Raw genomic sequence first — 65,706 nt, forward strand, 5'->3', positions numbered from 1 at the left:
GTGATGTTGAATAACCATCGATAACAGGCCTTAAGCAGCCGTTTTCCTGCAGATTATTATCCAATGCTTGATTGTGATCGAGACATTGATTAGAGCCTTAAAGGGACAGGCTCAAATCACTTGCACAGTAGTGTTGTATGGAGACACTGCACCCTTTTGCCTGGAATGGATTTCCCCCCTGAAGAAAATAAAGCTGCATCATATCCTACAAGTGGGGATCAAAACCGCTCTACGCTTTCCACACTAGAGCTAGTTATAGCTCTATTAAATGTGAGTGCAATATTATTCTTTCTATATCATCTGTCACACTCTAGTGAACATATTACACTATTTTGGTCATTTGTTTTATCTTTTCATATCATTGGATCCACCTGAGGAAGGACAGTGAGGACATTGTTCCTGATTTACCATAGACTATCCTATCTAAGGAAGATCTATTCAGCTAAGACTTATTTTATTTGGATTTTCTCTTTTATTTAGACATCAAGATATGTACAGTCTGTTTTTTTTTGTGTTGTTTCTCTCTCCACTGACTATTGTTTTCCACCTAGAACTCACTCATCCCATCCCGTAGAACCCTCGGTATCATCTCATCCAGTAGAATAGCACAATCTGTTGAACCAATGTAACATATCAACGGCAGATGAACAGATTTCCTTAATTAGGAAGGTTTCTGTTGATATTACGCAACAAAAAATCTTTGATATCAATCCTTTAAACAATTTAAGTTTTACTGAAATATGTAAGTAGTTTTCACTGTTTCTAGGGTAATTAATACATAGATTGTGAAATAATAATACTTTATAAAATAAAATAAAAAGACTTGAAGCTCCTACGTAAGGAGTTCTATGGCTGTGCCCTCTGTACCAACCATGGTCTCCTTTTCTACTTGTCATGGGTGCACTATATCACTACAAAAAAGACTACACCCAAAAGCTGTTGTGCACAACCTGGAAATCAGACGTTAATGAACTACAACTTCTGTGGTCCTCTGCCATGCATAATTAGCAACATAGGCTGCTGAGTAATTATGGCTGTTCACATTTAAAGTTGGACAGGTGCAAGATGTTCAACCAAGTGCAAATTGGTACAAAATGTACATATTTCAGACTTATGTACTTGAGTGTGAGGATGCATCCTAGACTAACCACATCTCTTCTACCCTATCTATTCATTGGTGGACTGTAGGTAATGGGTCTGTCTTCCAGAAGATATCAGCATTGTGTAAGAGCTTCGTCAGAACACATTTTTATTTTGAAAATGATAAACTCGCGCTATACAAAAGCTTGATTTCAGGACAAGAGGTGATGGAGTATCCAGAACCTTTACTTTATCAGAATAAATTTACATCTCTGAAGTATTCTGGGACGTAACCACCAATTTTGCGAAGTGCAGCAAATCTTCTCTATGTTTCTGTGGGAAATGGTTTGGAGGATTTCTTAGTACTCTGGACCAATGTGTAGGAAGTCTGAAAAGTAGATTTTGATACCTGGAGTTAACAGAATCATTACGTGAAAGGGCAATTATTTTTTTCCCACTGCGTCTTAGATAATGACCTGACTAATTCACGCTACCTTATTATTCTAATGGGATTGTGCATGGCTGCAGTAAAAAAATACATGCTATCTCGTTTAGTGAACAAATGGCTTATCTGAAATGTTTTAACACCAGCATGGTTTATGTTAATCAAGAGATGACCCAGATCCCTCAAAATATATTGGTTATACAGTTTCAAGCAATCCATGTGCTCTTCTAGAGCCAAGAAATGGGTACCAAGTCTCTAACAAAGCCATCTCTAAGCAAATTAACCCCACAACTAAACCAGAAAAAAAAAAGAATACATCAATAGGTCACGCACAACTTAGAAGCTATTATTCTATGCTGGTATTTGGTGTGTTGGACCCCTTCAAAGCTGATCTTTCTCCAGGCACACATTGGGCGTGTCTGTCGGAGAGGTGTAATGGGGATGTCTGCATGTCTGTATGTGAAGGAGCAAGAGAGAAGTGTGTCTACCCGGGTATTCTCTGATCAATGACTGGTGAAGGGAGCATGCAAAGGGCGCCGAATTTGACCTTTCACTTAGATATATGGGGTGCTTCGTGCATGTCGGGGAATGTCGGAAAGTGCTGTGTTCTTTTCGTGACTGAGATGAACACCTAATCCTGACTCTTTTCCACTCTTAGAGGTATTCAGTCTGCAGATCTGTCTGTAATCAGTTCAGGAATTCGGCCCTGATCCCACTAGATAATTAACCCTTGGCAGTACAGATATAATTCTATTAGGGTGTGTAGAAAGTGTGTCCCCTAATCAATCAACCAGCACGACCCTGTAAATCATTCTACTGCCTTTCCATCCCAGCTGGTGCAACCTTCAAAAATGATCTTCTTTTCAATGGTTTGACTATCCATCAGGCTCTTGGACGTTATTTTTTTAAGATTCAAAATTAACAGTTTAACAAAATAAATACGTAAGCTAGAATTAATTGGTCATTTTTTTTTTTGTTCTGTAACTATCCAGAATGCATACAACATGTAGAAATATGCTCACGGCATATACAGATTTTGCTCTATACTGTGCACATTCTGGGGATGGTGAATGGGTGGGGGCAGAATGATTTAGGATATCCGTCTGTGGTTTTTCCAAACGTTCCACTCTACGCACCACGTGTTCGAAATGGAAACATTTGGTATATGGATGGTTAACACATCCCTACCAGTGGGTATAAATTTGGGGGACTTGAGAAAAGGCATGCACATTAAGAAAAGGCTGCAACGCTACAAGATGAGGTGCGAGAAGCAGCTTTGGGTAGCCCTTTTTTTTACAATGCTTGGGAGAGCGGCATTGGTGGCACTTGATACCAGGAGGGCATATGGGGTCGCACTAAACAAGATAGGCTTCCACCAAGGTAAGGGGCTCCATTTAATACATAGCACCCTAAGGATTTTAATAAAATTTAGCAATTGAAAATTCTAGATAATTTATAGTCTACAAAACACATTCTATAAAAATACTGAACACCTCCAATAAAATTAAAATCATTGTGGGGTAAATACTACTATTATAGAATTAAAGCAGGCATCTAACAGCTTGCACAATACAAAGTAATTTTGGGAATCTTTTCCCCATTTTAAATATTCCCAACAATTCCCAGTTTAGCGAATAACTCTGTATAATGTTTCTTTCATTATGGTTCGATGATTTTTTTTTATTTTGGATGTTCTTTACATTTATCCTGAATTATTAAGAATACCATAAATCCCATTTAAACCAGGTGCTTTTATACGTTTGGATGTTGTCTTATAGAGTAAGCTTCTGGGAAGGAGGATGTTGCTTTCCATCTTCTAAATCATTTTTCTGGAGTCTTATCAGATGTGAGAGTGGGTGAGTGACAGGAAGCCCAGAACAGACTGTAAAAGGAATCTAGCATGAGCAGACACGAGTCAATGGGCCAAATTTAACTGTCTGCACCTGGTCAGTTACAGCTATTAGTTCCTAGCAGTGTATCATAATGCGTACCAACTTTGACGGTAAGCTGATCCATGAATACACTACTCCCGCTGTAAAGCTGTACAAATAATGGTGGAAACATAAAGTCAGCACTATAGCACTAACTCTTAACACTGAGATGCCCTAGGGTAGGGCTCAAAATTAGCCAGATTTAAAAAACGACTTACCACTGCAAGCCTAGAGTGTCTATGGCACACTCCCCAGGGGGTGAATTTGCACTCGCTAATGGCTAGAGGGCAAGTAGAAATTTTACGCGGTGCCCTACACATAGCTAATACTGTGGCACACACGTAGGTAAATTACGGGTAACTAGGGGAGATCTGTGAGGGTACTGATTGAAATGCAATGTTCAGGTCATAGGCATTACAGAGATCTACCTGTCCTAAAGTAAGATGTGTTTTAATGCAGACCCAACTGTGAAACTAGAATTGGTAGATGAAAAGCAGTGGGGACACGTCTGTAGACGTTATAATGTCTCTGCGAAACTCCTGCTGTATTTCTGTCTGTGTTTGGGGACACGGTGTAGAGCAGTGGTGTTAAAGAGAATGTCGTGTCACACTGTGGACCACAAGCTGCCGAAAAGTGTGCCACAAACACATGGGCACGGGCTGTAATAGGTTGAATGTGATTATCAGAATGGTGTTTTTAATTAGTGTCTGCATTAAAACTGGCATTCTCATCTGGTAATTAATTAAAACTAATCAGTTAATTTGGCTAGAAGTATGTATGTTTCTCTAATAAGGCGTCATGTTAATACGACATTTATGAACTGCTGCTGAAGCTAAAAAGAAGGGTTTTAATTTGTTTCTCCCATTTTACTATACCTTGCTCTAAAACACATTGGGAACCTCTAGTGCAGAGTTTAAACAGATATATATTTAGCATTTTTGGTTTGAATTTTTGCATGATAAATAAAATCAAAATAAAAGTGTGCAGGTCTGACCTACACAGACATATGGTCCCCTTCATTACGGACTCCAATCTTGGAATGGTGGTTATTTTAACAGCCAAAAGAGGGTGTTTGGTTCTGAAGGTGGGATTAATTGGGAGATTGTCAGGACACAGTCAGTTTCTGTGAGATAACTGGATTACAATCACAATATTACATATACAGAATTAGAAATACAGACTTATCATTCTTAACCTGGATTAAAATTAACTAAATTGTATAAAGACACTCTTTGCATTTAGACTATTAATCAGGTCTGCTACTACCTTGATCAAACACAATATTTGCACGTGATTTATATATAGACCAAGTCCAACACGTGTTGAATTCTAGCAGACCCTTTCTTTGATCTAATGTAGAGGAATGCAAGTAATAAATCTCTGTTACACTGAGCTTGTGGTTCTTCCTAAATCCAAACCCCTCAGATACCGTGCACATGTGTGTTTGCCTATATAGAAAAATTACATTTTTGTCATAATAAGTGAATGCCTATCAACAAGTGTCAAAAGTAGTGTTAGACATACGGTTTTATAAATAGAAGTATACACATTAAAAGGGGAACGGTCACTGCTCTGTGTATTCCGCTATTGAATAAAACACCTGTAGTTTATGGTTTTGTGCTGGTGATGGTCTTTTGTTTTTAAAATTTATATAAAGATTTAGCAAATCACCTCACAATTCAGCTCAGGCATAGCACACATACTGCCAAGGAGGAGACATTGAAACTAGATTTCATTTCTCTGCGTGCTGTCCCTAATGCCGACTACCAGGTGCATCGAACACAGCTTATAACAATGATCGCCAGGGAGCTTAGATGGAGGAATCCAGTTGCAGATAATAAGATGGGAATTTCTTAATTTACCTTTTCTTTTTTCACACTTTTTTTTTTTTTTTTTAAATATAGAGAAAAAGTAAACAAAAAAAAACAAAAAAAAAACTGAGTAGTGACAGCTCACCTCTGAATCGAGTCATGCAACCCCAGTACAATTTCAAGTGGCAGAACCTACAGAATTTATATTAAAAAAAACTTTCAGAAGACCGTTCTGAAAAAAAAGCAGAGAAGAGCTGACAGTCTTAATACATTGTGTAGATGATTCAACATTCCCATAGATCACTCACAGAAAATGATTTGACAGTACCTCTGGCTAACGTCACGCTGCTCGGTGAATCCTATGGATTTTAAGGTTTATTTAAGGTTTAATATAAAAGGATCATGAATGATTTCTCAGCATTAAATAATACATGGTGATTCAGTTAAATCTTTTCTGATTGCTATTTGACTACTTTTGTCTGGTCTGCTTTTTACTGCACCAAGGTAATGAAAGCAGCAGAGGGGCATAATAAAAAATTAATACATATTAGTATTATTATATTAATATTTGGCCAACATTCAGAAAAGGAAATACTGATAATAACCCATACATCTTGCAGCAATATAAGTGAAATAGACCAATACACAGGTTTACATCTTCCAATAATTTACAACTTACAGTAAATTATCCTGTTAGTATTTTGGTTGATACAATTCGAGGCTCTGTAAAACAAATTTGTTTTAAAATTCAACGTGAAAGAGAAGCTTTGGCTTTTTTCTGTGTTACTATCACAGTAAAGGAGGAAACTAGATTTTAAAGAAGAAAAACTACCACAACAAGAGGACATTAAATTAGAGGGGCAAAGGTTTAAAAATAATATCAGGAAGTATTACTTTACTGAGAGGGTAGTGGATGCATGGAATATCCTTCCAGCTGAAGTGGTAGAGGTTAACACAGTAAAGGAGTTTAAGCATGCATGGGATAGGCATAAGGCTATCCTAACTATAAGATAAGGCCAGGGACTAATGAAAGTATTTAGAAAATTGGGCAGACGAGCTGGGCCGAATGGTTCTTATCTGCCGTCACATTCTATGTTTCTATGATTTTAAAAGTAAAAAATAAAAATATAAAGGAAATAAAATGACATTCTTTCCCCTCCTTTGTAATAGATGCTGGTGAATTCTCCTCACTATATGAAGACAGGACAAAGCCAAGGGTAAGGAGGAGGCTGGCTCAATCGGGCAGACAGCGCACTGACGAGAGGGAATGCCGTCTGAAGACTCTGCTGCTCCGAGTTGGCGACTTAGGGCTGGGGTATGACTCTGAGGAGACCGTCCTTTTCAAGTACTGTGGTGGCGGATGTCCCCGATCACGTACTAACCACGACCTGACACTATCACGTCTACTGCAGAAAAGTGATCAACCGTCCTTGTTGGAGGACAAAATCTTTGGGGGACCATGCTGTCGTCCTACGCACTATGAAGATGTAGCATTTCTGGATGATAGACATCGGTGGCACACAGTAGAGCAGCTCTCGGCAGCATCCTGTGGTTGTGTAGGCTGATCTACAGTAAGGGACAGTTAAATAACTGTCTCGGGGCAGCAACAAAGGGACAGTTCTTACAAATGCAACTTACCTAATGCCTACTGGTGTTAACACATCACCCAGTCTATACTGGGAACGCAAAGAGAGTGAAACATGAGAAAATCAAAGGCATCCTTACAAGAAGACAACCCAAATACATGGTGCCACTGAGATAAGCCAACATGGGTATTCTAAAGACTTTGTATAGCACAATCTGGGTGAAACTCAATGTAAATTCATTTCAATGATTTTGTTAATGGAATAATGGTCTCCAACATTCTAGTTATGGAAGAGTTCAAGATTCGTGGCAAGTGATGTGTTAGTGTTAAATAACCAGTTCACAGACGTAAGATGCAAACGAATACTGTGTGATTCAGTGAAGAACTTCAATACAGAACGCCCAAGTAGAATTACATCTAGCAAAGGCAATCTGCACCTTCACAGTAACACTATGGGGTCTATTCGCTAAACGCCAAATTATATAAAACTGAAATCTGAGTGGCAAAAATAACTGGTTTGGAAAAATGCTCCGCCTCAGCTATATTCCATATTAGCTATATTATTTTAGCATAAATATTGTCATTCAATTTTCAGTTAAGTACAGTTCAGAGTTTGCTGAGTAAACCTCCTATGAGTTAATGACGTCACTCAAATCAAGTTAACGGGTTAATGGATTTAAATGTATATATAAAAAATAGCAAGTCTGAAAGGAATCGTTATCAGACACAGATAATATTTATACAATGCAAGCCATAACACACTGCCAGGTTTTCTCCATGCTATGCTATATGTTTTTTTTTATTTATAAACTGATAAATTATTTATTTATTCTGTTGCAATTCTGTAAAACAACATTGAAAATAAAATGAATCTTTTTGTCAACATATGGAAAAATATTAAATGTACAATTATAAAATGAGGGAGAGGGTCACATAGCATGTCATGGTTTAGTTTTGGTTTTTTTTGTAATAGATGCAAAACCTTATTAATAGGATAAGTGCATATAGTTTAAGTGTTAAAGAGAAAATATAGGCACCAAAACAACTTTAGCATAATGAAGCGGTTTTTCTGTATAGCTCATGCTACTCAATTCTCTGTCATTAAGGAATTAAATCACGGTTTCTGTATATAGAGCACAAACCACACCTCCCCAGGCTAGACTGACATTTTAAGATCTACTTACTTTAGAAATGTTTATTCGAAATGTAAAAATAAAGACATTCTAAATTAAACAGAATGTGCAATAAAGGACTTGAACAATTAGATCTCTCTTTACATGAAGTGTTTAGGAAGGCTATGCAAGTTACTGCAAGCAAGGGCAGCACAAACAAAGTGATTTAACTAACTAAATGGAGGAGAATTGAGCAGTGATACTGCAGGGGCATGAGCTATACACCCAAACTGCTTCATTAGCTTAGAGTTGTTTTGGTGACTACAGTAACCCTTTAAGTGAAAAACTTACCCATGTATGTGTCTGCCTTTACACTACCTCCTGTCACAGCTGATCGTTTGGAGGCTGTATGATGACAGCATCAGTGTGCTTCCCAGCCAATAAGCATAAAGGTCACAGGACAGTTATTGATGTGCAAGATCCCTTTATTTTAATTAGAAGAAGGATCCATTACATACGAAAGCTAATAGATTGAAAAGAGCACCCTATTATTCAGAAAACATATTGTTCGGCCTTTGCTCCAGTTAGCTGTTTGGTGGGTACTTTAAAGGTTCTAAAGTCAACAAACAAATAAAATGAATGACAGCTGACTGGTACATGATTTGCTGTAAATCATCACACAGTGTGGATGTCCCTGACTCAATAGGCGACATATTTCTCGGATTAAATGTCCATTCCTTGCCTATGAGCTCTCACATGGTTTATGTGATCTGAATGTGAGAAATTCTAATACACAGCACGGACGCATAAAATACACAAACAGCCATCCACCATGAACACTTAGGTGGTCTGTGTTACTTGATACAAAAATGGCAAATTTACTCCCTGTAAAACAATGTAGCAATGGTTTCTGAAATCTCTGACATCTCATGATTAGGCACAGTCACAAAAAAGACAAAGGGTATCTCTCAGGATGTCTCTTTTTTAAGATGTGATCTTCTCCTTTATCTATAGGCCATCTGTAAGAGCAGAAGAAAATATTCAGAACACACTCCTGCTTTAAGCCAGGGATTGTCTGTGATTGGAAACTTGCTATTTAGTGGCATATAAAACCATGTATGCAATATCAAGAGTGCCAGAGGTTTGCCATTTCTGCGCTATGGCTTCTGCAACATCTTCTCTAAAGCACTACTGAAGTTATAATTAGCAAGCCATTATTAGTACAAACATTTAGACAAAAAAAAAATGGAATCTCAGGAACATGGGAAAAATTGCATTTTTTGTATGATCTTATAAATTGTATTTTTTATTAAAAAATATATTTTATTAAAAACATAGTATTGAAAGACATTTTTGCTTTTTAGATCTCTGTTGAACTACCTGCCAAACTTTCAGCACCTAAGTCAATTAGGCAATATTAACAATAGTTTATGGCACTGTTTGGTTGACGGGCTGGATCAATTCATGTCTATTACTTTATCACATACCCATGAACATTAATTTATCAAGTATGAGAAATATTGTTTTTACATTTCATATATATTGAACATTAAATTAAAACATCAGAAATAGAATGATCACATACGGACTAGTTGTGTGCATGTCTTAACGTCAGGGCACAAGGTCTGATAACCTCCCTGACATACATATTGCACCTTTTACAGTCATCAGTCTCTGGAGTGCACCCCCGAGAAGTATGTCAGCTCAAAGGGAGATTTCGGCAAATGACAGATATACGACGCTCCCGTGGCACTCGCTCCCCGTTGAAGACGGATTCTTCATCCCGTAATATTTCATGTGTAAAGTTATAGCGCACAGCCCCACTGTGGGGAGAGAGAGAACAATAACAAATAAGCATTTGATGACTTATTAAAACACATGGACAAAGTAACAAAGGGTTATAAACACAAAATATAGTCAGCAAACAAAACGCATAAGGGTTAACCTAGGTTTCTAGTTTCCACTATGAATGCAAAGATGGTAGGAATTTAGATTAAATATTGCAGGAGAGCTAGAGGTTAAGTATTGCTACACTAAAAGTAGGGTAGGATAATATTACTTGCGAAAACATCTAACCCCATGTATCAAACAAGTGATTTATGTGTCCGGAAAGCAACAAATCAGAAATGGTCAAATTCCTCAGAATAGGAACATCTCCTAAGCAGGAGCCAGACTGATGCTTTTCAACATAATAAATGGCCTCATGAGCCTAGTACCATGAGTCTGGAAAGGATATCAGACACATATTTGCTTTGTTGACATCAGCAGCCATTGAACCGCAGCAAGTTATCCACACTCTATTGCATCTAAGAATGGATTGTGGCTAATTGAGAGAGTGATGTTTCAGAGAGCTCACAGAACACCTTTCTTATCATGAGTCAGTCTTGTGACAGTGAACAGGATTTTAATGAGCCGTGATCAGACTCCAGAAATTTTGACTTAAACTTCACAGTAGGCCTTTAATTTATGGATGCCTACACAGACACCCTATGCCTTTTATGGACTACAACCCTGCCTCAAAAATTCTACAAAGTAAAAAAAATAAGAAAATCCAAAAAACAATAGTCATGTGATTGCTTCATTCCAGAGGAAAAATGTACGTCTTCCCCAAGTGAATTTAAAATTAAAAGGAATTTGGGGGTCTGACAAAATAATAAAGAGCATTTTTAAGTGGGAGGGAAAGTAACATTTTTCCCCTTAACACGCAAGGCTCCTCTGGTCAAAACAAGATATACGAGAGACCTAGCCAATTGTAAGATACATCACAGAGAGAATTCAGTACGTGCTTTATAAGCACAGAATTTTCTTAATGAAATGCTTGGCACAAGAGAAATATGCAATCTACAATTCCTGAAATGCTCAACCAGCCTTGGAATGGATTGACTTACGCAGTTCCAAAGTTAACCACAACTTTTTTTTCCAAGATCACGTGAAAAATATTTAGTATTGTTCTTTTAACCTATAAACATAAGTTTATTCATAAAGGCCAAACATATTCCACAGAGATGTACAATCCAACAGTGAGGGCAGTGTGCGCCACTTACCTAAGCATATACAGGCAACGTCTAGGGAGCAGTAGGTCTGCTCTCTCATCAGCGTTTTCTACGGAGACCAGGCGCATGATACTGCTGGATAACAGGCATATTCCGGCAATGGTGCTACCGCAGAACTGACATAGGAAAAAGGAAAAGCAAAATTTACTCGTACGTACGTATGAAGATTGTGATCAAAATGAAACGTCACCAGGCGCACCTTTATGTTACTATAAAACATTGACAGTAAAAGCAAAGAAGAAATAATAGCTTTATATTAGATATTAAATAGCTTCAAACTAGGGATCGACCGATATTGATTTTTTAGAGCCGATACCGATAATCTGTGAACTTTCAGACCGATAGCCGATAACGATATTCTGTACATTTACCATTTAAAAAACAAAAACTATTTCTACACAAATCTACTGTTAACTGAACATGTTTATTATTTATTTCTTTTTTTGCAAAAAATAAATTATTAAGGTAATTGCACAAAATTTACATGCCAGTCAGAATTTTTAAAATATTTTAAGAATATATGTGTGTGTGTACTAGATGCAGTGAAAGTATTTGATAAGTGAATGCAGTGTGTGTTTGTGTAGTGGATGCAGTGGATGATTGTGTGGTGGGTGCAGAGTGTGTGTACAGTGAATGCAGAGTGTGTGTGTTTGTGTACTGTGTGTGTATATAATGAATGTAGTGTGTTTGTGTATATAATGAATATAGAGAGAGTGTGTGTGTGTGTGTGTGTGTGTGTGTGTGTGTGTATGTTAAGTGTGTACAATGGTGGTGGGGGGGGGGGGGGGACGACACTTTCTTTTTTAGATTATGTTTTAGTCCCCCTCTCTGCTTCTTACCTGGCCAGGGAGGGGGGATATGGCATTCCCTGGTGGTCGTGGTCCGGTTGCATGGACTGTGCAGAAGGGGCCCAGCACACTATTACTTACCTTCCCAGCAGCTCCTCTGTCTAACTCTCACGGCCTGTGTGCCGCACGGAGCGTTGCCATGGTAACCTGTGGCAACGCTCTGGCCGTCGCGGGACTCGTGAGTTAGACGGGGAGCTTAAGGGAGCTGCTGGGAAAGTAAGTAAGAGTCTGCTGGGCCCCACAGGACCCTGATGGCGGCCCTGGTTTGGCCCATTATCGGCATATCGGTATCTTTATTGGCCTTTATTGCTGAAAATACAGAATATCAGCCAGACCGATAATCGGTCGATCCCTACTTCAAACACACACAGGGTTATTTACTAAAGTGAGAATTCAAAGTGAATGTCAAATTTAAGGCCAGAGTAGCCAAATTGAAGAGACTAGGACTGGCAACAGACTAGGATCTAGTCTTGAGAAAGTCAGTATTGGCAAACTATGAAGTGATTAAAGAATAATATCATGGGCACCAGTTGGAAAGTGTTAGGGATGATGTTCCTAATTCTATAGTTTGTCAGATTGTCATAATTTGTATTTTACAGCTGTGCAACAGCATACATTCACCACTTCAGTCCCATTGTCAAACTTTTCTTAATACTTCAAGGTAGTTGGACTAAAACATTTGTTATATGCACATCTACTTAAAATAAATTTGCTCTTTTGTTTACTTTAAAGCCATGCAAGCGTGAGAACATCAAGACAGGCGACTTTTCTTATTTGTTTGTTTGGCCTGTGTTAGCCTTTAAGTTTGACATGCTTGTGTTACAAGGTAAGTCTTGCTCTCTTACCTTAATGCTATCAACGTGCGCCTTGATGTAACCCTCTTTTTGCAGGTCCAGAACATGGACTAGTGATAGTTGTGCCTCTCCAGTGGGAAAAGCCTTATCTCTCACCCGTTGTATCACTGCCATATTCTCCAGGGACCATTGTAGGCGCTCAGTCTCACGAAACCCATGTATAGCCTTGGGGAACATGCAATATAGAAGGAGACGACAAAAAGAAAGTAAGCGTAAATAGGAAGGAATAGGGGATTTTACACAAGTAAAGTAAGGAAGTAATAAGTGTAAGTTGCAAAGGGTCAAAAAAGAAATCTTATAGTTTAACAATATTTGGCTGTAGGAACCTGCTCATGATCATCAGCAGTAAGATTTTAATCAAAATATGCCGGGATTGCCACCAACCCACTACAGATGGATTTCTTGGATAGTCCTGATACATTATACCTGATCAAAGAATATGTAAATACCAGATTCAGTTATTAGTTATTTGGTAAGGGTTCCAGTCGTTGGTGCTTAATATTAAACATAACAATAATAATAATAATACAGTGGAAGATGAGATTGTAAGGGGTTGTAGTTGGGATGTGGGTACAAAGGTTACTATTAAAAAAAGTTTAGTTTTTTTTTTTTTTTTTTAGAAAGTTATTAAATGTTAGGGTAAATTGACAGTGTAGTTAGAGAATGTCCGGGTCTGAATTAGTGACAGCCATTAACCCTTCAAGCCCTGTGTACATAGTATAATTACCGTACATATTGATTAGCATTGTTTACATGGTATAATTCCATATTGATTAGCATTGTTTACACGGTATAACTCCATATTGATTAGCATTGTTTAAATGGTATAACTCCATATTGATTAGCATTGTTTACACGGTATAATTCCATATTGATTAGCATTGTTTACACGGTATAATTCCATATTGATTAGCACTGTTTACACGGTATAATTCCATATTTATTAGCATTGTTTACATGGTATGAATTCCATATTGATTAGCATTGTTTACATGGTATAAATTCCATATTGATTAGCATTGTTTACATGGTATAAATTCCATATTGATTAGCATTGTTTACATGGTATAATTCCATATTGATTAGCATTGTTTACACAATATTATTACATATTGATTAGCATTGTTTACATGGAATCATTCAATATTGATTAGCATTGTTTACGCTGTATTATTACATATTGATTAGCATTGTTTACATAGTATAAATTCCATATTGTTTAGCATTGTTTACACTGTATTATTACATATTGATTAGCACTGTTTACATGGTATAATTCCATATTGATTAGCATTGTTTACATGGTATAATTCCATATTGATTAGCATTGTTTACATGGTATAATTCCATATTGATTAGCATTGTTTACACAATATTATTACATATTGATTAGCATTGTTTACACAATATTATTACATATTGATTAGCATTGTTTACACAATATTATTACATATTGATTAGCATTGTTTACACAGTATTATTCCATATTGATTAGCATTGTTTACACAGTATTATTCCATATTGATTAGCATTGTTTACATGGTATAAATTCCATATTGATTAGCATTGTTTACACTGTATTATTACATATTGATTAGCATTGTTTACATAGTATAAATTCCATATTGTTTAGCATTGTTTACACTGTATTATTACATATTGATTAGCATTGTTTACATGGTATAATTACATATTGATTAGCATTGTTTACACTGTATAATTCCATATTGATTAGCATTGTTTACACCTTATTATTCCATATTGATTAGCATTGTTTACACAGTATTATTACATATTGATTAGCATTGTTTACATGGTATTATTCCATATTGATTAGCACTGTTTATACGGTATTATTACATATTGATTAGCATTGTTTACATGCCCCTTACAATGTCTCCATGTTACTAGTCCTCCTGTCCCCGGCTCTCACCTCATCCCAGTGGCCGGTCTCGTAGCGTTTTCTCCGCAGGATGGGCTCCAGCTCCCGGCACAGAGCCTCCTCCTCCGCCGGGGAGATGAAGTCAGGGTACAGGCCGAGGCCGGGGGTCAGGCGGCTCCCCAGGGCCGAAGAGGACAGACTCAGCAGAGACCCGGGGGGCAGCGAGCACAGGGGGGCCACAAACCGACTGCATCTGGCTAGGGACCCCAACAATGCAGCTACACCCCGCGGCCTACACACGGGGTTCAGCAGCGCCCGCATGTTACCAAGGTAACAAGGAACCGCACTGGGCGCCGCCATCTTGTGACCTTGCGGTGCATCATGGGAGCGCACCTGACTATAATATGTATCTTATTATCTGATAGAAATGACCATATATGTCATATGTCAGTGTTGCATTATTAAGTGTTCTTGCATAGCAAGACCACTTAAAGGGACACTCCAGGCACCCAGACCACTTCTGCTCATTGGAGTAGTCTGGGTGCCAACTCCCACTACTCCTAACCCTGCAAGTGTAATTATTGCAGGTTTTTTTTTAATAAACTGCAATAATTACCTTGCAGGGTTAACTCCACCTCTAGTGACTGTCTACTAGACAGCCACTAGAGGTCACTTCCTGGTCTAGCACCTGTGCTAGAGCGTCGCTTGACGTCCTCACGCTGTGTGAGGACCTCCAGCGTCGCTCAAAACCCCATAGGAAAGCATTGAAATGATTTTTCAATGTTTTCCTATGGGGGATCGTAATGCGCATGCTTTCTAAACTGCCACCACTCCCTCATTTTCAAGCCCACCTACACAAATCTTATATCAAAACGTTCAGCTATCCCTGCTGCCACTAAACATGTCCACGGCTAAGCCATAGTCCTTATAGTTTTCACAATATGACCATTTGTTTGCAACTCATGCCGTCCATTGACATTCATTGAAACTTCACTCTGCAAAGCTCACATTTGAAGGGCAATTTCTAAACTGTGACTGTGCCTTCATTGTTACTATGAGACATACTATACATCAAAATGTAGGTCTGGGTCCTGTGATTCTCACAATATAAAGCTCTTCGCTGTAGGATGTATAGTTTTTAAAATACGATCGTTTGAAGATGGCAACCGCCAAAATACTCTGACCTGTGCCAGGCTGCAGCAGCAAGTGATGTCATAGACAGGGCCTTTTGTACACCTGCTAATGTTTTTATAACTCTATGTTTTAATGCAACTGTGAAGCACTTTGGTCAACAACGTTGCAATTAAATGTGCTATATAAATAAATAATAACAGTTTCTCCGCCCACTCCAGTTGTAGACTACCGGTGGAGGCAAGAACACTTCACACAATTTCCCCAGAAATTGTAGCTTTTCTAGTTATTATTATTATTATTATGTATTACTATGTATTATTGTTAGTAGCAATATATATATATATATATATATATATATATATATATATATATATATATAATTGGCTCATTTAGTGTTCAATGTATTTAACATTTTATAATGGCATCATTTATTGTTAATTTTGCCCCTTTTCAAAATATTATAATATTGTAAAGCACCGCAGAATAAATTGGCGTTAAATAAATGCCAAAAAAAAAAAATATATACTTTTTAAAAAAAATGTAATTATAATTGTTTTTTTGGTTTTTTTTATGGGGGCTTTATTCACTAAAATTGGATTTGTAGAGGGTTTCCATGGGAATTGCAAATATTAGACAACAACAAAACAAGCTGTAAAACTTCTTCACCAGTTGCACTATTTCTATTTGCATGATGCAAGTACATTATCAATGTCCAGGCCAGGGTATAAACCTGTTAGTTCTAATAAACATATTTTCCACACATTATCAATTTAAATCTGCTTATATAAATCACACTTCTTTAAGTGTAAAAAAAACAATAAATGGGATTAGTCCATAAATTGAAAACTTTCTCCAACTCGGTTAGTTCCTAGCTCGGCTAGTTTGGCCTGCAGTTTTCTATTGATCCATCAGTTGTCCACAATGTCTGGCTTAGTGAATAATTCCCATCAGTCAACAACCGAGTCTATCTCTACCGAGATTCTTTCCTTTAACTCCTTGAGGACCAAACTTCTGGAATAAAAGGGAATCATGACATGTCACACATGTCATGTGTCCTTAAGGGGTTAAAACAGGGGTTCATAACCCAGCCCTCAAGTAACCCCTACCAGTCCATGATTTAGTGATTACCCTGTTGTGTCTAAAGTGTTTTTTTTTTCTTTCTAAAAACACTTTAGACACAACAGGGTAATCCCTAAATCTTGGACTGTTAGGGGGTACTTGAGGACAAGATTGGGAACCACTTCTTTAAAGGGATACTATTGTGCCAGGAATACAAAGCTGTATCCCTAGCGCTACAACTCTCTCGTTCTCCCAAACCCCGCTTTGAATAAAGGGTTAAAAACCCATTATTTACTCACCTGATCCAAGCGCTGAGGGCCATCGATGGTGGGCCGCAGCTCCATCTCCTCTGATGTCCCTCAACGAGCGTGCGCTAATGCCCATCCCATAGGCGTGTGCTAGGCCCTCCCCATATGAAAGCATTGAATGAATGCTTACCTATGGGGAAATAGTTGATGTTAGTTATCCTCATGCAGAGCGTGAGGGCGTCCAGTGTCAGTTACCGGACCAAAAGTTCATTAACATCCAGGAAGCGCCTCTACTGGCTGTCTGGTAGACAGCCACTGGAGGCAGACTTAGTGCTGCAAGGTAAACATGGCAGTTTCTGTGGAACCGCAATGTTTTACATTGCAGCACCAAGTGCAATAGGTATAATGCACCCAGACCACTTCAATGAGCTGAACTGGTCTGGGTGCCTATAGTGTCACTTTAAGTTGGGATTCTCCAGAATCCTTATGCCTGAAACATAAAAAGATTATGTCCTAAAGGGTGCATTGCTGAGAATTCTGAGTGAATGTCAGATGCTGTGTAAAACTGGCCTAACCTAATGCAGCTAACTTAGAGAATTTTCAAATTAATCTATTTTGGCCTGAAAATTCAAATTCTCTTGAATTCCTTACAAATCACACTTTAGTGTAAAAGGCTCAGCCCTGCTCTCCTTCTTGTTAATGTGATGATTCCCATATAGACGAATCCAGATTTCTGTATTTTTTTTGCAAGACATGACCAGAGGAAGTAATGGCACCTGGTCTGGTTCATCAATTACCGGTAGTTTATAAAGCACCTGTTAGAGGGTGTGACTTTCTAATGGTCTATGGAGGAAGCTGTGCTGTGAAACTTTACTGTGTCTCTCTCACACACACGAGTTTGCCACATTCTTGGTGGTAGTGTTATTCAGAGCCTCCATAGTGATACGAAGAGTGCACAATCGAACATTTGTGAAAAATTGGTAAGATGGGAGTGTACAGTGACTGGAGTCATTTATTGGTCTGTGTGATCTCTGGAAATCATCCAAAAATGTCTATAACAGAGGTGGTCAAAGGGTGGATCCCAAGTTGTTATAAATGCTTCATCAGCAGTATGAGTGGAAAGGAATCATGGGAGCTGTAGTTTTACATCAGATCGAGATCTCCCTTTAATGTTACATAGTTGCCCAAGAGGCTTCTAAGTGTTAAAGGAAGTGGAACTGCAGTACTCTAGTGTTGTAATGTTTCTGGTAATAAGGCCCTCAGGAGCCAAGGTACTGTAATAAGATGTTACAGGGTAATAAGGCACTCAGGGGCCGGGTTACTGTAATAAGATGTTACAGGGTAATAAGGCACTCAGGAGCTGGGTTACTGTAATAAGATGTTACAGGGTAATAAGGCACTCAGGAGCCGAGTTACTGTAATAAGATGTTACGGGGTAATAAGGCACTCAGGAGCCGGGTTACTGTAATAAGATGTTACGGGGTAATAAGGCACTCAGGAGGCAGGTTACTGTAATAAGATGTTACAGGGTAATAAGGCACTCAGGAGCCGGGTTACTGTAATAAGATGTTACGGGGTAATACAATTAATAAGCGCATAAGATAAAATGACACAATATTAACAATTTATTTTCTAAAGATGCTAAATTGGAACGTTCGAAATCAAGCCTTCATTTGAAGAATGTAACTGTTCTCCTTGCAGTGATATCTGGTTGCAGGGGTGTCTGTGGATATGCACCGATCAGGGAGTGTGGACAAGCAGTTGCGCGATCTCATAGCTGAGAATGGAGAGCTGAAGAAATTCCATGAACAGATGAGGAGGGAGTTGCGGAGCATTCTATGCAGGCATGATCTTGCAAATAGCCGTGTCTCTGTGGAGGTGAGAGATCCCATTTAACATATCCCATGTTCCGTGTAATTTATCCTTAGAACTTGGTAGAACAAGTCTCTGTGTTTTAATAGGACTCTGTCGTGGTTGGTAAGCGGGCTGGGGCCGGGCGTGCAAGGTCATCCCGTATGGTCGATCAAGGTTTCCCTGGAAGCCTTAAGAAGCAGTGGACCAGCTTGAAGCAGCTGTTTGAATCTCTGGAAGTTCAAGGTGAGACGGGCCCAGCCATGTTCAGAGACACTGTAATCTTCAGTGTTCTATAAAGAAAAGAGACCATAGAATGTGCCCATATTGCTCACCACTGCTTTAAAGTTGCTGAGAAGTTTAGTATTGTCCAGTGCTGCCACCTACTGGAAAACTTAAAGTCCAATTACCTTTTCTCATATTGCCAGCAGCAACCGCTAGCCACCAGGGATAGAGGATAGATTCCAGCCCTCCCAGAGAAAGATAGGGAGGCTGGGTGGACCTCTTCAGTACTGAATGTATGAATGTAATATTTGTGTATGTTTTGTCAGTGATTGTGTGTGTGTGTGTGTGTGTGTGTGTGTAGTGGGGGAAGATGTGTGTATGTCTGTGATTGTGTTTGTATATCTGTGAGTGTGTGTGTGTGTGGGTTTGTGATCCTATGTGTATAGGTTTGCAATTGTGTGTGTGTGTGTGTATAGGTCTGTGATTGTGCATGTATGTAATTGTAAGTGTGCGTGTTTATTTGTGATTGTGTGTGGGTATGTGATTGTATGTCTGTATTGAATTATGTGTATCTATGTGACTTTGTGTCTGTGTATCTGTGTCTGTTACGGTGTGTTATTGTGTGTGCATAGGTATATACATGTCTATGGGTTTAGTAGAAAGCTCCCTAATTTGATATCCTTAACCCCTTAAGGACACATGACATGTGTGACATGTCATGATTCCCTTTTATTCCAGAAGTTTGGTCCTTAAGGGGTTAAATATTGCAATCCCACATAAGGAAAAATAAGGGAGTCATCTACTAATCAAATTTTTAAAAAGGGCTTTTGAAGTTTTATTATATAAATTAGATTTTATGTGCGGCCCAAGACGCATAATATAATTCCTCTCAATGCGGCCCAGGGAAGCCAAAAGGTTGGACACCTATGTTGTAGATGATGCCTTTTAGAGCAGCAGTTCCCAACATTTTTGGACCAAGGCACACTTAAAGGACTTCATGTAAATTATGTTTTTATGGTGCCAGGAGGCACTGGCACATCTATAGGTGGTAAAAAGTTTAAATTAATGGTTTAATCGCAGAGTCTGTGCTCCACCGCTGTTCCACTCTACCTCCCGGTCCTTCCAGTTTCTGAAATTAACGATAACTGAAGGTTCAGGCAGGGGTTCCACTGATTGACTCAGAGCGTCAGCTGACTGCTTTAATTCAATAGGTTGCTCCCCAGCCCAGTGCTGAGTGATCCTTCTGTTATGTGGAAAGACAGGGGGGGCAGAGCGCTTTAGTCACTAAAGGTGCGCAAGAGCCAGGCACCAGAATGTCTTCATTTTGCTGATGTTATGATGCCCAAACTAGTCCTTTAAATGAGAGAGAAACTTTCAAGGCACTCCATTTGTTTTCCCTTTTAGCCTTTTTGCTTTAACAGGGGAAAGCTATTGTGTGCCATCAATGTTTATGTAAGTAAACTTGCTAGCGATCCATGATGTTTTAGATATTTGTGTGTAACAAGGTGTAATTTTAGAATAACTACTAGAATTAATCTTCTCTTTATTTATTTTTTTTCAATGAAGTAACTATGTGCCACGTTAGTTCAGTGAGTTTGTCCTTATTGGATTTCTAAAATGTTGTTTGTTTTTTTTTTTTTTTTTTTTACATATTGCCAGATTTGAGAGAAAAGATTTTTCAACTCTAACAATTGGTAGCCACATCACTACACCTTCCATTTTATCTCCCCAGCGTCACAGGCGAATGTGAACCATGTGATTAGTGTGACGGATCATGAGAAGGAACTGACCAGCATGAGGAAGGAAATGGAGGAACTTCGGGAAGAATTGGAGAAGAGCAGAGAACTGATCAGTCAACAGCAGGAACTATTGCAGGTATGGTGATTGGACCGACCCGCTGTGAGGAAGATGCAATGAGTGAAAGATTGGACGGGGAACCTGCAGTTGGTGAACGTTGACACACCAGGGGATAAGGCTTAATACAGAGAAATATGCTTGGCTCAAAATGATCAATCTGATTGGAATGATTTGGCATTCTTGGCATCGTAGTTAATATTTTTCTAAATTGCTGGAGCGCTGATGGTTCACGATGACTCCAATTCAATAACTGTGCAAAATGTATGTGTGGTCTATTGTTTAACAGTGCATCCATAGAATGTAAATGAGATCCTTTTCGGTGTTGAACCACAAAGATACCAAATAAGGATCCATTAACTGCTGTACTACGAGAACAAGACTGAATTCAAGGAATATAAATGGATTGGACAAAAGGCTGTCTTTTTAGGAAAAAGATTTTTTTTTTTTTATCTTTCTCCAATAGATAATCGTAAAGCTGTAAGAATAAAAACAATGACCTGTCTGATGCAAAAATGACATCATACTGATTACAATGGGTGTCTGGTAATAAAAAGGCTGGGGAATACAAGCACAACAATGCCAGTGAAGGAAAGGGGAAAGTGTGTGGTAGGATTAGTGGAACGTATAAATAAAGGTGGCTCTCTGTTGCAAAATCTAGACTTTTTCCAAGTATCCACTCGATGCACAGCACTGGTTTACGAATGTCTGGCTCTCCCTTGGCATATTGTGTGTTTATATAACCTCGTAAAGCGTTTGACCAAATCATAAATGAGGGTGTGTGATAACACGTTTTAAGTTCTGAAGCCATTGAGGGTTCAAGTGGTAAATGGACACGAGTGGGTCAACATTTTATATTAAAGTCTAATTGTGGATCTTTGGGTGGGTGGGTAGATATGGGACGGGGGTGGGGTGACAAGGAATGTGTAACATTAATGTTAGAGTAATTACTTGTAGTTATATTTTGGACCTCATGTTTTGATATGTGTAATATTTAGGTTATCCTGATATAAGAATGTTGTAGCTAGGTTGGTACGAGTTACACATGACCAAGAATATTCAATAAAGTGTGAAGTTTCCAAAATTCCAAGTGAATTTAACGTTTTAGGCCAAAACAGCCAATCTGCTAACATGACCCACTTGGAGTATTTTTCCATCTTTGCTAGTGTGGTCCAAAATGTGAAATTAATTGTGATGTGTGAATTGGAGTAGATTACAAATTAAGGCCCGAGTATCGCTGACTTGGCAACATTTCTAGTTCTGCCATTTTGTCCACGAATTTGAAATTAATTTTCAATTACTGACAAGCCACACTTTAGTGAATAACCCTCTAAATCTTCCCCACGGTATGGGCAAGGCCATTCCTTGTTGGGATAACCTGCGGCCATTTTGTGTTGCTGACAGGAGCAGATGTTGCCCAAGCCTGGCGAGGGTCAGGTCTCCCCTTTGTGGGATGCTTATTTCCTGGAGGAGCAGCTAAGGCTACAGCAGGACAGAGCGATCTTTGAGGATCAGAAACGGGCCTTTCAGGATGAGCGAGAGAAGTTCACAGAGGCTGCAATTCGCCTGGGACGAGAGGTAACCGTACAAATTTGATTAACTCTACTGATTTCCAATTCTATAATTGCCAATAACCTCTGACTCTTGCTACATAGCGTCTCCAGTTTAAGGCCGACCAGGCACTCTTTGTGAAGCAGCAATTCCTGACTATGACACCAGGGCTGGAAACTCCATCATGGAAAAAGACCCCACCCTGGTCTTCAGCAGGTTAGTGTCTACATCCAATATAACTAGCTATTGGTGGGTGGTGGCATCTGTGTCTTCACATGTACTTAAAAGTCAGCTTTCATAATCTAGTTGCAGTCTTTGAATAGACTCTTCCTTTTTGACTTGTCCAGAACCTAAACCACAAAAATATTTCTAATGAAAGGGAAGAACAATCTTTGCAGGGTTTGGTAAAGTGAATTTAATGTGGTATTCTTGCCTCCAAGCTCCATGAGAATCTAAGGTCCGTATGGTGTAGAGATGTGAGATCCAGAAATTCCTCTACACCTTGAGTTGGTTTTTAACATCTGATTTAAAGAGGAATGGAAAGTGGGGGGAAAAAAATAGATCCATTTACCAGAATTGTATCTGAAATTGTTTAATGTGCTATATGCTTGGATCCTAATCTTTCATTAGGTCTGCACAGAAAAAACAAACCTTTAAACTTTATCCCAGAATAGGCATTGAGAAACCAATTTTCTTTGGTTCGATTATAAGAATACTGGTTGTGCAGAGTATAATGCCATACCGTCCAAGCCACATTTGAGATACATTGGACATGACTCAAAATTCCCACACACCAATAGCGTGTAGAAATTCACCCCTGGTGAGTGTGCCATGGACCCTCCAGATTTGCCCTGGTGAGTAACCTTTAAAGGTCTGGCTAGTAGCGCAGGACTGTACATTTTAGGCCTTGTTAAAGGAAAATGCTCATCATTTTGAAAATAAAAGATTCTAACCTGTTTTTTTTTTTTTTCCTGTATTTAATAACACAAAAATTCCTTGTTACTCGAACTACCTGAGCCTTATGCTCACTCCGGCTGTCTCAACCCTTTAAACCCATTCAATATCTGAGCAGTACGCAATCAACAACTCGTTTTCTTTTCTTCAGCTCCTGGTACACCCAGGGCAACTTCTCAGATCTTTAAGAACTTCACCCCCAACTGGTCCCGTGTCAGCAACTCCCGGCGCAAAAGGGGTGACCCTGTCACACCCTCCACTGCAGAGCTCTACAGAGTACTGAGACTGGCTCCTCCCAGCAGGTATTTATACACAGCACGGCCCCCTCGGGGGCGGGATCCTAGTAATATCTGTATTTATACAGCTCATTTCTATTACATTATACACAGCGTATCCCCCTCTGGGGTGGGATCCTAGTAATATCTGTATTCATACAGCTCCTTTCTATTACATTATACACAGCGCAGCCCCCTCTGGGTGGGATCCTAGTAATATCTGTATTTATACAGCTCCTTTCTATTACATTATACACAGTGCAGCCCCTGACACACTGACAGACGCACGCACACACACACTGACAGACGCACGCACACACACACTGACAGACGCACGCACACACACACTGACAGACGCACGCACACACAGACTGACAGACGCACGCACACACAGACTGACAGACGCACGCACACACAGACTGACAGACGCACGCACACACACTGACAGACGCACGCACACACAGACTGACAGACGCACGCACACACAGACTGACAGACGCACGCACACACAGACTGACAGACGCACGCACACACAGACTGACAGACGCACGCACACACAGACTGACAGACGCACGCACACACAGACTGACAGACGCACGCACACACAGACTGACAGACGCACGCACACACAGACTGACAGACGCACGCACACACAGACTGACAGACGCACGCACACACAGACTGACAGACAGACGCACGCACGCACACACAGACTGACAGACGCACGCACGCACGCACACACAGACTGACAGACGCACGCACACACAGACTGACAGACAGACGCACGCACGCACACACAGACTGACAGACGCACGCACGCACGCACACACAGACTGACAGACGCACGCACACACAGACTGACAGACGCACGCACACACAGACTGACAGACGCACGCACACACAGACTGACAGACGCACGCACGCACACACAGACTGACAGACGCACGCACGCACACACAGACTGACAGACGCACGCACACACAGACTGACAGACGCACACACAGACTGACAGACGCACACACAGACTGACAGACGCACGCACGCACACACAGACTGACAGACGCACGCACACACAGACTGACAGACGCACGCACACACAGACTGACAGACGCACGCACACACAGACTGACAGACGCACGCACACACAGACTGACAGACGCACGCACGCACACACAGACTGACAGACGCACGCACGCACACACAGACTGACAGACGCACACACAGACTGACAGACGCACGCACGCACACACAGACTGACAGACGCACGCACACACAGACTGACAGACGCACGCACACACAGACTGACAGACGCACGCACGCACAGACTGACAGACGCACGCACAGACTGACAGACGCACGCACGCACACACAGACTGACAGACGCACACACAGACTGACAGACGCACGCACGCACACACAGACTGACAGACGCACGCACACACGCACTGGCAGACGCACGCACACACGCACTGGCAGACGCACGCACGCACACGCACTGGCAGACGCACGCACACGCACTGGCAGACGCACGCACACGCACTGGCAGACGCACGCACACGCACTGGCAGACGCACGCACACGCACTGGCAGACGCACGCACACGCACTGGCAGACGCACGCACGCACACGCACTGGCAGACGCACGCACGCACACGCACTGGCAGACGCACGCACGCACACGCACTGGCAGACGCACGCACGCACACGCACTGGCAGACGCACGCACTGGCAGACGCACGCACGCACTGGCAGACGCACGCACGCACTGGCAGACGCACGCACGCACTGGCAGACGCACACACGCACTGGCAGACGCACGCACACGCGCGCACACCCACTGGCAGACACGCACACGCACTGGCAGACACGCACACGCACTGGCAGACACGCACACGCACTGGCAGACACGCACACGCACTGGCAGACACGCACACGCACTGGCAGACGCACGCACTGGCAGACACGCACACGCACTGGCAGACGCACGCACACGCACTGGCAGACGCACGCACACGCACTGGCAGACGCACGCACACGCACTGGCAGACGCACGCACACGCACTGGCAGACGCACGCACACGCACTGGCAGACGCACGCACACGCACTGGCAGACGCACGCACACGCACTGGCAGACGCACGCACACGCACTGACTGACGCACGCACACGCACTGACTGACGCACGCACGCACACGCACTGACTGACGCACGCACGCACACGCACTGACTGACGCACGCACACGCACTGACTGACGCACGCACGCACACGCACTGACTGACGCACGCACAAACACGCACTGACTGACGCACTGACTGACGCACGCACGCACACACACACACGCACTGACTGACGCACGCACGCACACGCACTGACTGACGCACGCACGCACACGCACTGACTGACGCACGCACGCACACACGCACTGACTGACGCACGCACACACGCACTGACTGACGCACGCACACACGCACTGACTGACGCACGCACACACGCACTGACTGACGCACGCACACACGCACTGACTGACGCACGCACACACGCACTGACTGACGCACGCACACACGCACTGACTGACGCACGCACACACGCACTGACTGACGCACGCACACACGCACTGACTGACGCACGCACACACGCACTGACTGACGCACGCACACACGCACTGACTGACGCACGCACACACGCACTGACTGACGCACGCACACACGCACTGACTGACGCACGCACACACGCACTGACTGACGCACGCACACACGCACTGACTGACGCACGCACACACGCACTGACTGACGCACGCACACACGCACTGACTGACGCACGCACACACGCACTGACTGACGCACGCACACACGCACTGACTGACGCACGCACACACGCACTGACTGACGCACGCACACACGCACTGACTGACGCACGCACACACGCACTGACTGACGCACGCACACACGCACTGACTGACGCACGCACACACGCACTGACTGACGCACGCACACACGCACTGACTGACGCACGCACACACGCACTGACTGACGCACGCACACACGCACTGACTGACGCACGCACACACGCACTGACTGACGCACGCACACGCACGCACTGACTGACGCACGCACACGCACGCACTGACTGACGCACGCACACGCACGCACTGACTGACGCACGCACACACGCACTGACGCACGCACACACGCACTGACTGACGCACGCGCACGCACGCACTGACGCACGCACGCGCACGCACTGACTGACGCACGCACGCACACGCACTGACTGACGCACACACACGCACTGACTGACGCACACACACGCACTGACTGACGCACGCACACACCACACACCACACACTGACAGACCGGTTCAGGAGGGTGGCTTACCTGGGATCCAGAGTGCTGCCTGAGGTAGTTGGGAGTTGGAGCTGGTCCTGCCCAGCCCCCCTCCTCTCTGCCCTCTGCTGTCTTCTTGGGAGGACTTCCTTCCAGGCTGACGTGAGGGGGCCGGCGGTAGCTCCGCCCCTGCTGGGCGCCAGCCGCGCTGTGCTTCAGAGGGAGCAGGGATATGACGTGTTCATATCCCCGCCCCCTCCACACAGTCCGCGGCACTGCAGCTTGGCGCTCGGTCACGCTACAAGAAGTGACCGGCAGGAGAGGGACGCTGTGCGCTTCCCTCCTGCCGGTCACCCGGACATTTGCGCCCCCGGGCCGGTGCGCCCTAAGGCGGCCGCCTGTGCCGCCTTATGGACGCGCCGGCCCTGATTATACACAGTGTAGCCCCCTCTGGGGTGGGATCCTAGTAATATCTGTATTTATACAGCTCCTTTCTATTACATTATACACAGTGCTACCCCCTCTGGGGTGGGATCCTAGTAATATCTGTATTTATACAGCTCCTTTCTATTACATTATACACAGCACAGCCCCCTCTGGGATGGGATCCTAGTAATATCGGTATTTATACAGCCCCTTTCTATTACATTATACACAGCGTAGCCCCCTGTGGGGTGGGATCCTAGTAATATCTGTATTTATACAACTCCTTTCTATTACATTATACACAGCGCAGCCCCCTCTGGGGTGGGATCCTAGTAATATCTGTATTTATACAGCTCCTTTCTATTACATTATACACAGCGTAGCCCCCTCTAGGGTGGGATCCTAGTAATATCTGTATTTATACAGCTCCTTTCTATTACATTATACACAGCGCAGCCCCCTCTAAGGTGGGATCCTAGTAATATCTGTATTTATACAGCTCCTTTCTATTACATTATACACAGCGCGGCCCCCTCTGGGGTGGGATCCTAGTAATATCTGTATTTATACAGCTCCTTTCTATTACATTATACACAGCGCAGCCTCCTCTAGGGTGGGATCCTAGTAATATCTGTATTTATACAGCTCCTTTCTATTACATTATACACACTGCAGCCCCCTCTGGGGTGGGATCCAGGGGTCAAGTCCTGGGGAAAAAAGTGTGGGAACTCACCCAAGATTCCGCCTCCCCCCCCCGCCCTAAAAAAAAATTACACTCCTATGCATATAGTGCAGTGCAGAGTGTGTATAATGAATGTAGTGTGTTTGTAGTAAGTGTAGAGTGTGTATAATGAATTCAGTGTGTTTGTAGTGAGTGCGGATTGTGTATAATAAATGTAGTGTTTGTAGTGAGTGCAGAATGTGTATAATGAATGTAGTTTGTGTGTAGTGAGTGCAGTGTGTATAATGAATATAGTGTGTAGTGAGTGCAAAGTGTGTATAGTGAATGTAGTGTGTTTGTAGTGAGTGCAGAGTGTGTATAATGAATGTCGTGTTTGTAGTGAGTGCAGTGTGTATAATGAATGCAGTGTATGTAGTGTGTTTGTAGTGAGTGCAGAGTGTGTATAGTGAATGTAGTGTGTGTATAGTGAATGTAGTGTGTGTATAGTGAATGTAGTGTGTGTATAATGAATGTAGTGTGTGTATAATGAATGTAGTGTGTGTATAATGAATGCAGTGTGTATAATGAATGCAGTGTGTATAATGAATGCTGTGTGTAGAGTGTGTGTAGAGTGTGTGTAGAGTGTGTGTAGAGTGTGTGTAGAGTGTGTGTAGAGTGTGTGTAGAGTGTGTGTAGAGTGTGTGTAGAGTGTGTGTAGAGTGTGTGTAGAGTGTGTGTAGAGTGTGTGTAGAGTGTGTGTAGAGTGTGTGTAGAGTGTGTGTAGAGTGTGTGTAGAGTGTGTGTAGAGTGTGTGTAGAGTGTGTGTAGAGTGTGTGTAGAGTGTGTGTAGAGTGTGTGTAGAGTGTGTGTAGAGTGTGTGTAGAGTGTGTGTAGAGTGTGTGTAGAGTGTGTGTAGAGTGTGTGTAGAGTGTGTGTAGAGTGTGTGTAGAGTGTGTGTAGAGTGTGTGTAGAGTGTGTGTAGAGTGTGTGTAGAGTGTGTGTAGAGTGTGTGTAGAGTGTGTGTAGAGTGTGTGTAGAGTGTGTGTAGAGTGTGTGTAGAGTGTGTGTAGAGTGTGTGTAGAGTGTGTGTAGAGTGTGTGTAGAGTGTGTGTAGAGTGTGTGTAGAGTGTGTGTAGAGTGTGTGTAGAGTGTGTGTAGAGTGTGTGTAGAGTGTGTGTAGAGTGTGTGTAGAGTGTGTGTAGAGTGTGTGTAGAGTGTGTGTAGAGTGTGTGTAGAGTGTGTGTAGAGTGTGTGTAGAGTGTGTGTAGAGTGTGTGTAGAGTGTGTGTAGAGTGTGTGTAGAGTGTGTGTAGAGTGTGTGTAGAGTGTGTGTAGAGTGTGTGTAGAGTGTGTGTAGAGTGTGTGTAGAGTGTGTGTAGAGTGTGTGTAGAGTGTGTGTAGAGTGTGTGTAGAGTGTGTGTAGAGTGTGTGTAGAGTGTGTGTAGAGTGTGTGTAGAGTGTGTGTAGAGTGTGTGTAGAGTGTGTGTAGAGTGTGTGTAGAGTGTGTGTAGAGTGTGTGTAGAGTGTGTGTAGAGTGTGTGTAGAGTGTGTGTGCGCAGAGTGTGTGTGCGCTGGATGATGGGGGGGATGCATTTGCTTTTTAACTTTTATGTGTTTTTTTTTTTTTTACTTTATTCCCCCCTCCCTGCTTCTTACCTTGTCAGGGAGGGGGGAGATCGCCTGGTGGTCCGGTGGAGGGTAGCAGCCGCTGCACACAGGGGCCATCACACGCGGCGTTCTTCTCCAGCTCTCTCAGCTTCAACTCTCGCGAGACTCGCCTGTGCGGAGCGTTGCCATGGTAACCCGTGGCGACGCTCTTACAGCTGCGGGTCTCGCGAGAGTTGAAGCTGAGAGAGCTGGAGAAGAACGCCGCGTGTGATGGCCCCTGTGTGCAGTTAGCAGGGCAGGTCCTGCAGGACTGGGAACGGCGTTCCTGCTTTGGAAAAAGTGCAGGAACGCCGTTCCCATGCGTTCCTGCAGGACTCGAGCCCTGGTGGGATCCTAGTAATATCTGTATTTATACAGCTCCTTTCTATTACATTATACACAGCGCAGCCCCCTCTGGGGTGGGATCCTAGTAATATCTGTATTTATACAGCCCCTTTCTATTACATTATACACAGCGCAGCCCCCTCTGGGGTGGGAGCCTAGTAATATCTGTATTTATACAGCTCCTTTCTATTACATTATACACCGCGCAGCCCCCTCTGGGGTGGGATCCTAGTAATATCTGTATTTATACAGCTCCTTTCTATTACATTATACACAGCACAGCCCCCTCTGGGATGGGATCCTAGTAATATCGGTATTTATACAGCTCCTTTCTATTACATTATACACAGTGCAGCCCCCTCTGGGTGGGATCCTAGTAATATCGGTATTTATACAGCTCCTTTCTATTACATTATACACAGCACAGCCCCCTCTGGGATGGGATCCTAGTAATATCGGTATTTATACAGCTCCTTTCTATTACATTATACACAGCGCAGCCCCCTCTGGGTGGGATCCTAGTAATATCTGTATTTATACAGCTCCTTTCTATTACATTATACACAGCGCAGCCCCCTCTGAGGTGGGATCCTAGTAATATCTGTATTTATACAGCCCCTTTCTATTACATTATACACAGCGCAGCCCCCTCTGGGGTGGGATCCTAGTAATATCTGTATTTATACAGCTCCTTTCTATTACATTATACACAGTGCAGACCCCTCTGGTGTGGGATCCCAGTAATATCTGTATTTATACAGCTCCTTTCTATTACATTATACACAGCGCAGACCCCTCTGGGGTGGGATCCTAGTAATATCTGTATTTATACAGCCCCTTTCTATTACATTATACACAGCGCAGCCCCCTCTGGGGTGGGAGCCTAGTAATATCTGTATTCATACAGCTCCTTTCTATTACATTATACACAGCGCAGCCCCCTCTGGGGTGGGATCCTAGTAATATCTGTATTTATACAGCTCCTTTCTATTACATTATACACAGCACAGCCCCCACTGGGGTGGGATCCTAGTAATATCTGTATTTATACAGCTCCTTTCTATTACATTATACACAGCGCAGCCCCCTCTGGGGTGGGATCCTAGTAATATCTGTATTTATACAGCTCCTTTCTATTACATTATACACAGCGCAGCCCCCTCTGGGGTGGGATCCTAGTAATATCTGTATTTATACAGCTCCTTTCTATTACATTATACACAGTGCAGCCCCTCTGGGGTGGGATCCTAGTAATATCTGTATTTATACAGCTCCTTTCTATTACATTATACACAGCGCAGCCCCCTCTGGGGTGGGATCCTAGTAATATCTGTATTTATACAGCTCCTTTCTATTACATTATACACAGTGCAGCCCCTCTGGGGTGGGATCCTAGTAATATCTGTATTTATACAGCTCCTTTCTATTACATTATACACAGTGCAGCCCCCTCTGGGATGGGATCCTAGTAATATCTGTATTTATACAGCTCCTTTCTATTACATTATACACAGCGCAGCCCCCTCTGGGATGGGATCCTAGTAATATCTGTATTTATACAGCCCCTTTCTATTACATTATACACAGCGCAGCCCCCTCTGGGGTGGGATCCTAGTAATATCTGTATTTATACAGCTCCTTTCTATTACATTATACACAGCGCAGCCCCCTCTGGGATGGGATCCTAGTAATATCTGTATTTATACAGCTCCTTTCTGTTACATTATACACAGCGCAGCCCCCTCTGGGGTGGGATCCTAGTAATATCTGTATTTATACAGCTCCTTTCTATTACATTATACACAGCGCAGCCCCCTCTGGGGTGGGATCCTAGTAATATCTGTATTTATACAGCTCCTTTCTATTACATTATACACAGCGCAGCCCCCTCTGGGGTGGGATCCTAGTAATATCTGTATTTATACAGCTCCTTTCTGTTACATTATACACAGCGAGGCCCCCTCTGGGGTGGGATCCTAGTAATATCTGTATTTATACAGCTCCTTTCTGTTACATTATACACAGCGCAGCCCCCTCTGGGGTGGGATCCTAGTAATATCTGTATTTATACAGCTCCTTTCTATTACATTATACACAGCGCAGCCCCCTCTGGGGTGGGATCCTAGTAATATCTGTATTTATACAGCTCCTTTCTATTACATTATACACAGCGCAGCCCCCTCTGGGGTGGGATCCTAGTAATATCTGTATTTATACAGCTCCTTTCTGTTACATTATACACAGCGAGGCCCCCTCTGGGGTGGGATCCTAGTAATATCTGTATTTATACAGCTCCTTTCTGTTACATTATACACAGCGCGGCCCCCTCTGGGGTGGGATCCTAGTAATATCTGTATTTATACAGCTCCTTTCTATTACATTATACACAGCGCAGCCCCCTCTGGGTGGGATCCTAGTAATATCTGTATTTATACAGCTCCTTTCTGTTACATTATACACCGCACAGCCCCCTCTGGGGTGGGATCCTAGTAATATCTGTATTTATACAGCTCCTTTCTATTACATTATACACAGTGCAGCCCCTCTGGGGTGGGATCCTAGTAATATCTGTATTTATACAGCTCCTTTCTATTACATTATACACAGTGCAGCCCCCTCTGGGATGGGATCCTAGTAATATCTGTATTTATACAGCTCCTTTCTATTACATTATACACAGCGCAGCCCCCTCTGGGATGGGATCCTAGTAATATTTGTATTTATACAGACCCTTTCTATTACATTATACACAGCGCAGCCCCCTCTGGGGTGGGATCCTAGTAATATCTGTATTTATACAGCTCCTTTCTATTACATTATACACAGCGCAGCCCCCTCTGGGATGGGATCCTAGTAATATCTGTATTTATACAGCTCCTTTCTGTTACATTATACACAGCGCAGCCCCCTCTGGGGTGGGATCCTAGTAATATCTGTATTTATACAGCTCCTTTCTATTACATTATACACAGCGCAGCCCCCTCTGGGGTGGGATCCTAGTAATATCTGTATTTATACAGCTCCTTTCTATTACATTATACACAGCGCAGCCCCCTCTGGGGTGGGATCCTAGTAATATCTGTATTTATACAGCTCCTTTCTGTTACATTATACACAGCGAGGCCCCCTCTGGGGTGGGATCCTAGTAATATCTGTATTTATACAGCTCCTTTCTGTTACATTATACACAGCGCAGCCCCCTCTGGGGTGGGATCCTAGTAATATCTGTATTTATACAGCTCCTTTCTATTACATTATACACAGCGCAGCCCCCTCTGGGGTGGGATCCTAGTAATATCTGTATTTATACAGCTCCTTTCTATTACATTATACACAGCGCAGCCCCCTCTGGGGTGGGATCCTAGTAATATCTGTATTTATACAGCTCCTTTCTGTTACATTATACACAGCGAGGCCCCCTCTGGGGTGGGATCCTAGTAATATCTGTATTTATACAGCTCCTTTCTGTTACATTATACACAGCGCGGCCCCCTCTGGGGTGGGATCCTAGTAATATCTGTATTTATACAGCTCCTTTCTATTACATTATACACAGCGCAGCCCCCTCTGGGTGGGATCCTAGTAATATCTGTATTTATACAGCTCCTTTCTGTTACATTATACACCGCACAGCCCCCTCTGGGGTGGGATCCTAGTAATATCTGTATTTATACAGCTCCTTTCTATTACATTATACACAGCGCAGCCCCCTCTGGGGTGGGATCCTAGTAATATCTGTATTTATACAGCTCCTTTCTATTACATTATACACAGCGCAGCCCCCTCTGGGGTGGGATCCTAGTAATATCTGTATTTATACAGCTCCTTTCTGTTACATTATACACAGCGAGGCCCCCTCTGGGGTGGGATCCTAGTAATATCTGTATTTATACAGCTCCTTTCTGTTACATTATACACAGCGCAGCCCCCTCTGGGGTGGGATCCTAGTAATATCTGTATTTATACAGCTCCTTTCTATTACATTATACACAGCGCAGCCCCCTCTGGGGTGGGATCCTAGTAATATCTGTATTTATACAGCTCCTTTCTATTACATTATACACAGCGCAGCCCCCTCTGGGGTGGGATCCTAGTAATATCTGTATTTATACAGCTCCTTTCTGTTACATTAAACACAGCGAGGCCCCCTCTGGGGTGGGATCCTAGTAATATCTGTATTTATACAGCTCCTTTCTGTTACATTATACACAGCGCGGCCCCCTCTGGGGTGGGATCCTAGTAATATCTGTATTTATACAGCTCCTTTCTATTACATTATACACAGCGCAGCCCCCTCTGGGTGGGATCCTAGTAATATCTGTATTTATACAGCTCCTTTCTGTTACATTATACACCGCACAGCCCCCTCTGGGGTGGGATCCTAGTAATATCTGTATTTATACAGCTCCTTTCTATTACATTATACACAGTGCAGCCCCTCTGGGGTGGGATCCTAGTAATATCTGTATTTATACAGCTCCTTTCTATTACATTATACACAGTGCAGCCCCCTCTGGGATGGGATCCTAGTAATATCTGTATTTATACAGCTCCTTTCTATTACATTATACACAGCGCAGCCCCCTCTGGGATGGGATCCTAGTAATATCTGTATTTATACAGCCCCTTTCTATTACATTATAAACAGCGCAGCCCCCTCTGGGGTGGGATCCTAGTAATATCTGTATTTATACAGCTCCTTTCTATTACATTATACACAGCGCAGCCCCCTCTGGGATGGGATCCTAGTAATATCTGTATTTATACAGCTCCTTTCTGTTACATTATACACAGCGCAGCCCCCTCTGGGGTGGGATCCTAGTAATATCTGTATTTATACAGCTCCTTTCTATTACATTATACACAGCGCAGCCCCCTCTGGGGTGGGATCCTAGTAATATCTGTATTTATACAGCTCCTTTCTATTACATTATACACAGCGCAGCCCCCTCTGGGGTGGGATCCTAGTAATATCTGTATTTATACAGCTCCTTTCTGTTACATTATACACAGCGAGGCCCCCTCTGGGGTGGGATCCTAGTAATATCTGTATTTATACAGCTCCTTTCTGTTACATTATACACAGCGCAGCCCCCTCTGGGGTGGGATCCTAGTAATATCTGTATTTATACAGCTCCTTTCTATTACATTATACACAGCGCAGCCCCCTCTGGGGTGGGATCCTAGTAATATCTGTATTTATACAGCTCCTTTCTATTACATTATACACAGCGCAGCCCCCTCTGGGGTGGGATCCTAGTAATATCTGTATTTATACAGCTCCTTTCTGTTACATTATACACAGCGAGGCCCCCTCTGGGGTGGGATCCTAGTAATATCTGTATTTATACAGCTCCTTTCTGTTACATTATACACAGCGCGGCCCCCTCTGGGGTGGGATCCTAGTAATATCTGTATTTATACATCTCCTTTCTATTACATTATACACAGCGCAGCCCCCTCTGGGTGGGATCCTAGTAATATCTGTATTTATACAGCTCCTTTCTGTTACATTATACACCGCACAGCCCCCTCTGGGGTGGGATCCTAGTAATATCTGTATTTATACAGCTCCTTTCTATTACATTATACACAGCGCAGCCCCCTCTGGGTGGGATCCTAGTAATATCTGTATTTATACAGCTCCTTTCTGTTACATTATACACCGCACAGCCCCCTCTGGGGTGGGATCCTAGTAATATCTGTATTTATACAGCTCCTTTCTATTACATTATACACAGCGCAGCCCCCTCTGGGATGGGATCCTAGTAATATCTGTATTTATACAGCCCCTTTCTATTACATTATACACAGCGCAGCCCCCTCTGGGGTGGGATCCTAGTAATATCTGTATTTCTACAGCTCCTTTCTATTACATTATACACAGCGCAGCCCCCTCTGGGATGGGATCCTAGTAATATCTGTATTTATACAGCTCCTTTCTGTTACATTATACACCGCACAGCCCCCTCTGGGGTGGGATCCTAGTAATATCTGTATTTATACAGCTCCTTTCTATTACATTATACACAGCGAGGCCCCCTCTGGGGTGGGATCCTAGTAATATCTGTATTTATACAGCTCCTTTCTATTACATTATACACAGCGCAGCCCGCTCTGGGGTGGGATCCTAGTAATATCTGTATTTATACAGCTCCTTTCTATTACATTATACACAGTGCAACCCCCTCTGGGATGGGATCCTAGTAATATCTGTATTTATACAGCTCCTTTCTATTACATTATACACAGCGCAGCCCCCTCTGGGGTGGGATCCTAGTAATATCTGTATTTATACAGCTCCTTTCTATTACATTATACACAGCGCAGCCCCCTCTGGGGTGGGATCCTAGTAATATCTGTATTTATACAGCTCCTTTCTGTTACATTATACACAGCGCGGCCCCCTCTGGGGTGGGATCCTAGTAATATCTGTATTTATACAGCTCCTTTCTATTACATTATACACAGCGCAGCCCCCTCTGGGGTGGGATCCTAGTAATATCTGTATTTATACAGCTCCTTTCTGTTACATTATACACCGCACAGCCCCCTCTGGGGTGGGATCCTAGTAATATCTGTATTTATACAGCTCCTTTCTATTACATTATACACAGCGCAGCCCCCTCTGGGATGGGATCCTAGTAATATCTGTATTTATACAGCCCCTTTCTATTACATTATACACAGCGCAGCCCCCTCTGGGGTGGGATCCTAGTAATATCTGTATTTCTACAGCTCCTTTCTATTACATTATACACAGCGCAGCCCCCTCTGGGATGGGATCCTAGTAATATCTGTATTTATACAGCTCCTTTCTGTTACATTATACACCGCACAGCCCCCTCTGGGGTGGGATCCTAGTAATATCTGTATTTATACAGCTCCTTTCTGTTACATTATACACAGCGAGGCCCCCTCTGGGGTGGGATCCTAGTAATATCTGTATTTATACAGCTCCTTTCTATTACATTATACACAGCGCAGCCCCCTCTGGGGTGGGATCCTAATAATATCTGTATTTATACAGCTCCTTTCTATTACATTATACACAGCGCAGCCCGCTCTGGGGTGGGATCCTAGTAATATCTGTATTTATACAGCTCCTTTCTATTACATTATACACAGTGCAACCCCCTCTGGGGTGGGATCCTAGTAATATCTGTATTTATACAGCTCCTTTCTGTTACATTATACACAGCGAGGCCCCCTCTGGGGTGGGATCCTAGTAATATCTGTATTTATACAGCTCCTTTCTGTTACATTATACACAGCGCAGCCCCCTCTGGGGTGGGATCCTAGTAATATCTGTATTTATACAGCTCCTTTCTATTACATTATACACAGCGCAGCCCCCTCTGGGGTGGGATCCTAGTAATATCTGTATTTATACAGCTCCTTTCTATTACATTATACACAGCGCAGCCCCCTCTGGGTGGGATCCTAGTAATATCTGTATTTATACAGCTCCTTTCTGTTACATTATACACCGCACAGCCCCCTCTGGGGTGGGATCCTAGTAATATCTGTATTTATACAGCTCCTTTCTATTACATTATACACAGTGCAGCCCCTCTGGGGTGGGATCCTAGTAATATCTGTATTTATACAGCTCCTTTCTATTACATTATACACAGTGCAGCCCCCTCTGGGATGGGATCCTAGTAATATCTGTATTTATACAGCTCCTTTCTATTACATTATACACAGCGCAGCCCCCTCTGGGATGGGATCCTAGTAATATCTGTATTTATACAGACCCTTTCTATTACATTATACACAGCGCAGCCCCCTCTGGGGTGGGATCCTAGTAATATCTGTATTTATACAGCTCCTTTCTATTACATTATACACAGCGCAGCCCCCTCTGGGATGGGATCCTAGTAATATCTGTATTTATACAGCTCCTTTCTGTTACATTATACACAGCGCAGCCCCCTCTGGGGTGGGATCCTAGTAATATCTGTATTTATACAGCTCCTTTCTATTACATTATACACAGCGCAGCCCCCTCTGGGGTGGGATCCTAGTAATATCTGTATTTATACAGCTCCTTTCTATTACATTATACACAGCGCAGCCCCCTCTGGGGTGGGATCCTAGTAATATCTGTATTTATACAGCTCCTTTCTATTACATTATACACAGCGCAGCCCCCTCTGGGGTGGGATCCTAGTAATATCTGTATTTATACAGCTCCTTTCTGTTACATTATACACAGCGAGGCCCCCTCTGGGGTGGGATCCTAGTAATATCTGTATTTATACAGCTCCTTTCTGTTACATTATACACAGCGCGGCCCCCTCTGGGGTGGGATCCTAGTAATATCTGTATTTATACAGCTCCTTTCTATTACATTATACACAGCGCAGCCCCCTCTGGGTGGGATCCTAGTAATATCTGTATTTATACAGCTCCTTTCTGTTACATTATACACCGCACAGCCCCCTCTGGGGTGGGATCCTAGTAATATCTGTATTTATACAGCTCCTTTCTATTACATTATACACAGCGCAGCCCCCTCTGGGGTGGGATCCTAGTAATATCTGTATTTATACAGCTCCTTTCTATTACATTATACACAGCGCAGCCCCCTCTGGGGTGGGATCCTAGTAATAGCTGTATTTATACAGCTCCTTTCTGTTACATTATACACAGCGAGGCCCCCTCTGGGGTGGGATCCTAGTAATATCTGTATTTATACAGCTCCTTTCTGTTACATTATACACAGCGCAGCCCCCTCTGGGGTGGGATCCTAGTAATATCTGTATTTATACAGCTCCTTTCTATTACATTATACACAGCGCAGCCCCCTCTGGGGTGGGATCCTAGTAATATCTGTATTTATACAGCTCCTTTCTATTACATTATACACAGCGCAGCCCCCTCTGGGGTGGGATCCTAGTAATATCTGTATTTATACAGCTCCTTTCTGTTACATTAAACACAGCGAGGCCCCCTCTGGGGTGGGATCCTAGTAATATCTGTATTTATACAGCTCCTTTCTGTTACATTATACACAGCGCGGCCCCCTCTGGGGTGGGATCCTAGTAATATCTGTATTTATACAGCTCCTTTCTATTACATTATACACAGCGCAGCCCCCTCTGGGTGGGATCCTAGTAATATCTGTATTTATACAGCTCCTTTCTGTTACATTATACACCGCACAGCCCCCTCTGGGGTGGGATCCTAGTAATATCTGTATTTATACAGCTCCTTTCTATTACATTATACACAGTGCAGCCCCTCTGGGGTGGGATCCTAGTAATATCTGTATTTATACAGCTCCTTTCTATTACATTATACACAGTGCAGCCCCCTCTGGGATGGGATCCTAGTAATATCTGTATTTATACAGCTCCTTTCTATTACATTATACACAGCGCAGCCCCCTCTGGGATGGGATCCTAGTAATATCTGTATTTATACAGCCCATTTCTATTACATTATAAACAGCGCAGCCCCCTCTGGGGTGGGATCCTAGTAATATCTGTATTTATACAGCTCCTTTCTATTACATTATACACAGCGCAGCCCCCTCTGGGATGGGATCCTAGTAATATCTGTATTTATACAGCTCCTTTCTGTTACATTATACACAGCGCAGCCCCCTCTGGGGTGGGATCCTAGTAATATCTGTATTTATACAGCTCCTTTCTATTACATTATACACAGCGCAGCCCCCTCTGGGGTGGGATCCTAGTAATATCTGTATTTATACAGCTCCTTTCTATTACATTATACACAGCGCAGCCCCCTCTGGGGTGGGATCCTAGTAATATCTGTATTTATACAGCTCCTTTCTGTTACATTATACACAGCGAGGCCCCCTCTGGGGTGGGATCCTAGTAATATCTGTATTTATACAGCTCCTTTCTGTTACATTATACACAGCGCAGCCCCCTCTGGGGTGGGATCCTAGTAATATCTCTATTTATACAGCTCTTTTCTATTACATTATACACAGCGCAGCCCCCTCTGGGGTGGGATCCTAGTAATATCTGTATTTATACAGCTCCTTTCTATTACATTATACACAGCGCAGCCCCCTCTGGGGTGGGATCCTAGTAATATCTGTATTTATACAGCTCCTTTCTGTTACATTATACACAGCGAGGCCCCCTCTGGGGTGGGATCCTAGTAATATCTGTATTTATACAGCTCCTTTCTGTTACATTATACACAGCGCGGCCCCCTCTGGGGTGGGATCCTAGTAATATCTGTATTTATACATCTCCTTTCTATTACATTATACACAGCGCAGCCCCCTCTGGGTGGGATCCTAGTAATATCTGTATTTATACAGCTCCTTTCTGTTACATTATACACCGCACAGCCCCCTCTGGGGTGGGATCCTAGTAATATCTGTATTTATACAGCTCCTTTCTATTACATTATACACAGCGCAGCCCCCTCTGGGTGGGATCCTAGTAATATCTGTATTTATACAGCTCCTTTCTGTTACATTATACACCGCACAGCCCCCTCTGGGGTGGGATCCTAGTAATATCTGTATTTATACAGCTCCTTTCTATTACATTATACACAGCGCAGCCCCCTCTGGGATGGGATCCTAGTAATATCTGTATTTATACAGCCCCTTTCTATTACATTATACACAGCGCAGCCCCCTCTGGGGTGGGATCCTAGTAATATCTGTATTTCTACAGCTCCTTTCTATTACATTATACACAGCGCAGCCCCCTCTGGGATGGGATCCTAGTAATATCTGTATTTATACAGCTCCTTTCTATTACATTATACACAGTGCAACCCCCTCTGGGATGGGATCCTAGTAATATCTGTATTTATACAGCTCCTTTCTATTACATTATACACAGCGCAGCCCCCTCTGGGGTGGGATCCTAGTAATATCTGTATTTATACAGCTCCTTTCTATTACATTATACACAGCGCAGCCCCCTCTGGGGTGGGATCCTAGTAATATCTGTATTTATACAGCTCCTTTCTATTACATTATACACAGCGCAGCCCCCTCTGGGGTGGGATCCTAGTAATATCTGTATTTATACAGCTCCTTTCTGTTACATTATACACAGCGAGGCCCCCTCTGGGGTGGGATCCTAGTAATATCTGTATTTATACAGCTCCTTTCTGTTACATTATACACAGCGCAGCCCCCTCTGGGGTGGGATCCTAGTAATATCTCTATTTATACAGCTCTTTTCTATTACATTATACACAGCGCAGCCCCCTCTGGGGTGGGATCCTAGTAATATCTGTATTTATACAGCTCCTTTCTATTACATTATACACAGCGCAGCCCCCTCTGGGGTGGGATCCTAGTAATATCTGTATTTATACAGCTCCTTTCTGTTACATTATACACAGCGAGGCCCCCTCTGGGGTGGGATCCTAGTAATATCTGTATTTATACAGCTCCTTTCTGTTACATTATACACAGCGCGGCCCCCTCTGGGGTGGGATCCTAGTAATATCTGTATTTATACATCTCCTTTCTATTACATTATACACAGCGCAGCCCCCTCTGGGTGGGATCCTAGTAATATCTGTATTTATACAGCTCCTTTCTGTTACATTATACACCGCACAGCCCCCTCTGGGGTGGGATCCTAGTAATATCTGTATTTATACAGCTCCTTTCTATTACATTATACACAGCGCAGCCCCCTCTGGGTGGGATCCTAGTAATATCTGTATTTATACAGCTCCTTTCTGTTACATTATACACCGCACAGCCCCCTCTGGGGTGGGATCCTAGTAATATCTGTATTTATACAGCTCCTTTCTATTACATTATACACAGCGCAGCCCCCTCTGGGATGGGATCCTAGTAATATCTGTATTTATACAGCCCCTTTCTATTACATTATACACAGCGCAGCCCCCTCTGGGGTGGGATCCTAGTAATATCTGTATTTCTACAGCTCCTTTCTATTACATTATACACAGCGCAGCCCCCTCTGGGATGGGATCCTAGTAATATCTGTATTTATACAGCTCCTTTCTGTTACATTATACACCGCACAGCCCCCTCTGGGGTGGGATCCTAGTAATATCTGTATTTATACAGCTCCTTTCTATTACATTATACACAGCGAGGCCCCGTCTGGGGTGGGATCCTAGTAATATCTGTATTTATACAGCTCCTTTCTATTACATTATACACAGCGCAGCCCGCTCTGGGGTGGGATCCTAGTAATATCTGTATTTATACAGCTCCTTTCTATTACATTATACACAGTGCAACCCCCTCTGGGATGGGATCCTAGTAATATCTGTATTTATACAGCTCCTTTCTATTACATTATACACAGCGCAGCCCCCTCTGGGGTGGGATCCTAGTAATATCTGTATTTATACAGCTCCTTTCTATTACATTATACACAGCGCAGCCCCCTCTGGGGTGGGATCCTAGTAATATCTGTATTTATACAGCTCCTTTCTGTTACATTATACACAGCGCGGCCCCCTCTGGGGTGGGATCCTAGTAATATCTGTATTTATACAGCTCCTTTCTATTACATTATACACAGCGCAGCCCCCTCTGGGGTGGGATCCTAGTAATATCTGTATTTATACAGCTCCTTTCTGTTACATTATACACCGCACAGCCCCCTCTGGGGTGGGATCCTAGTAATATCTGTATTTATACAGCTCCTTTCTATTACATTATACACAGCGCAGCCCCCTCTGGGATGGGATCCTAGTAATATCTGTATTTATACAGCCCCTTTCTATTACATTATACACAGCGCAGCCCCCTCTGGGGTGGGATCCTAGTAATATCTGTATTTCTACAGCTCCTTTCTATTACATTATACACAGCGCAGCCCCCTCTGGGATGGGATCCTAGTAATATCTGTATTTATACAGCTCCTTTCTGTTACATTATACACCGCACAGCCCCCTCTGGGGTGGGATCCTAGTAATATCTGTATTTATACAGCTCCTTTCTGTTACATTATACACAGCGAGGCCCCCTCTGGGGTGGGATCCTAGTAATATCTGTATTTATACAGCTCCTTTCTATTACATTATACACAGCGCAGCCCCCTCTGGGGTGGGATCCTAATAATATCTGTATTTATACAGCTCCTTTCTATTACATTATACACAGCGCAGCCCGCTCTGGGGTGGGATCCTAGTAATATCTGTATTTATACAGCTCCTTTCTATTACATTATACACAGTGCAACCCCCTCTGGGATGGGATCCTAGTAATATCTGTATTTATACAGCTCCTTTCTATTACATTATACACAGCGCAGCCCCCTCTGGGGTGGGATCCTAGTAATATCTGTATTTATACAGCTCCTTTCTATTACATTATACACAGCGCAGCCCCCTCTGGGGTGGGATCCTAGTAATATCTGTATTTATACAGCTCCTTTCTGTTACATTATACACAGCGCGGCCCCCTCTGGGATGGGATCCTAGTAATATCTGTATTTATACAGCTCCTTTCTGTTACATTATACACCGCACAGCCCCCTCTGGGGTGGGATCCTAGTAATATCTGTATTTATACAGCTCCTTTCTATTACATTATACACAGCGCAGCCCCCTCTGGGGTGGGATCCTAGTAATATCTGTATTTATACAGCTCCTTTCTATTACATTATACACAGCGCAGCCCCCTCTGGGTGGGATCCTAGTAATATCTGTATTTATACAGCTCCTTTCTATTACATTATACACAGCGCAGCCCCCTCTGGGGTGGGATCCTAGTAATATCTGTATTTATACAGCTCCTTTCTGTTACATTATACACAGCGCAGCCCCCTCTGGGGTGGGATCCTAGTAATATCTGTATTTATACAGCTCCTTTCTGTTACATTATACACCGCACAGCCCCCTCTGGGGTGGGATCCTAGTAATATCTGTATTTATACAGCTCCTTTCTATTACATTATACACAGCGCAGCCCCCTCTGGGATGGGATCCTAGTAATAACTGTATTTATACAGCTCCTTTCTGTTACATTATACACAGCGCGGCCCCCTCTGGGGTGGGATCCTAGTAATATCTGTATTTATACAGCTCCTTTCTATTACATTATACACAGCGCAGTCCCCTCTGGGGTGGGATCCTAGTAATATCTGTATTTATACAGCTCCTTTCTGTTACATTATACACAGCGCGGCCCCCTCTGGGGTGGGATCCTAGTAATATCTGTATTTATACAGCTCCTTTCTATTACATTATACACAGCACAGCCCCCTCTGGGGTGGGATCCTAGTAATATCTGTATTTATACAGCCCCTTTCTATTACATTATACACAGTGCAGCCCCCTCTGGGGTGGGATCCTAGTAATATCTGTATTTATACAGCTCCTTTCTGTTACATTATACACAGCGAGGCCCCCTCTGGGGTGGGATCCTAGTAATATCTGTATTTATACAGCTCCTTTCTGTTACATTATACACAGCACAGCCCCCTCTGGGGTGGGATCCTAGTAATATTTGTATTTATACAGCTCCTTTCTATTACATTATACACAGTGCAGCCCCCTCTGGGGTGGGATCCTAGTAATATCTGTATTTATACAGCTCCTTTCTATTACATTATACACAGCACAGCCCCCTCTGGGGTGGGATCCTAGTAATATCTGTATTTATACAGCCCCTTTCTATTACATTATACACAGTGCAGCCCCCTCTGGGGTGGGATCCTAGTAATATCTGTATTTATACAGCTCCTTTCTATTACATTATACATAGCGCTGCTCCCTCTGGGGTGGGATCCTAGTAATATCTGTATTTATACAGCTCCTTTCTATTACATTATACACAGTGCAGCCCCCTCTGGGGTGGGATCCTAGTAATATCTGTATTTATACAGCCCCTTTCTATTACATTATACACAGTGCAGCCCCCTCTGGGGTGGGATCCTAGTAATATCTGTATTTATACAGCTCCTTTCTATTACATTATACACAGTGCAGCCCCCTCTGGGGTGGGATCCTAGTAATATCTGTATTTATACAGCTCCTTTCTATTACATTATACACAGCGCAGCCTCCTCTGGGGTGGGATCCTAGTAATATCTGTATTTATACAGCTCCTTTCTGTTACATTATACACAGCGAGGCCCCCTCTGGGGTGGGATCCTAGTAATATCTGTATTTATACAGCTCCTTTCTGTTACATTATACACAGCACAGCCCCCTCTGGGGTGGGATCCTAGTAATATCTGTATTTATACAGCTCCTTTCTATTACATTATACACAGCGAGGCCCCCTCTGGGGTGGGATCCTAGTAATATCTGTATTTATACAGCTCCTTTCTGTTACATTATACACAGCGCAGCCCCTCTCATATATGTCGCGAGTGACATCCTGTCAACGACTGTTTGTTTGTTTTCTTTTTTTTTTTCTACACATCTATTTTGAGAAGTAATTTCATTAAATTGGTTACCAAATTCTAAAGTGACTAGTTTCTAATTTATTCAGATACTATTTGACCAAGTTAAACTAGTTAGTTTTTACATAATGCTCACATCTAGAATATGTTTGCATGGCTCCCAGCAGCCCCTCTTTAAGCATCCAGGAACACCATAGAAACAAGTTCTGCAGGCATTAGGGCAATGCAGAGAGTACTTCAGCTGCATGCTTTTGCAAGCAGTCAGCCGGGAAGCAGTTTGTTGTCTTGGCATGCTCAACGCCAGGCTTACATGCCCCCTTCAGTGGGAAGACACTCACACTACCCACACTGGGCGGCACATTGTGGGTGTTACCAGCGACACAAGTTGCATCACTTAACGCCCCTTAGAAAGCCCAACCACATGTCCTGATAACACACCTGCCAGTTATTGAAAGGTATGTGCGTGTGTTTAATCAAATTTGACTAAATCAAGTTGAGTAAAAAAATTATTTATTAATAGTAAAAAAAATAAAGTGCCAGTAGTTTTGTGGACTTAAACAAATACTAGGGTTTAACCTTCTTCTTTCTAAGGTCTGTATTGATGTCCCAAAGACGCGAACGAAGATATCGGAAGAGTGATTCTGATGCAGATGAGTCCAGGAGTGACAGCTTGTCCTCAATGAGTGAATGTGAGTAGAAATATGATGTTTTCCTCTCTGAGACTTGCCTGTCTGGTTCATCTAATTTGATTTCTTTTTTTTTTTCCCTTTAAGCACCAGGGCCACGCATCCGACCCCCATCAGCAAAGCCGGTCAAATTCAGCATGACTCCCTACCTTTGCCCTAGACCAACCCCTTTGTCTGTGCCACGTCATCATGTGGACCCAGACACGCCCGGCTCCGAGGATCTTTACCGGGTTTTGGGCATAGCCTCTACTGGCAGGTAAAAGCAACTGCATGACCAGTGTTGGAAGATATTGGGGTGATTTACAAAAAATTGATGCATTTGCATCAGCTTTTGTGCACACGCTCCATTCTGTTACGTGTAAAACTGTTACTATCCACTTGTGACTGTTATTATGTAATGCCTAGAAATAATTCTTTTTGACCTTTTTTTTTTATTCTTTAATATTTCTTTGCATCATTTTTTTTTCCTTATTACTTTACCATTGATTTAATTCCCAAAATACCAATTAGTCATCTTGGAAAAAAGAAGGGGAAAAAAGGGTTACAAAAAAGGATTTTATTTACTTATTTTACCCAGTGCAAGTGTAAAATTCAGTTATACAAGTGGGAGAAGGGGTAATTTTTAGTTTTAGTGAGTGTAAGGACTCAAACCTAAATCCTAGCTGAAGCTAGTGTTTGTGACCCCCTGACCCATGGGGAGGGAGGGGGAGACGGTAAATAAACATAAACAGACCAATACAAAAAGTAAATACCTTGTATGTGAGCTGAAGCCCTTTTTATACAGAACCCTCTGAGCTTGCAATCTAAAGTATTTTAATAAAATATATTTAATGGGCACTCTATGCGACAAAACCATGACAGATGATTGTAGTAGTAATGATATTGTTCTGGGGGTCTATGGGCACTGTCTCCTTATCCTATTATTCATGTAGCGGTTAAATAAAATAAGTAATGGATCTCTGATCTTACTTGGGGGGGGGGGAGAGATTCGATAACAGGTGATGTGATATTAAAATGTTGACTTGATATGTCTGTCTACATCTTGTAGGGCATCATCCAAACACAGAAGGCGTGAGATGAAGAACTCTCTGCGAGAGCAACTCTACGAGGGAACACCATCTGTATTTTGCCAAGAGAATTCCAAGACCGTTATGATGGCATGTGAGAGAACCAGAACTAGTTGTGAGACAGATTCTCTGTATTCGGAGGATTCACCTCAATTTGAAAGGGTATCCTCCCCCAGGGATGACTACAAAGCAGTACCAACACATGCTCAGTGTAAAGCATCACAAGTTCGAACCCCAAAGTATTCTGAAGAACATCACCAATGTGATGAAGATACCACACATTACAGTGGTATCCCACAGTTGTACATGACTGATCACCGAGACGGTGTCCATTTTTGGCTGGGTAACGAGAATTCACATGGAGCAATTGAAATCTGTAGAAATCATTCCAGAGATACTTTTCATCCAGGAGAGGGCTACATGGAAGGTCTTCATCTGCAACATAGAGAGGAGTTAAAGGAGAACATTCCTCCAGAAATTGACTTCACTGCCCAGGAAAACGAGCTGCATTACCATAAACATGGCGATAGAAGCAGCTCAAGGAAGAATCGCCAGCCTAGATCTAGCCGCACAAGTCGGTCACGAGAAACTCTGAATCAAGAACACATTTCTAGGAGCAGGTCAAGGGACACCCAACCTTGTAGAGATTGTCGCTCTGAGTACAGACGTCTATCTTGTCATGACAAAAACTCCTTGTCCTTCTCGAGCCATAAACGGGCTGCCCAACACTTAAGACGCTCGTGTCCTTCCAATCGTGACCGTGGATGTTGTTCTAAAACTTTTACTACACCCCACCTGCGTGGAGACCTGCTGGACCAGTTTGTGGACTGCTCTATGTAACCATTGGTTAATCTTGTGAAAGATGTACTATATTTAAAGCATACAGACCACATGTTAACACACACAATTTATTCATTAATTTTTAATCCTAGCCCTCCAATAGCTGGGTTCTGGTCTATATAAGTATTGTCCACTGAATTAGATCACTTTAGCGCTTTCCTTTACATGCACATTGCTGTGTTTTTCTTTTTCCCCTGAGGATATTAATGTTTTGTAATGAATACATATTGCACCATATTTATTTCTGCACTTGCATCCTGTAGTATCACATGACTAATTCACTACACAATCTTTGTGTCTTTTAAATAAAGTGTTTTTAAAATATTTATTTCTCTCTCGATGTTTTAAATGTAAATATCTTTAAAACTTATCTGTGACTGACCCGGTTGAGGAAATGCACCAAGCTTAACCCCTTAAGGACACATGACATGTGTGACATGTCATGATTCCCTTTTATTCCAGAAGTTTGGTCCTTAAGGGGTTAAAGGTACGCTTCAGGTTCTTTTTAAGCAATTCATTCTTTTCAATGTAAATCTAAAGGTAATGCTTTAAAATCGAGGCAAAAATAATTTTCTGTAAGCCGTACTGCCCCCCTACAATCTGTGATGAATGCTGATCTTTCTCTCCTGTCGCTTCTCACACCACACCCCTCTGTCAATCCTTACACTGGCTTCCTGTACCCTACAGGTGTCAATTTAAAATACTAACCCTTGCCTATAAAGCTCTAACTAACTCTAGCCCCTCTTACGTTACTTCACTGATTCATAGGTATGCCCCCTCTCGGTCTCTCCGCTCTACTGGTGACCTTCTCCTGTCTGCTGCTCGCACCCTTACTTCAAATTCACGCCTGCAGAACTTCACGGACGGCGACATTCCTTTGGAACAGCCTTCCTACCACTGTAAGACTCTCCCCTAGTCTTCAATCCTTTAAGAAGTCCTTCAAAACCCATCTTTTCAGGATTGCTCATGGCTTCCATGAGTAACTTCTATCTCTCAAACCTTCCTCTTGCTCTCTCCTATAGGGACACATTCCACTCTCACCTCCAGCTCTGCTACTTTCCCACCATATCGATTTGCATTCTCTCTCAATACCCTTCCTATTGTGTTTTTATACCCCACCTCCATTTGATAATACTGATGTACACAAAAAGATAGACGTTGTGAAACTGTGTCTGGGGATAAAGTACATATCTTGTACATCTTCTGACAGACAGGAGTTTGAGGTCGGGTCGGATCACATAGCCTAGAAGAGTCGTTGCTCAGCTTTGCAAGTACAAAAGTTCTAAAATTTATATTTGTAACGTTGGTGTTATGTTATCTATTTAGATGAAGCCCTCTCCTCCAGACGTATTCAAATGCACGTACTAACTTACCCTATATACACCAGTCCCACAGCTCCTCTACTGGCTGAGAATTATTACCAAAGGGAAGTATAGAAAGGCTACTGCGCTGCACCAATCAGCATCTCCTTGTAGAGAAGCATTGACCCAATGCATCTCTAGAAAAGGAGCCTTCAGCGTCTTCATATGGAGTGTTAAGAAAAAAACATTCTAGAACAGAGGTAGGCAACTCTCAGAATTCGAGGTGTCTAAATCTCTGCTGATGCTTTTCCACCATTATGGCTGTAAGAGCATTATGGGAGATGTAGTCCATAACATTTGGAGTTCTGAAGGTTGCCTACTAGCTTCAGAACTTTACCATTAATCTGTAGCGGTTCTTGTGCTTTACAGGAGAGCGAGCGAGAGAGTGTGTGTGTGTGTGTGTGTGTGTGTGTGTACACGCACACACGCAAAGAAGAAAAAATGCAGTAAAATCAGAAAATCCAAAGAGCATTCTGCATGAATGCCATATCACTATAAAAGTCAGCAGTGTTATTGCTTTTCTGTATCTTCAAGTGCTATGATCTGAAAGGTGTGGTATGGAGTATTTGCTATTTTTAAGAGATGCACGTTTTGGGGTTTATTTCCCTTTTTTTTTTTTTAGTTACTTTACTTTCTAACATTTGATCGCAGCAACATTACAAATAAGGCCCTCGTATTCTAGGCTCTGTATTCTGTATTGTGCCAGAGACTGTAATTGACCTTCTTATTCTGTTGCTCAGTGAACGAATATGTGATGAGACTGAACTCCTTTATAAAGACTTTAAATTGGAGTCAGCAGGTTAAAGATATTAAACACTTTTTGTATTCTATTGATAAGTGTTCTTTCAGAATCTACATTAAATGAATACAGCACTTAGACAGTCACCTGTCTGCAACGCAACCTGCTTACAGTGAGAACATAAACATTGATGACCTGTCCTGTCAAATGCTTCTCAGTGAAGCATTAGTGTCATCATGCTTGTGTGTAATGTGCTTGTAGTTGTAGATCTTTGTGTGTCAGTGAGCTTGTCTGCAGTGTGCTTGTCTGTGTGTAACAGTAAAACTGTCAGTGAGCTCAAATGTGCATGCATGTAAGTGAGCTTTAATGTTTTTAAAAAAATGTTTATTTTAAACTCCCCGTGTCCCACACTGCGTAACGGATTCATACGCACATAGAAATGTTTATGATGGTATTTACCGCCCTGACAGGAATAGTTGTGCCCATCTGCAACCATGTGCCCAGATACCTGATAAACTGTCACGCACGGGCACATTTTGGGGTCAAATGCCGATTACAGCCAATCTGAATAACAGGAGGGTTATTTAAACACAATTTTACATTCTCTCATTGCCCTGTCTTGGTTTCTGCCTGATGGTAATCCAAGAGTGCATTCCTGATCTTGATATTTTGGTATTTGACTTTTGGTTTCATTCTGACATTTCCGGTATCCTTGACTTTTGGATTTTTCTCATAGTTGTCTCATTCTGTATCTCTGACCTCGGCAAGTATTCTGACTATTCTTGGATACGTTAAGTCCGGCCATTCTAAGGTCCGGTTAGATATTATCCTTAGTCCTAGGTGTGATACTAATTTGCGTGCTGGCTCAATTAGTAATCCTGACATCCTAATAATGAAATCCTATTGTGAATTCCTGCCTATCAATCTTGATTTCCCTGCTTGCTTTGGAGATAGAGCGCTCATCTTACATCCTTTATATTATTGTGGCGAAACCAACCTCGCCACTGGGCCCTGGAGAAGCCTGTTTGCTAGCCTCCTACCTGCTGACTATGGCCCCTGGGTTATTTGGGGCATATTGTACTTTATATTGCTGCTACTGGCCCTTTAAAATCAGCAATGGATATATTGGGACTTTTGGGACTACTGTCCCTTTAAGACTGTGGAGCATATTCCAGTATACTGCCTTTAATATTACATATGTATTTATGTGTTGAGTTTAACCTGGGATATATATGCAGCATTCACCTGATTGTTCGGTAGAATCACTCCATTCATTATATTGAGTGAAACTACCGAACAACCAGACCACCCAGGACTAAGTGTGCCTCCAATTACAGTTTGCAACAATGTTGCAAACGGGTAATTGGCAATCAGTGTAATGTATTCTTTGTCCTCTGGGTGGCCGCCATTCGGGAAACAAACACGTGGCGGCGGCCATCTTAAACTACCGAACAGCGGTGTTTTGCCGTCGAGTGTCTGGAACTAAAATCGGACACTTGACTAGGCAAACACCGCTGAGACCTCCATACTTCCAGAAATTCGTATAGAAACTACCGAATGACCCGCCGTTCGGTAGAAAGAACCCCACAAACAAGGGAATTCATTCAAACCCTCTCCAGGCTCTATAACACAGGCAATTCGCCTGTTTTCATTCCCTTGTTTGTGACCGACTGCAGGGCCAAAATGCATGGAACTGTTTTCGGATACTTTACCCATGCGGTCGGTCAAATCTTTGGAACCTCATATCTCCCGAACTGTTCATCCGAATGACTTGAATTTTGGATATGTTGTCCCCCTGAATAAGGGCTATCCAGCGATGCTGGATTTAAAGGTGTACCCCCTGTTTTTGGGGTACATCCAGAACTTGGCTGGAAAAGTGTACCGGATAATTGGGTTTAATGTTATCTGAGGGGAGGGGATGTGTGGGCTGAACCATGTATGTGATTGGTTATTTTATGCCTCCCCCTGGGTGTGGCCTGTATGTGGATTATTGTAATAAAAGCCAGGCTGGATGAGCCAGTCCAGAGTTCCTGTTTTACCCTCAAAGTGATGTGTCGTCTCATTATTGGGGGAAGGATTTATTGTATGCTGTTCCAGTTGACTGCTAGGAGTACAAGCCTATTCGTATGGTTCCTATTCAATGGTCTACAGCATTCATATGCTTGGGAGAATTTAAAGGTTTTCTCGGATTCGGTGATTGTGGTGTCTGCCAGAGTGCTTGGAGTCCTCAGGAAGCACTAGGAGCATCCATTAACGGAGGTACCCAGTCGGGGTGCCAGTGGATCCGTTACAATTATAAATAATTTTTATTCTGTTTATCTGCCCGTCTTGGGAGATTCCTTGTCTCCTCTACCCTCCCCTGTCTGTAGGTGGATGTGAATTATACCCCCAGTGGCGTACATACTGGGGTCGTGGCTGCGACCGGGCCCGGCCGCCCTGCCAGTGTGGCCAACCTCTTCTCCTGGGGGGCCCAGGAGCTGGCCACCTCAGGGCCCACTGAGGCTGGCCCTGCTGTCACCAGGCGAGCAGGCAGGCTGGCTGGCAGGCGCGTTAGGGAGCACTCTCCCCTGAGTGCTCCCTCTTCAGCTCCCTCGCGCACCGCACTGATGCCGGAGCCGGAAGATGTCATATTCCAGCTGCGGCATCAGTACGCGGCGCGTGAGGGAGCTGAACAGGAAGCACTCAGGGGAGAGTGCTCCCTCGCACGCCCGCCAGCCTGCCTGCTTGCCCAGTGACACCACTGGACCCCAGGGAATCCCCTCAGCTCTCCCAAAGGTAGGGAGGCTGGGGATTAAATAAAAAAAGAAAAGGTGTGTGTGTGTGTGTTAGAGTATGTCTCACTGAGTGTGTGTCTGTCACTGAGTGTGTGTCTGTTAACTCCCTCTTCGACCGAATGTGCATGCACGGCAAGAGCGTCTTCTCCCTGTGAAAATCATAGTGAGAAGCACGGAAGTGCCTCTAGCGGCTGTCAATGAGACCGCCACTAGAGGCTGGGTTAACTCATAGGTAAACATAGCAGTTTTCCTATGGATGGACCTGGCACCCAGACCACTTCATTGAGCTGAAGTGGTCTGGGTGTGTATAGTGGCCCTTTAACTTTGCATTTCCAGCATCTATCTGATTACTCTGGGAAAATTTTCCTTGACCGTTTAGGTGTTGGGTACCATCTGTTTGAGAGTTTGAATTGTGTTTCAGTAAGGTTTAGACAGTGTGTATATATTTATATCATTTGTTTAGGGAACCTATCCACTCTTCTTCTTGCAATTTTTTTCCCCATTTATTAATCAGTTCTATCGGTTTGTCGTGTCTCCAACTATATATAACCTTGGCGCATTTTGCCAACAGATTTTTATAATTCTTTAGTTCCAGTAGCTGTATACGGTTTATATTTTTCTCACCATTGTTTTTTAGGAGGTATTCTGCTATGGAGCCTTTAATTCGCAGGTAATTCAAGGTTTCTTTGGGGGAAATATGATATTCCTCCATATTCGATTGAAGGACTTGATTTTATGTTCCACTAGTATGTTTTTGAATTCCCTTACCCCCTCTGGTTGTCCAAGTATCTATTTTAATATTATCTAACACAGGGCTGTCCAACCTGCGGCCCCCCAGATGTTGCTGAACTACAACTCCCATGATTCCCTGGCTATCTGTTTCATTGAAAGAATCATGGGATTCGAAGTTCAGCAACATCTGGGGGGGCTGCAGGTTGGACAGCCCTGATCTAACATATCTGGAATGATAGAGATTGGGAGGACATCTATTATTCTATTTGAGTCCTAGGTTAGTTGTAAATTTGACCCACCAACTTGTTAATTCTTTGAGTATCTGTGATTTAGTTTGTGCCTCTTCAATAAAGGTTTTATTCTTATCTAAGACCCAAAATAGTGAGGATAGGTTTCCTACCCGTTTTATCTTTTTCCGTTTTGTACCATGTTTCTGGAGTTGCCGCCTTGTTTTGTGAAAGCCGTATATGAAATAACCTGCTGGCCTGGTAGCAATGTGAAATTGCTAGGCACCCCAATCCTCCATCCTGCCTAAAACTAGCCAAAACTTTCATTTTTAACCCTTGCTTCCTTGCCTCCCCATACGAACTTTAAAAAAAGCCAATTTTCTGGGAAATTTAGAGGGATCATTCTCCATAAATACAGCCATTTTGGTAAAATGTATGCGACCAGGAAAAGCCCAAACCTTTCCAATCCCTTAAGTTTTTATTTGTTTGTTTTAATAGCAGTTAAAAGTTGGCTTCTATTAGATCTTTATTTTCGGGGAACACGATATTTTGTATAAAAGTCAGTTAACCATTTGTTTATATTTTTAGCAATAAATGTATGAGTATTTACTTATCACTTTTAGAAGCTGTAGGACCGCAATTTTTGGTTCTTCTAATGATTGTGATGTAGAATTATTAAAAAATCTTTATTGTACTTGTATTGAATTATTGCACTAACTCCATTTTAACCTGATGCTGTGACAAATCCTCCATTTTGTCCTCATAACCTGACTTCTCCATATGAAAACTACATTACATGACAGAATTGCTCAGCACATCTAACACAATAGACAAAGACTGTATTTTTCCATAAAGATATGACTAACCCAGGAACTGCTGAATTTCCCCTAACTCGCAACATAGTATAAATTGAAGGCCATGAGAACACTGTAGTAATGAAATGTTCTATTCATAAGAGACCTTGCACCTGACCACGAGATCTGACATCACCGACCGTGTAAAATGACGCTCAAGACCCCCTTGTCCCCACCCGTGTCCAAAATAATACCACCTCTTGGTGGGTGGACACGAAGCTAACCACTTAGTTTTTGATCCAATTAATAATATTGATGGGTGGACACTGATATAGTCACATAACATTTAATCCAATTAATGATGTTTATTTGTTATCTGATATTCAATGATGATGTAATTTTGCCTTTAAAAAGATCTGCATAACTGTTTTCCAGCCAGATTGCATTAAATTTTCTGAAGTGCTTTTAACCTGAACTCCATGTGTCAGTGTGAGCTTACTTCTGCGTATACGCAATTTAATCATCTCAGATTTGGACAGGAACAGATAGACATTTAAACATATTTGTTTATTTCTAAATTAATCTACATCAATTTGGCGCCCAACGTGGGGCATCGGGCTATGTCTGGCCGGTGAGCCGTCCTAAGGAAGATGCTGTTGGACGGGGGAATCCTGGGGGAAGGAAAGGAGATTGATCACCTCCAGGTACACGGTAGAGACTTCTGCAGAGCCACCGGTATGTTCCGGCCCCTTTGATTGACCCGTCCACGTGTCTGTGACTGCTTCCCGGGAAGACATCAAAGACAGGTAATATCTTGCCCGGTGTCTCGTTACTCACTTGTTTACCTGCATTTAGTCTATCTGTTGCCTGGGTATGTTTGAATTGTTTGCCTGTTTCCCCATTTTGAGATAAAGGGGGGTGGACCTGCAGGGGATTTGCCTGGGGTTCTCTGTTTTGCTTGTTTTCCCCTTTTTGGGATAAAGGGGGGTGGACCTGAGGGGACTTGCCTGGGTCTTCAGTTTGTCTGTCTATCTGTTTGTATTTTACCCCTTTTGGGATAAAGGGGGGTGGACCTGAGGGGATTTGCCTGGGTCTTCTGTTGTCTGTTTTACTCCTTTTAGGAACCACGGTGCTGTGGTTGTAGGGAAAAAGGAGGGTTGACCTGTGGATGTGTTCCTGGGGGTCTTCTTTGCCTGTTTTACTCTTTTAGGAGCCTCGTGGCTGGGGCTGTATGGAAAAAGAGGTGTGTTGGATCTGTGGAGATTGTGTAGACTCATAGTTTCCTGGGGATCCTTCTTGTGTCACTTTGATAGCCTAGCTAGCTTCTCTGTGCACGTAACTCTGCTTGCAGAGTGGTGGTACCCTCCAACTTTGAGCGCTGAGCTGGAGCCATTCCAATTTTTAGCATATTTGGTGGATGAATTCGGGCAGGCATTGCTGTCTTCATCGCCACGTGGTAGTGAGACCTGTAAGTGGGTTTTTATAGGGGCACTACGAGGGTGAGGGTAGCGCAGACACTATTAGTGGGCTGCTGTGACGAGGGAGGCTGGCGGAACTCGGACCGGTGTCAGTTGTTTTCCGCGGCCGCAGGTAGTGGAGACACTACGAGGTTGAGGGAGGTGACTTTGGAGTAAGCACACGAGTAAAGGAAAGGAATTACTGTTGATTTTATTTGAACTGTAATGCATGCACTGTATTTCAACTGTATTGTTGTCTTGTTTGTTTAATGAGGAGTCTCATGAACTCCTGTGTCTGTCTCTAAGGATTTTCCTTACCTTTTTATCTTTTCTACACTTCCTATACTATTACACTATCCTCTACTATTTCTCTTGTGAGAGAAGTGATTGGTCACACACTTCTCACCCCACTCCAATCCGTGGCTACCACCTCGGGTACACGGAATTAGTGACTAGTCTGCGTTTTGGGAAGATGCACTTGGAGGGACCCACCCTTTCTGAGTGGCAGCTGACCATTGTAGATAATCTGTTTAATCTTCTTTCCCCTATATCTGGGATGCCTGTATAGGAGGGGAATGGAACAGGGTTAGGAAAGCCCAATAAGGGCTGGCTAGCGCGTGTGATCTAGTTGAAAAGATTGCTAAAGTGTGTAAAATTGCTGTGCCTTCATGTGGTAGATTGCAGCTAGAATTCAGCAGGAAGGTTGGACTGAGGAAGAACTAGATCACAAAGGGTTAAGAATATATGTATATTATAATCATTGTTTTTGTATTTTGTGTTAGCCATTACCCTGGTAGAGGGTGGGGGTTTTGTATTGAGTTCCACTGAGAGTATTACTATATTGTGATTGACCTGACTGGATCAGGGATTATTTCAATTATTGCTATAAGTATGGGTACCCTAGGTGTATTGTCTAAATGTTGTGTTTTTTTTGTGTCTATTTGCTTTTGCAATAATTGTAACGTAACTGTCTTTCCAGCAATGACATGGTTAAAATGTCATGCTTGCAGTCCCCCTCCCTTTTTGCCTTCTGTGAGACAAGGGAGGGAGGAGGAGGGGGGGGGACGTGATTGCGACTCAGTGCGATTCAAATTTGTGTTCCGTAGAGTTATCCAGAACTTAGCAATGGAATTTTTTGCTAGAAAATATTCTAATTGTGTATTTTGTTATTTCAATTGAAGTTGATAGGATCGTGTGGGGGATGTAGCTCAGTGTTGATTACGAAGGTTAGGAAAGTGAATCTGATGCAGGAATAGAGAATTATTTGGACGAGTTAAAAATGTAAAGGCAAGTGTGATTTGTTGCAATACTATGCAATGTGGATAGAGGGAATATGCAAAGTTGTTACGTTAGATTATGAAGAGGAAAAGTGAATTGGTAATTGTTTGAATCCCGTGAGTTTATTTTTTTTGCACCATGTTATTTCAAAGCTTCACGGGCTGTTAAATGTATAATGCTTTCATTTGTCAGCTGAAATGCCCTAAAAGAAAATGGCCCCTAGAACAAAAGAAGGTTGTCCTTAAAGAGACACGTCAGTCCTGGCTCCTGCCCTCACTCTGCCCTTAGTGAAGTCATATCCGCCCATATATCGTGTCAATTCTGGCCATCCAAGGCTGACGAGATCTACTTCTACCACGCTCATCCTATCCTAAGACATGCTGTCTTCCTTAATTCCCATATATTATGAACAAAAAGTTACAATTACTAAAATTATCCTACTATTAGTTTCCCTATATCAGGAAAAGAGTCTGTGAACAAGTGTGTTTGAACTTTGTAAAAAAAAAAAAAAAATATTAAAAAAAAAAAAAAAAATTGATAACATGCTGGAAGAGGGGTTATCTTAAAGAACATTTACTATAAAAAGTTTCTAATAAACAAAGATTTCTTGACCAGTTAACATTATAAGCATAACTATTAACAAGTGAATAAGCCAAGTTTAAAGACTGACTAACATAATTTTTGTTGTAAGCCCAGATATTTTATTATTGCATATGCATAGGAATTGAGACTTTGGGCATTATAGTGTATTAATTCTAAGATCTGTTACTAGCAGCAAGTGCTTAGCCTTATGCCTATCCCACGCATGCTTAAACACTTCTACTGAGTTAACCTCTACCACTACAGTTGGAAGGCTATTCCATGTATCCACTACCCTCTCAGTAATGTAATGCTTCCTGATATTATTTTTAAACCTTTGTCCCTCTATTTTTGAGACTGTGTCCTCTTGTTATGGTAGTTTTTCCTTCTTTTAAATATAGTCTCCACTTTTACTGTGTTGTTTCCCTTTATGTATTTAAAATGCTTTTATCATATTTCCCCTGTCTCGTCTTTTCACCAAGCTATACCTGTCAAGATCCTTTCACCTTTCCTGGTGAATTTTACCCTGCAATCCATGAACCAGTTTAATAGCCCTTCTTTGAACTCTCTCTAAGGTATCCATATCCTTCTGAAGATATGGTCTCCAGTACTGTATCCAGTACTCTGCACTTCCCTCTTCCTACTGCTAATACCTCTCCCTATGCAACCAAGCATTCTGCTAGCATTCCCTGCTGCTCTATTACATTGTACATTGACATTAACAGCCAGAAACTGGAGAACAAGAAATGTGAATTAATGTATAGCCATTTATAAGCTTAACAAAATCTCCATTATCTTTTCCATCTATTTTGCAGAAGGCAATGTTATTTGTCTATTTTGTATGTTTTAAATATACATTATCAGTGAAGAGTAGAATAAATTTTATCATATTTGCGAGACATAAAAATTGTGATAATGTATATTTGTGATATAAGTAGAAATTACATTTTGAGATGTTAGATATAAATTATTAAATTAAGAACGAGAGTCAGGGATAGCGTCTGTCTCCGCGGGCACAAGACCCCGTGTGGAGAAGTGGTGGGCAAGCCATCATGGGCCACCCATGGGAGTGAAACGTTCGAGGCTTGTGGAGACGAGATGAGCATGTTAGCCTTTTATTATTTTTCTCTAGGGAAAGCATAGGGCCAGTTAATAGTTGTTGTACATGGGCTATTTGCAGCCTCCATTGCATTTCTACCTAGTCTTGATTTCTGATGTATCCTCCATTGCTACATCACCTGTCTGCTCCCTTACCTGCCCACCCCCGCTTATTCCTCCCACCGATCCCTCCCCTTCATCTACAGTCCCCCACTTTCCCCTACTGCCCCTCCCTCTACTCCACCTTCTCCTCCTCCTACTCCTTCTTCCTGCTCTTACTCCTCCCTCCTTTCCTACTCCTCCCTCTACTCCACTTTCTCCTCCTACTCCTTCCTCTACTCCACCTTCTCCTCTTTCCTCCTCCTTCTCCTCTACCCCCCCCTACCCCTTCCTCCTGCTCTTACTCCTCCCTCCTCTTCCTACTCCTCCCTCTATTTCTCCTTCTCCTCCTCCTACTCCTCCCTCTACTCCACTTTCTCCTTCTACTCCACCTTCTCCTCTCTCCTCCTACTTCTCCTCTATTCCTCCTTCTCCTCCTCCTACTCCTCCCTCTACTCCGCCTTCTCCTCCTCCTACTCCACCTTCTTCCCTCTCACTCTATCCACTACTCATTCTTCCATCTCCCCACCACCATATCTATATCCTTTATATGCTTCCTCCCTTCTTATTCCTTACCAATTTCCTCCGCTCATAGACAACTCTGCCTCTACCTGACAACATTATATTTTGAAGAAAGGTTGCTCTGGCCACTCTTCCGCCACTTCCCAGGGGGGAATACCACACTAACGAAAAATTAAAATTATTCAGACATGAAAGAACTGTTTTGGGCACTCTCAAGGAAATAGTGCGGTCCTGACCCAGATTCCCATGGAAGTAAGACACCTGTAAGGGAGGTGGCTGTCCCTCATGTTTTTTCTTCACTAAGCCCCCAGAAATCTCATGAAAGGAACACATGAAACACTAACAATCAATTTGCAACTCTCTACAGAGGGGGGTCAGCAAGAGAACTGTAAATAGAAAGACAAATACCCCCCCAATCTCACACAGAAATAGGTGAGGAAACCTCTTCTACTGCTCCTCATGGTTGCTTTGAACAGATGAAAGAAGAAACAAGACACCTTTCAACAGAGCATGCAGTAGCTTTACCAGATCCTGACTCCACTCTGTTTGCGGATAATGAGGAAAGGTACCATACTGGATTTGCTGTTGCTACAGAAGATCAGGTACGTCAAGCATCTTCACTTTCCTCACTCACATCTGCTCAAGACGCTGAATTGACAGCCTTCTCAGTGGCATACAAAATGCCTGAAGGAAGACATGCCAATACCTACACTGACTCAAGATATGCCCTGGGTGCAGCACATTATTTTGGATCAATCTGGAAGATAAGAAGCACCACTCAGCTGACTAAAAGCTGCCAACCAAGCCACAAGTGCACCAAGGGAAGTGGACAGAATGGTGTCCGCTAAAGAAACTTCTATACTCACCATGTAGATCCTACCTACAGATCTCAAGCTTCTGAAAGAATGACAAGCAGCTACTGACCCTGAAGAAATACAAAGCTGGAAAAACAGAAAGGGGCAACCCTTGAAGACAGGCTGTACTCCAACGCTCTCAAGCTCTGTTTACCCAAAAACATGTACTGGGCAGTGGGCCCATGGAACTTTATACCTATCCAAGACCCTCATGAACTCTTTGATCTCTAAATACTCCTAAGCACCTAGCTAACTCTCAATATCCCTTTCAAGAATCCAGGTGACAAAGAGCTACTGGGTCAAATATGCACTAGTTATAATAGACATTTTGTCAGGATGGCCAGAAGCCTAGCCGGTCATCAATGTGACAACCAAGACCATATACCCAATAGTGCATTGTGAAAGTTGCAGAGATCACTCAGTGGATTCATTGTTCCAGATTCAAGACTCTCTCTCTCTGCAACATGAGAAGTAACATTTGTTGATTTTGACTCTAAAGAAAAAAAAGATACCAACAAGTAGGTGTTTGATGGCCATAATAATGCCTGACCACCTGCCATCGATGGAAAGCAGAGGACCCCAAAAGGAGACCTCGTGAAGCTAAAGAGATCCAAACGCCAAGCTCCCTCAGGATTATTTGCCCATCCTGAGTTTGTGGTGATATTAATATTGACTAAATGATCCGAGTCCACCTACGCTGGTGTAGCGTGAGACAGGTTTAATACTACAATGCATAAGCAAATGCGCCCTAGGCAAGGTTATTATGTCCATACACATAATACATGACAAGGTACTCTTGACACACCACATTCATGCTTCAGAACATAAAAAGGAGCACCCCTCTAAAGGGAGAGTTTGACATATATATATATATATTGATGCCATAGGTGTGCCAAGGGGGGTACCAGATGATTTTGCAGTAAAAGGAAGGTTTGAGTCCATTTTCCCAATCGTCACTGCTAATAATTATAATAATATTTTGATTTGCATTTATTATATCTATTGCAACCAACAACGTTTACCTGTCACCATGACTTGTTGTGCCTATATTCCAGATAACACAGGTCCATATGGTAATGTAAGCTCGTCTATTTATGATGTCCCTCTGAAGAACTAAGAAGACTTTAAGAACCGTTACTTCATAGGGTTTTGTGCCTTTGGGCTAACCTGTCCTCTGAAACTAACCAATAAAGTTTTTATCTCTTAGAATTTAACATTTCATAGGGGGGACTGATGTAGAATTATTAAAAAAATCTTTATTGTACTTGTATTGAATTATTGCACTAACTCCATTTTAACCTGATGCTGTGACAAATCCTCCATTTTGTCCTCATAACCTGACTTCTCCATATGAAAACTACATTACATGACAGAATTGCTCAGCACATCTAACACAATAGACAAAGACTGTATTTTTCCATAAAGATATGACTAACCCAGGAACTGATGAATTTCCCCTAACTCGCAACATAGTATAAATTGAAGGCCATGAGAACACTGTAGTAATGAAATGTTCTATTCATAAGAGACCTTGCACCTGACCACGAGATCTGACATCACCGACCGTGTAAAATGACGCTCAAGACCCCCTTGTCCCCACCCGTGTCCAAAATAATACCACCTCTTGGTGGGTGGACACGAAGCTAACCACTTAGTTTTTGATCCAATTAATAATATTGATGGGTGGACACTGATATAGTCACATAACATTTAATCCAATTAATGATGTTTATTTGTTATTATCTGATATTCAATGATGATGTAATTTTGCCTTTAAAAAGATCTGCATAACTGTTTTCCAGCCAGATTGCATTAAATTTTCTGAAGTGCTTTTAACCTGAACTCCATGTGTCAGTGTGAGCTTACTTCTGCGTATACGCAATTTAATCATCTCAGATTTGGACAGGAACAGATAGACATTTAAACATATTTGTTTATTTCTAAATTAATCTACATCAATTGTAGGATATCCTCTGCGTAGATATTTAATCTTATTTGTCCTACTGCATTCGTAAAACCTTTATATTTTATTTTGTCTTATTGAAATCGCAAGGGGTTTTAACACCATTACATACAACAAGGTGGAAAGAGGGCACCCTTGTCAATATTGACATTTTGTGATGTAAAACCCTATTACCTTTGCAGATGGAGACCTGTAGAGCGGACATGGCTTGTAATATTGATCCAGTGATTGCAAATTGTTTTAAGGTGGACAAACATGAAACTTCATCCAACCCTGTTAAACGCTTTCCCTGCGTCTATTGACCATAACATTAGAGGGGTTCCATTGTTCTCTGTTTCTTCTAGTATGTTCATTATTTTTCTGATAGAGGACCTCCCTGGTATAAAACCTACTTGGTCATTATTGATTAACTGTGGTATTACTAATTTTAATCTGTTAGTAAGACTAGAGGATAGTATTTTGATATTGGTATTGATTAAAGAAATGGGTCTGTAATTGCTAATCAGTTCTGGGTCTTTATCTGCTTTTGGGATGGGGACAATATTTGTCCTCAACAGCTCTCCAGGGCAACATCCTGTTTTCATTATGTAGTTAAAGATGGTAGTTGGTTCCCCTTTTAATTGATCTTTCAATAGTTTGTAGAATGTTTGTAAAGCCATCTGGGCCTGGAACAGTCTTAAGTTTATCTATGATTTACTAACTTCTTCTTCTGTTATGGGCTGGTTTATCAGCTTTATTGGTCAGGCATGATTTTTGGCATAATTATGCTTTTGAAGAATTTCTCTTTCCCTACCGCATAGTTCTTCTGGTAAGTTATATATTTCAAAGGCACTTCCTATTTTTTTTCTGGGGCCATTAGAGAAGTATCTTTATCCTTTATCTTGTATATCACTCTTTTATGTTTCTCTTTTTTTCAATTTGTTGGTCATTAGTGCATCTCACTTATTTCCCTTTAAATACCACTTGGATTTTAGTACGTCTAGCTGTTTAGTTACCTTGTTCATTAACTTGTTGTTTATCTGTTTTTTTTTTTTTTCCAATCTTCCTTGCTATTTGTGTTATTTTATTCTGCCTTTAATATTCCCTTAGTATTATATATAATTTGGAGAGGGGCAGTGTTCCTTTTTTGTTTGTGGCGGCTACCATTTTTATCATGTGGCCTCTAGCTACGCTTTTGTAAGCGCACCAGACCGTGATATATGGTGTGCCTTTATTTTCTTTTATTCTTTATTTTTCATATGATAGGTATAGCAAGTACAACACAACTTACAGGCTTGCGCAGAAGATAACAATCTTGGAAATACAATATGTAACATGAGATCACATGACAAGCCTTTTTTTTTAAACCTTTTATGCCTTGCCTCCCATCGAGGATTTTTTGTTTAATCCAGGCAATGTAGCTTAGTAGGGAGCCCTAACTCTACACAAACCAGTAGCATCTTTAGGCATCCTCGTTTCATCGACTGTGTAATGAAAAAATAAAAATTTAAGAAAAGAGAAACAAAAGGAAGAACAATACCCCTGTAAACCAAGGGGTGAGAATAGACATGGGCAAAGAGGGTTTAAAGAGGTGTGAAATGAGAAGACAAGAAGAGGAGAGAGAAGACAAGTAATCTGAGAGATTTTTTTTTTCCTAAGGCCGCATTTATGATGGGGTATCTTTATTGTATTTTTGTTCGATCTCATCCAATGGGTTTATTGTAGTACACAGGTTTGTACCCGGTGGGAATTGCCAAGGCAAATGTAATGTTTCTGTTCAAATGGTAAACCCCTTCTGTCAGCCATTGTCTAGCTCCTGGGACACCACATTCCAGACATACCTGGAACATGCTAGAGGTCAGAGGTCCACATCCACCTATTATACATTGTATTAAATACAGTGTTAGTCTAATGGGTGACTCACCTTCCGCTTTGCCTGCCAGTGTCCTCCCTTCCTTTCATGTTTACTTAAACAGCCTTTGACAAATTTAAAGAGTTTCACAGCTGCCTACTCACCCTTTCTAGTCCAATGACCTGCCACAACTGTCATGATAACCAGTTCTACAAGATGCAAGATAGCCACCCTCACCTAATAATATACAATAAATAAAGATAGCCACTCTTGAATTGCCTGTTTCTAACACAGCACAAGCAGGTGGCCTCCTCCCCTCCCAGAACAGGAAAAGGTTCCGTCAAATCAAAGATTCCAATTCTAATCCAACTTTTTTTTTTTTTTTTTTTATCTCAACTCTTGCTCTGTAGCAGTTTACGGGATAGCTAACTTGCTCCCAAAGTTCTTTTCCATTAATCCCATGATGATTGATGCTGCTAAATAAACTGATAGCTGCTATGACTTTATACAGACCAGGGCAGTGTGCTGCAACCTCCCAAGCCACCAACCATTGAGAGCCGCCATGGCTCAGGCTCTCTCTAGAACCGTACAGGCGATAGATCTGTCCAAGATGGACAGGTCTTGGATTAGAGCGGAAGTAAAATTCCTTCTTTATGTCACTAACTGGGTAGGCTTAGATATTGCCGAAGTCATATATCACTGAGTGCGAGGAGACCGGCTGCAGGGTACGCTTTGAAGTGTGGCTGGGGTGACTCTTTAAACTGCAAATCATTTCATCTACAAATTTTTCTGCCCAAAAGATTAGGCTATCCATGGATTTCAAGATATACCCGTATTTACCTGCTTTGCTTTTGAAACATTAAGTGCAGATGGTAAATGAACAGGTCACACTTGTGTGACTGTTTCCCCAGTGATAGATCAGATGTCAGGCGCTCTCTGTTGTGTTTTTATCTGATCTACAAATCCGTACGTCTTCGAGCCCTTCTGCTACTGCCAGGGTTGGATGCATTAATTAGTTTCCTTAAAATTAGTGTCACACTAGCTTTCCACAGAAAATGTTCCTCTAATCTGTCAAAAGGACCCACCAACAGGTCTCTGTTTTAGATCACTGCTTTAGCACAGGTAAGTGAACAAGTGACTCAAGCAGGCGTTTACCTACAGTAAAGATCTTCTGATCCTGGGGGCTAACTGCAAGTTTGCAGAACACAACCCATTCCAGAGTGTCTGTACCATGACAGGGAACATGGGTTAGTCTTTAGCTCAAAGTGCCTTCTGCTGAAAGACCGATACCACCGAAC

The 65,706-nt window shown here is 42.4% G+C and overlaps 3 protein-coding genes across 3 annotated transcripts; 2 read left to right on the top strand and 1 right to left on the bottom strand.

Moving 5' to 3' along the window:
- The first annotated feature begins 2,772 nt into the window (after window positions 1–2,772).
- On the top strand, window positions 2,773–7,357 carry PSPN (persephin). Its single transcript, XM_063445967.1, has 2 exons — window positions 2,773–2,905; window positions 6,438–7,357. Exons 1-2 carry the CDS (start codon window positions 2,782–2,784, stop codon window positions 6,830–6,832), a joined length of 519 nt encoding a protein of 172 aa, XP_063302037.1. The 5' UTR covers window positions 2,773–2,781; the 3' UTR covers window positions 6,833–7,357.
- Window positions 7,358–8,428: 1,071 nt separating this feature from the next.
- On the bottom strand, window positions 8,429–14,968 carry ALKBH7 (alkB homolog 7). The gene is made up of 4 exons (XM_063445968.1): window positions 14,653–14,968; window positions 12,711–12,884; window positions 11,009–11,133; window positions 8,429–9,787 (listed from the first exon to the last, which is right to left on the bottom strand). The coding sequence occupies exons 1-4, from the start codon at window positions 14,959–14,961 to the stop codon at window positions 9,664–9,666; spliced, it is 732 nt and encodes a 243-aa protein (XP_063302038.1). The 5' UTR covers window positions 14,962–14,968; the 3' UTR covers window positions 8,429–9,663.
- A 2,927-nt stretch (window positions 14,969–17,895) lies between these two features.
- Window positions 17,896–48,376, top strand: LOC134601474 (uncharacterized). Its single transcript, XM_063445970.1, has 10 exons — window positions 17,896–18,022; window positions 18,744–18,920; window positions 19,004–19,139; window positions 20,851–20,993; window positions 22,377–22,550; window positions 22,628–22,739; window positions 23,629–23,779; window positions 46,099–46,196; window positions 46,281–46,449; window positions 47,242–48,376. Exons 2-10 carry the CDS (start codon window positions 18,774–18,776, stop codon window positions 48,098–48,100), a joined length of 1,989 nt encoding a protein of 662 aa, XP_063302040.1. The 5' UTR covers window positions 17,896–18,022; window positions 18,744–18,773; the 3' UTR covers window positions 48,101–48,376.
- Window positions 48,377–65,706: the final 17,330 nt, after the last annotated feature.

Source organism: Pelobates fuscus, chromosome 3, assembly GCF_036172605.1.
Source record: "Pelobates fuscus isolate aPelFus1 chromosome 3, aPelFus1.pri, whole genome shotgun sequence".
Classification (NCBI taxonomy): domain Eukaryota; kingdom Metazoa; phylum Chordata; class Amphibia; order Anura; family Pelobatidae; genus Pelobates; species Pelobates fuscus.

What these genes read in the sequence shown, in the direction of transcription:
- ALKBH7 (XM_063445968.1), bottom strand. Translation starts at nt 14,961, where the DNA reads ATGGCGGCGCCCAGTGCGGTTCCTTGTTACCTTGGTAACATGCGGGCG. An exon ending in AGACCGGCCACTGGGATGAG is followed by an intron (nt 12,885 to 14,652) that starts GTGAGAGCCGGG and finishes ATGTTCCCCAAG; the next exon opens with GCTATACATGGGTTTCGTGA. An exon ending in CGCACGTTGATAGCATTAAG is followed by an intron (nt 11,134 to 12,710) that starts GTAAGAGAGCAA and finishes TTCCTATGTCAG; the next exon opens with TTCTGCGGTAGCACCATTGC.
- PSPN (XM_063445967.1), top strand. Translation starts at nt 2,782, where the DNA reads ATGAGGTGCGAGAAGCAGCTTTGGGTAGCCCTTTTTTTTACAATGCTT. An exon ending in CAAGATAGGCTTCCACCAAG is followed by an intron (nt 2,906 to 6,437) that starts GTAAGGGGCTCC and finishes CCTTTGTAATAG; the next exon opens with ATGCTGGTGAATTCTCCTCA.
- LOC134601474 (XM_063445970.1), top strand. Translation starts at nt 18,774, where the DNA reads ATGCACCGATCAGGGAGTGTGGACAAGCAGTTGCGCGATCTCATAGCT. An exon ending in AACAGCAGGAACTATTGCAG is followed by an intron (nt 20,994 to 22,376) that starts GTATGGTGATTG and finishes TGTTGCTGACAG; the next exon opens with GAGCAGATGTTGCCCAAGCC. An exon ending in CAATTCGCCTGGGACGAGAG is followed by an intron (nt 22,551 to 22,627) that starts GTAACCGTACAA and finishes CTTGCTACATAG; the next exon opens with CGTCTCCAGTTTAAGGCCGA.